Source organism: Vicia villosa, linkage group LG1 (assembly GCF_029867415.1).
Source record: "Vicia villosa cultivar HV-30 ecotype Madison, WI linkage group LG1, Vvil1.0, whole genome shotgun sequence".
Lineage (NCBI taxonomy): Eukaryota > Viridiplantae > Streptophyta > Magnoliopsida > Fabales > Fabaceae > Vicia > Vicia villosa.
In genome coordinates this window covers 128,134,698-128,206,786 of record NC_081180.1, presented here as the reverse complement: position 1 = coordinate 128,206,786, position 72,089 = coordinate 128,134,698, and the positions used below count along the sequence as shown (strand labels likewise).

Genomic DNA, 72,089 nt, shown 5'->3' with positions numbered 1-72,089 from the left:
AAACTCATCCACTCTTCTCACAATTCACATGGACTCCATCCCATCTTCTTCTTCCTCACTTCATTCACTACAACTACTTCCTTCTCGATTTTCACCACACCTACCTTTCACATCCTTTCGTCCCCTTCCAATTCAAAAACGTCGAAACCTAACCTCACGCGCTTCAATCACTTTCGCGGCAAAGCAACGAGACGACATCGTTTTGACCGTTACTCGTCAAAACGAGGAGGAACGAACAACTATATCCAAATGCTTAACGAAAGAGCTTGTTCGCTCTCTATTTTGTTTCGCCGTCGGAGTTTCCGCGCTCGGCGCGTTCCGAATTGCGCCGGCATTCGCAATTCCGGCACCACCTTCGGTTGTTTTTTCTGATAAGATAAAAGTGAAAAGGAATCGTCATGAGTATTCTGATTGCACACAACGAGTGTTGGAGACTGTGCCGGGTCTGTTGAGGAGTCTAGAAGAGGCTAGGAGAGGGAATGGTGATATGAAAGATGTGAGGCGAGCATTGGATGTTGTGAAATTGAATAAGGAAAAATCGGAGAGAGAGATTTTGAAGAGGATGCATCCGCAATTGATGGAGTTGAAGGAAGAGTTGCGGAAATTGGAGCTACAGGAAGTGGAGATTTCGGAGAAGATAGAGGCGGTGAAGCTGGAGTACAATAAGTTGACGGAGAATAAGTTCGTTGTGAATGAGGTAGAGAAGAACAGGTTGGAGCAGAGAATGGTTGAGCTGGTGAAGAGTTATAATGAGAATTCGGAGAAAATAGGTGAGATGGAGGATGTGCTTTTGAGGAAGGAGACAGTGGCTTTGAGTTATGGGGTATTGGAAGTCTTGTTCATTGAGAGGGAATGTGAGAAGCTTGTGGAAGAATTCAAACAAGAAGTGAAACAGAAGGAATTAGAAAGGTTTGATCGCATGCTTTGATAACTTGTTAATACAGTCTTTACATTATCATTTTTGTGTCTGCGTGTGGATATTCGTTACTTGTGATTCTAGTTTTATCTTGTTATTGTCTCTGTAATAAGATAGATAGGAAGGCTTTTATGTCTCCAATAGTTAAGGATGGAAGTTAAAATATTTAGGCAGCGGCTTCTCCACGATTTTTAGATACTTACTGTATCTTCTTCCTATAATTTATTTACCTGGGCGAAGGGCTTGATTGAAGTCTTGAAGAGGAAGTTTACTTTACTTATTGACTGAGATGGGATCTTATCTCTTGAAATTGTTTTTGAATCGGAAAATTTGAATGAAGGTAATGTAGTACCACTCGTATCGCAAATTTAATCAATTTGATTCACAACACAATTATAAATTTGTCGTCAATGTTGGACGCAAAAGCTTTATTGGTTTCATAATGTACTGTCATGTTAGTTAGATTCGGTATTATTCCTTTGGAAGTGTATATGATTGTGCAAACATTTGTCACGTGGTTGCAGTTCGCTTGCAAGGTCATTCAACGGGCTCTCCAAACCAGTTGTTCAGGAAGACTTGGAAGCTGTGCAAAGAAAACATTTGGAACAAACTATTCTTCCTAGCGTTGTGGATGTTGATGATCTTGGACCATTCTTTTATCAAGACTATGTTGATTTTGCCCAACGTTTAAAAAGAAGTCTTGAAGACTCAAGGGAGCAGCAGAAGAATTTGGAAACCCAGATAGGCAAAAATGTGAAGTATGACAAGGAAAAGCGTAGTATTGTTGATGCACCTGAAGAAAAGGTGGTCTATGAGTGATTCTTTGGAATAAAAGAAACAAAATGTCTCTAATGCTGCTAACTCACTAGAACGGGTCATTAGATTGATCAAATTGTGATGCAATTTTGTCTTGTTAGTTAAATATCCCACACATTATATTTGATTCTCATGCGTTTTTCTCTACACATCAAGGATGACGTGTTGATGGCAGATTTATTATTTTTAACAGACGTTTTTGTGCATGAAGTTGAATTGATCCTTTAATTGTGCATCAAGCATTACCGTGTTCCTTTCACTACTCACTACTTATCCATTGCAGGAAATGATTCTTTTGGACCGAGATAGAGTAATATCGAGGACTTGGTACAATGAAGAGAAAAATAGATGGGAGATGGATCCAGTGGCTGTTCCTTATGCCGTCTCAAAAAACCTAATAGAACATGTCCGGATTAGGGCTGACTGGGGTACCATGTATATTGCATTGAAGGGGGAGGACAAAGAATTTTATGTAGACATAAAGGTATAGCGTTGTATGCATCTGTGTATATTCTATTTTTTAATTTTTTAATTTTTAATTTTTTTGATTTCTTGTATGGTGATTATTTGTTTACTTTCTTATTTCAGGAATTTGAAATACGTTTTAAAGATATTGGGGGTTTTGACGGGCTATACAGGAAAATGATAGCCTGTGGTATTCCAACAGCCGATCATCTAACGTGGATTCCTTTATCAGAATTAAAATTGCGCCAACAGTTTTCTGTGATATTAAGGTTACCTCGTCGGTTTTTGAGCGACCAGTGGAATTCCGAAGCTGCCTTGATTGCAAGAAGTTCGTTCTTTGACTCAGTTAAGGAAACAGCTGATGACATAATGACGGTTATAGGGTTTCCTGTTGTGGAATTATTACTCCCTTACTCGGTATCTTCGAGCTCAAAACTTGCCATTTGCTAATTCAAACAATTGACTTTGAATAATATGTTTTTGAAACATTTGTTGTATTTATGATACAGGTGAGGGTAAAATTGGGGATGGCTTGGCCAGAGGAACAGACAACAGACACTTCATGGTTCTTGAAATGGCAATTAAGTGCAGAAACAAGGACTTACACCAGGAGAACAGAAAGTGAAATTCAATGGAAAATGTTGTTTATCTCAAGAATTGCTATTTCAGGATTTGTTTTATTTCACATGTTCAAATTTTTGAGGAGAAAAATTCCAAGACTGCTTGATTCTGGTCCTGTGCGAAAAGATCCGAATAGGAGGAAACTTGGGCGAGTGGTATAAGTTTGTTCTTGCATTTAGCTTGTGTTCAATTTCCGCCTAATTTTCTGATGGTTACCATCTACAATCCTATTCTATATTTGTGTATGTGTCACTGATTTCAAGTTGGATGTTGTGCTGTGGTATTATACTGTATTAGTGTTCTACTCGATTTAAACTGTTAGCTTGCAAAAGCTACATTCTCTTTGGTTGCAGGATGCTATTTCAGTATAGCTCCATAGACTGATAAGCAATTTGTGTTTATTTGAGTTTGATTTGATAAGAATGTTGATTTTACTTTTGTGTGCATTGCATGATTCTTGAATTATCTCAAAACCTCAACATTATCAGGCCGCCCGGATAACAAATCCCAATCACTGTTGCTACTTGCTACTGCTTCATCCTCTTTGACCTGAGTTCGGGCCCTCCAACCATAATGGTTGCAACCAGCTTATGCTTAACATATTGGCTATAGCATTCCTTTATTGTCTTCTTTAACATTTTCTTTTATATAAACAAAAGGTGTCATGGTAACTACATGTTTGTAGTTTTGTTGTGGGCTTGAAATAGACCGGCGCAAATTAAATTGTTGTTGCCACCACGACCAGTAATGGGCAGTTTGACAGAGTCAAATGGGGGCTAGTGTAGGTGAGTGCGTTGTCTAATTGAGCTCTTCTCTCTTGGAATCATTTTTTGGTCTCAGACTTTTTCCTACATGCTCCTCTTCGTGTGGGTCTTCACGTGTTCAAACTCTGTCATCTAGTTACCTCCTCAACTTTTTTTCTAGCTTCTCAATTGACCACCGTCACGATTACTGTCTCAAACTATTTTTGGGCTCATCATTACCACTAGAATACTTGCCATTTATCATGTCCACTATTTTAATACCTGTTACGGATTGGCTAATGGAAAATTTTCAGCTATAGATTTATCACTTAAATAAATTCCTAAATTTCTATTTACATGCTGAGTCTCACATTGGATAGGATATCAATTAAAAATGTGTTTATAAATTGACTGCATTCCTCACCTCACAGTTTGATTTTGAAGGATTAAGTTAGTCATAACCCAAATTTTAAGATGGTATCAGAGCCTATCTAAGATCTCTTAGGCCACCTGTTGTCAGGCCATTTGGGTCATGTGCTATAAGTGGGAGACATCATTCACCTTACAAACCAATTTTGTAGGATTGAGTTAGATTTAACTTAAATTTAAAGATATCGTCATAAAGGTTATTAGAAAGATTGTAAATAGGGTAATTATGGTTTTATAGTATTGTGTAAATATAGCAAATAGGCCAATGTTGATCTTTTTATTTATTGTGATTGTGTGTGTGTGTGTGTGTGTGTATATCTTTAGGGATATAATCACTTTGCATCCATTTGTATTGCTTCTTCACAAAGATGGGATATATAGATTGGTCGGTAGATATATAAATAGATGATAGATCTTAAGAGACCACAGTGCAACTTATAATTAGGCATTATAATATAATTTTTGTTACTCTTTTTCAGGCGTATTACTTTCTAACAAGATGGAGAGGCATGAGGATTAGGAAAAGGGATGGTGTTGATCCCATAAAAATAGCTTTTGAGCACATGAAGGTTAGAACATGGCAATCAATTATTTTCTGTTTTAGTACTGTTTACTATTCTTCTAGGAAAAAATGTAAGACTTATAGCTGTTCTGCAGAGGGTGAAGAAACCACCAATACCATTGAAGAACTTTTCTAGCATTGAGTCTATGAAAGAGGAAATCAGTGAAGTTGTAGCATTTTTGCGAAATCCAAGGGCATTTCAAGAAATGGGAGCGCGGGCACCTCGGGTATGATGTAGCATGAAGATTTTTCAATATGACCAACATTATTCTCCCTTTTCTTTGTTTTAGCAGCAAAATGGGGACATAAACATTTTGTTTATCAACTTTCATATTCTTCCTGTTCCCCTTTAGTTTGGTGCACAGTTTTTTTTTTTTTTTCAATTAAAGAAACTTAGATATTACTAAAAAATGCCTAAGTGAACCCCTGTTGTTTGGTTCCATCAAGAGTAAGAAAAGCTATGGGGTTTTACGTCAATTATTCTTCTTAAAAAAGATAAAAATTGAAGTACCATATTCCATTCTTTGCTGTATAAACATTTTGTTTATCAACTTTCATATTCTTCCTGTTCCCCTTTAGTTTGGTGCACAGTTTTTTTTTTTTTTTTCAATTAAAGAAACTTAGATATTACTAAAAAATGCCTAAGTGAACCCCTGTTGTTTGGTTCCATCAAGAGTAAGAAAAGCTATGGGGTTTTACGTCAATTATTCTTCTTAAAAAAGATAAAAATTGAAGTACCATATTCCATTCTTTGCTGTATGCATCATCATACATAACATTTGTTTCCTGTGTTTTCCGATGAATTTCCTGAATAATCATTTATTATTATTCATATGAGATAAAGTGAAATGTAAGACAATACTGATTGTATACCATTTCATTCAGAGGTTCCCTTCTTTCAATCAATTCCATTAAGCTCTTAACTTTCTCGCCATTTTGAGTCCATCAATACCAGCCTTGGTGTTAGGCCACCCGCATATCCCTCGTCTCACAATCTTCACATTCTGGACATCCAATCTAAGTTTGGGGAGTGTGGTAAATTCTCACATCGGCTAGATACATTGCCAAGATCCTCTGGATAATAGCTTAGACAATCCTTTCCCCTTGACTTAGCTTTTAGGGTTGAGTTAGGCCAAACATATTTTCAATTCTAATCATTTCATATCAAAGTAAACTCGTGGTTTAGTGTCATTCCAAACCCTAATCATTTAATAACTGTTAAATACATTATGGTTAGCAGATGTCTATATTAATTGCTAAGATCCACACCTGGGAACTTTTTATATTGCAGGGTGTTCTTATTGTAGGTGAGAGGGGTACTGGCAAGACGTCTCTGGCATTAGCTATAGCTGCTGAGGCTAAGGTGCCTGTTGTTGAAATTAAGGCCAAACAATTGGAGGCTGGGATGTGGGTTGGACAAAGTGCATCCAATGTTCGCGAACTGTTTCAAACAGCTAGAGATTTGGTTATACTCTTTAAACCACCTTAATATCTACTATTATTACAGTCTTCTTAGTTCTTACCTTTTTGTGTTTAAATTTCTACATTTATTTTATTTGAATCAAATAAGTAATTATCAGAAGCTGCCCATGGGGTGTCAACCCAGTGGTAAGAGTTTGACCTTGTAACTTCAAGGCAAATAGTTCAAATCCCCTAGAGACAACCCTAAAATACCATTTGTGCCACTTTAATTGATAAACTAATAATAATTCCTCTCATCCCAATTGTTTTTTATTAATAAAAGTAACTAGTCAGAAGTAGATATATTACTCACAAGAAAATATGTTGGTCTAAATGTCTATTAATATTTTTACTTCGGATTAGCAAGTTTCATTTGGCTTTTGGTTTACAAAGAGTTGATCTAAAAAATCTGCTCAATTTATTTATTATTCACGCGTTCTGAATTCTGATAGTCATGTAAGTCATTAGTCATGTGTATATGTATGTTTGTACCATTACTTTTGGAGCTGGACTAGCTAGCCCAATGATGAATGATCCCTACTTCTGCTTTGGTTGCCCCTCAAAATCTAAAAAGGGTCAAAACCCAGTCAAGGCCAGGTTGCATTAGATACACTAATAAAATATATTCAGTTTTTTAGATTCCATGTGATATCATGTATGTCAGGTTTATTATCCAAATATATTTTACTAGGTTGAAAGAACATTATAAAATCCAACCCCCCCGTCTCAAATTATAAGTTGCTTTACAATTCGAATGTAACATCGATGATTTTTTTTCTAATATACCATCTACTATTTATTTCTCTCCTTTCAATTATTTTAATTTCTTTTTCCTATATAATTAATGAAGAACAATATTGTAAAATCATACATAATTTCTCTTTCCCATACAGAATTAATTATACTCCTTAATTCGTGTGAAATGTCTAAAATGACTTATAATTTGGGACAGAGGGATTATTCATTTGGATATTAAACAAGTATACGGTAATGTTGTAATACTGTTCATATATTTTTCTTTTCATTTTTCTGGTTGGAGCTCTGGAATTGGGGCCAAACTATTTTGAATGTAAATCAATTCTCTGTGGTTTAATATCCTATTGTTTTCTTAACTTGGTTTTAATTTATGCATACTGTATATTATTAGGCTGGTTGCATGAGTTTGTTAATCTTTAGTCCGAGATTATATCTTTTCCTGAGTTGTTTTTAGCTACTTGTAGGCTCCTGTAATATTGTTCGTAGAGGATTTTGACCTGTTTGCTGGTGTACGAGGCAAATTTATCCACACCGAAAATCAAGATCATGAAGCTTTCATTAATCAACTGCTTGTGGAACTTGATGGGTATCTATAGTTTAAGGTTCTTTTGACTAATTGAGAATGATGATATGCATGTATGTAAATATTAGCTGACCATTGATTATACTATGCAGATTTGAGAAACAAGATGGGGTTGTTTTGATGGCTACTACAAGAAATCTCAAGCAAATTGACGAGGCCTTGAAGAGGCCAGGTCGCATGGATAGAATATTTCATCTTCAAAGACCAACACAGGCGGAGAGAGAAAGCATATTGTACTCTGCAGCGAAGGAAACCATGGATGATCAGCTTATTGATTATGTAGACTGGAAAAAGGTTTATAACAAATTCTTTTTTTTTGATAGAAACATAGGTATTTTTTACATACAACTTGAAGAGTTCAACTCTAGGAATTATAAGATACCCAGCAAAACAGAAAGGTGAGATAAAACAAAGAACAAGAAAATATTGAATGCTGCAAGACTACCCGGAAATGGTGACTGTACTTAAACATCTCTGAGTAAAGCACCGAAGAGAAGCAATAAATAAAATCCTATGCTGAGCAACAAGTAACAACCAGGTGTGTGAGCATTTTGGAGAGAAGCAATAAATAAAACCCTTTGCTGAAAAACAAGTAACAACCATATGTGTGAGCATTTTGCTCCAACTAAATACACTTAAGAACTGCATAAACTTGTTACCTTTATGAGAAAACTGCTCCAAAGTAGAGGGAGTACACCTGGTACTCACCAAGAAGCCCAATTTTTTTTCTTTTTTTTTTCAATTACCAGGTAGCTGCCATATAACGTAAAAACACAAGTGGTTTACTGTCTTTGATTCCTATCCACCCTCAGATTCTCTTTTTAAGATGAAAATAAATATTCAGAATGTCAATGGTTTTTTGACATGCTTATCCAAACACATAACTTGTTGATTTTAAGTGCCTGTGGCATAAATTTTCATATGATACTAGATGCTTATTGACTAAGGCATTTGATTAAGCAATTATCCCCACATCCCATATGTGGATAGCTTATAGAATGAGAATACTTCACTTGATCATTATGACTGTAAGAAATTAAAAATGATGAAACAGATGAACTTGGCTGGGTACAATAACTGATAACTGGCATTTTAATAGTCTAACTTTATACAAGATAGATCGATCCATCAAAATATAATCCTTAAATGCTGTTGACTAGTTTGTTGATACTTGGTTACGGCTAATGTTTACTCCTGCCTCTGGACTAAAAAAGATACTCATTTTCAGGTTGCTGAGAAGACAACTCTTTTACGACCTACTGAGTTAAAACTTGTTCCTGTGGCTCTAGAAGGAAGTGCCTTCCGGAGCAAAGTTCTTGACACAGATGAACTAATGAGCTACTGTAGTTTCTTTGCAGTAAGAATTGAGCTCTTTATTTTCACATAAACGTAAAATAGGAAAATATTGATTTTTTTTATCATTCGATTCATCAGCATGGGTTGATTTTTTCTCTCCTTTCCCTCTAATCCTCCTCTCCCTAGCTAAAAGCTGGATATTGTTCTAGGTTTTTGTACTGTCAATTGCAAATGGCCTCACTTTACAAATCAAGCCTACTGACACACCTCATTAATAACTAATACAGACATTGTTCATATTTGCTTATATTACTTTGTACTTACGGTTGAAAGAATAGCCTTAGAATGTATGCTAGATGACCTGCCTTCAACAAAATAACAAAACTTTCCCTAAAATGTTTTCTCCAGTTAAAAGAAACAGCTCGAGTTTGTCATATAGCAATGAGATACCGACTCGCATATATCATTTGTCAAGTTACTTTTTTCTGTTTACTTTGCTTTTCATTTAACAATAGTTAATTAATAAGCATATTGAAGAACTAAGTTGCATTATTGTTCTTTCTACTTTTTATTATCTTCATATATTACAGATCTTTCTCTTGCAACATGTTTTATATCCCTTTTTCATGTAGTTTATGTATAGGAAATGAAATATACTTATTACCTTTGCTTAGACTTTCAGTTCCGTGATGCCCCGATGGATGAGGAAAACCAAAGTTGTCAAGAAATTAAACAAAATGTTGGTGAATCACCTTGGATTGACATTAGCAAAAGAAGATCTTCAAAATGTTGTTGATTTGATGGAACCATATGGCCAGATAAGCAATGGGATAGAGCTTTTGAGCCCTCCTCATGATGTAAGAAACTATCATCTCCATAATGTTTGTTTTGTGGTTAACTTTCCTTTTGTACAGTATCCTCTAGTGTCATCACTGACTTTCTTCTTACATTTTTTAATTGAACATAATTGCAATATAATTTCTTCTGTTGCTACCAAAAAAAAAAATAACTGGTAAAGTTTCTTTGTTGTTAGTGGACGAGAGAAACTAAATTTCCACATGCTGTCTGGGCCGCTGGTCGTGGTCTTATTGCTCATTTATTACCAAATTTTGATGTTGTTGATAATCTTTGGCTTGAACCTCAATCTTGGCAGGTTAGTCTTATTCATTCCTGGCCTGCTTTGTATAACCTTCCAATGCTCTGCTTGATTGTTGAAAATTATGTGCTATAGCTTTCAAAAACTTCATGTATTACTTTTGAGTGTCTACTGTCTAATCTACAAGTAGGTCTGTTATTTAATGTTTTTCACTACTATAAAAGAAATTGAGGCCTGTATTCAATGTTAATCGTATGTATGAAAATGCACTAATGACAACTTCAATTATGCTTTCACTCCTAGAGGAACAAGAAATGCCATAGCTTTCACCTTTACTTTAAATGTCTCTTGTAATTGTTGAATGTCTAATGTATCAGACCTCATATATATATATATATATACTCATATATATATATATATATATATACTCATATATATATATATATATATGAGTATATATATATATATATATATATATATATATATATATATATATATATATATATATACTCATATATATATATATATATATATATATATATATATATATATATATATATATATATATATATATATATATATATATATATATTTGGAATAAATGATATTTTTACTATGAAGTTTAATGTCATAAGGTTGAAAAGAAAGAGAGAAGTGCCCCTAACAGCATGGAAAAAACCTCTTAAAACAGTTCTTATAGATAAGAAAAGAAAAATATGACTGTCACCCATCTTGTGGGTCCTACACTTTTCACCAATTTTCTCATTCCCATGTATATTAGATAGTTGGACCTGACTTGTCCCCTGCAAAACCAGCTTGTAAGGTGAGGGGTGTCACTCTATATAAACTCCTTTTAGGCTCTATTTCCAACCAATGTGAAACTTGATTTTTTTCCAATACACCCCTCACATCCATCACTATTAGGCTTGCGTGAATATGGAAAGTGGGTGACCCGAATTATCGATACGTGAGACTTGGTTTTTCCAATACGCCCCCTTATGGCCAATACTATTGGGCTTGATGCACATATATAAATGGTGGGTGATCCGGACTTGATAGGCTTTTGATATCATGTTACAATCTTAGAATATGGCATAACTCATTTCTACAATATCTCTAAGCAATGTGGGACAAAATCCTCTCCTTGAAGACGGAAACTCCAATGAGCCTGAAGCGTGGACTATGCGGGAAGCCCAACAACATATCTAGGATAGGCTCTAATACCATCTTAGAATAATGTGTGGGTTGGACCTAACTCATCCCTACAGAACCAACTTGTAAGGTGAGGGCAGCCCAAACTTTATAAACACTACACAACTCATATCTCTAAGCAATGTGAGACTAAATTCACCCCTTCAAACCCAACACAATGAAGGTGTTGGAGGCTGCAATTAAGCGACTAGGAGTGGACCGCTGTGAAGGCGGAATTTCCAACACTATATGTTCTCCCACTCCCTATGTAATGTCACCAATCTTCATTCTGTTATAATCTTCCTTAGTAGCAAACTTTTGGACACACATCTTGCCCCAATAACTGTCCAACATCATCATGGTTGTTACAGTTCTTTTTGTCTAGGGCCATTTCAGGATATCGAAAGAGAATCACAGGAGACTTCTCCCTGATTCTATTTTATGTTGTTAGATTTGAATCTTATCTGATTTGATTTGTATTTACCTCCTTCCATTAGTATTCTTTCTTAATTATTGGAACTGCAATTTTGTAATCTGTCATACATAAACAGTTCTAGACTGCAATATAAACATGAAAGGATTTTCCCCATTACTTTCTACAGGAATTACAACCAAGTTTTTTTATTAGCAAAAAAAATTGACTTATCTTGTTCCCATGAATAACTGGTAGGTTATAATATTTTCTTATACAGGGAATTGGATGTACGAAAATCACGAAAGCAAGAAATGATGGTTACATCAATGGGAATATAGAATCAAGATCTTATCTTGAAAAGAGGCTTGTATTTTGTTTTGGTTCTTATGTTGCATCCCAAATGTTATTTCCTTTTGGGGAAGAAAACTTACTGTCTTCATCTGAGATACAGCAGGCACAAGAGGTAGGCTAATATTTTACTTGGTGCAACTCAAATATTTTCTTGTTTTTCATTCAATTGCATTGAAAATAATATTACTTGTTACAAAATATTGTGACTATGAAGTCTCTGATTGTTTTTTTATAACAGATAGCTACGCGAATGGTCATTCAATATGGATGGGGACCTGATGATAGTCCTGCAATTTATTACTGTAATAATGCGGTATAAACCTTTCTTACAAGCTTCCCAACTGTCATTGATTTGGTTGTAATGCATATAGGTTGTGCAGTGTTGAACTTGTGATCTCAGTGTCTCAATCAGACCACACTCATCTCTATTTATAATAGAGTGTAAAATAAATGCCACTCCCTCTCCCATAATAATTGTCACATTTGCAAAAGAAAACTGCCCCAAAAAGATTGTACTCCCTCTGATCACAATTATAAGCAAAAATAACTAGCTTCGCACTGATTAAGAAAACTAGTTAAGTGTAATTAATTTTCTTGATTTCATGTACAATCAAAAAATTTACTATAATATCCTTTGTTGTATTTGATGAATCAACTACCAACATTAAATGTTTTTGAATTAAATTAAGGGTATAATATAATACAAGCATTAATTAGTCTAAAAGTTGATGACTTTTGCTTATAATAGTGACCAAGATCTAAGGTCATTTTTTTGTTTATAATAGTGGCCGGAGGGAGTAATTTTTAGTTTCCAATGCATCATTAGTTATTTTTCTTTGAAAGTACCCTCTAATTAATACTATAAACATCAATATTCTCCACTTTGCATTCATGACAATTGAAATGTACCAATAGTTAACATTGATCATTGTGTAAAATGACCATTCTCTTTCATTCATTTATCATCTTTTAGTAATACGTGCGAAATGGTCAAATGCAACGAATATTGTGGTATGGAGAGAGGAATTGATTTGAATTGTAAATTCTAATCCTAATAATAAGTATTAGGATTTGCTTTTGATTCTAACATGTAGCAATTCAAATGAGATTGAATTATTTATTAGGGTACTTGAAGCTTACTTTTGACATAGCACGATGCTAATGTCTGTAGTTCTAAAAATGTTCATCATGGTTAAGGTTGTTTTTAGCAAAAATAATTTACTGAATTGTTAAATTGAGCTAGTACTCACCAACAAGGAGAAATAACATAAAAGGATAGATTAGGCAATCTCCCAAAAGACTTTAAGCGCAATTGAACTTAAGGTTTTAAGTTTCAAATAAAATGTGCTCTATGCTTGATTTAACTGTGTAGATTGTAGAATATGTCATGCATTACATGCTCTCAAAATCTCTCATTAGTCCAATCTTTCATATTTTTTCCACTTGTTGCATTTTACCCTTTTCTTTTAAAAAAAGGAGTACGACTTTCTACTTTCTGAATCTGATACTTGGGACTCACTTTATTATCAATGAAATAATGGAAGATGTCTGTCATAAGTTCATAACTGCATAAGACAAAATGTTTATCGTCTTCGGTTATTTAATGTTAATACGTGAGTACATTGTAATGCATGCCTATTTTATATTTGCTGTCGTAGGTTTCTACATTAAGCATGGCAGGTGACCATGAATATGTGATGGCCGCTAAAGTTGAAAAGGTAGTCATATTTTTGTAAAAATTTAACTTCTGCAGAAAAACATCTAGTCTAATGTGATCTCTTGTAATGTTTTTAGATCTTTGATTTGGCTTATCTCAAAGCAAGAGAAATGCTGCAGAGAAATCGCCGGGTACTAGAAAAGACTGTAGAGGAATTACTTGAATTTGAAATTTTGACCGGAAAGGTACATAATTAGTGTCTAAGATGTTAAGTTTGGTATTTGTCTACTTGCTTTGCTACTTTTCTTAAACATTTAGGTGCACATGTGCTACAAACTGTTTTAACATCTAATGGAACGTGAGTATGTATTTTCTATCTTTTTGTTGAAAATTCAGTATCTTAAGGGTCCGTTTGGAGTTGGTTTTTGGGGGAAGGCTTTGGAGGGTTGCGTTTATATCTTAAAACGCATGTGATATTTTTAAAAATTTAAAAAAACAATATACTACATTAGCATATAAAATCATATTGTTTTTTAAACTTTTTAAAAATATCAAATACATTTCAAGATATAGACACAACTCTCCATAACTACCCCCTCCAAAATCCTCCAAAAACCAACTCCCAAATGGACCCTAAGAGAATTTACCCGTAGAGAAACCTAGTCTCTCGATCTTCTGTGCTTTTGCATTGCGATCTCTTATCCTGTTTTGAAATCCATTTATAGAGCTTGCAAATATTATATGGTATTTTTGTTTGATTTTAAGTTTTGCTAAATACAATTTGTTTATATTTTGGTGGCCTGAGAGTATTAATCAATCCCTGTATTAGTATCTTGTGAGATATTCTTGTTTATTCAGTCCGAATATTTTTGTTACCAATAAACAACTACACAAGATGCTTTAAAATTTGTATAATGAACTTAGAATGTGTTTAGTCATCTCCAAATTTCACAGCATTTCTTGATAAAGTTAATTTGATATTCATTATGTTCTCGTGTTTGGAATACTAAAGTAGCAGTATTATATCCTATAAAATTCCAGTATTACATTGAATTGCCAGTCTGTGAGCTCATTTGTTGTCGTCCAAGTAATAGTGCCCTCTACTGTTTTCCCCACATGTTTTTTTTGCAATCTGTTTTATATTGGGCATGACAAAATTCTATGTTCTTCGTAACATGATTACTCCTTCTAGCAGGGTTTGGAAAGAATTACCAAAGATAATGGTGGAATCAAGGAGAAGGAGCCGTTTACTCTTATTGAAGTTCAAGCTAGTGAGGTATACGATTGTTTTGTTTAAATAAAATTTGGGAGAGTTTAGTTTTGTATAGAAGGAATAAAATCTCAAAAGACATTTTTGAGAATTATATTCTGAATCCTCTGGGTTTTTCAATTATATATTCTGGCAATCTTAAAAGAACACATGCTATTTTTTATTTATTTAAAATTTACTCTCCATCTCTTAAGGGGAACAAATATTTTACTTCTCCCAAGCTTTTATGGATTGAATTACATGTCAACCTGAGTTTGCAAACCTATATACACATATTGCGATGCTTAATGTTTGTCTCTTACATGTATATAATTTGTGATGAACGTTGTAACCCAGTACATCTATCTGTAACCAATCTCACTATTTCCGTTATTGTTTTTCAGCCAACGTCCGGCAGCCTCCTTGAAAGAGGAAATGCATCAGGAGGTGCTTTGCTAGCATCCTAGATAAATCTTTTGGGAGTTGTACATTTTGAGGTGATATATTTTTTTGGGGTAGGTGGGTTCAGAATTTTCATTTGTACTTTGATAAGCCTGTATAGTTAATAATGTAACATTTATATGGTTTCATGCCTGTGTTGGTTGGGATAAGAAAACCGAGAGCAATATCCCAACATCCTGTATTGTAACTTATATTGTAACTTATATTCTTTATTTTTTAGTGGACATTTGATTTTACGCTACAACTTGGTTAACATTTCATTGTCAGTTTGTCTAGTCACATAAGGAGACATATATGTAATGGTTGTGGCTGCATTCATCTGGTATTATTAGATTAACTTGCATTTACTAAAAATATGTAATGACAGTGGAAAAAACACCTGCATCTGCTAAAAACATTTTTGCTTAGTTAGAAGACAATGCTTAAAATTAAAATGACATTATTGACAGTCCACACAGTCTTTGTGTGCATTCTACCTACTTTTTTTTTTCTTCTTGTTTTGAATCGACTGGTTCTGAAATCTCCATTTCTTCAATCGCTAAAGAAAAATATGAAACGAAAACCTTATAAGAATACATGTAATTACCATCTGCTATAAATTTGGTAGTAAGTATAACATACAGCTGAATTTTGAGGCCAAGGGAAGTCAACATATTAGACTAAACCACTTGGTGCTACAAAAGACTTGCTACTGGGGATGTGGTAAAGATTGTCCCCTTTTCCCTGCTACTCTCTTGTCTTCCATTACCACAAATGCTTTTCCTTCTTGGCTTTGCTTCTCCAAGCATTGTGATGATGTCTCTCATGGATGGTCTTTCCTTCGGAAGTTTTGCAGTACATAGAAGTGCAATCCTGAGCACAAGAAGCATTTCTTCTTGTACATATTTGCACTCACCAGCTATGGTCGGATCTAGTGCTTCTAACAAGGCTTTATTGTTTTTCTTCTTTCGTATCCATTCGACTATGTCCACGGCTTCTTCAAATGTAGGGTCTAATGGCATTTTACCAGTTAGCAGCTCCAAAAGTACCACTCCATAACTGTATATGTCAATCTTCTCATCTACCTTCAGAGTGTATCCATATTCTAAAACCAAAAGAAAAATTACGTTAATCATTTGTAATATCATGATAAATAATAAACTATTGAATACAATACAAAGTACTAACCTGGTGCAATGTAACCATAAGATCCAGCCACCATTGTAACAGTCTCATTCTTTTGAATCATCATCCTTGCCAAACCGAAGTCTGCTATCCTTGCCTCCAAATTCGCGTCAAGGAGTATGTTATTAGACTTGATATCCCTGTGAATGACTGATGGATGACAATCATGATGTAGATAGTTCATCCCTTGAGCAACTCCAACTGCTATGTTATACCTTGAAACCCAATCTACAAGCAACCTTGCAGATTCTTCACCATGCAGTGCTGTTCCAAGGTTTCCATTAGACATGTACTCATAAACCATTATCACATCTCTTTCATTGTGAACATACCCTAATAGTCTTACGATATTCCTGTGCCTCAATCTTCCCAAGAGTTCCACTTCTCTTAAGACATCATTCCCACCAATTTCTATGTCTGTGCTTGACCTCCATAGTTTCTTCACTGCTACCGTTATCTGAGGTTTATGGATTTCAGCTTTGTAAACAATGCCAGCACCACCCATACCTATGACATTTGATTCCTTTATGCAAGTCAGTATCTCACTACTTGTAAAACTGATCCTTTGAAATGCTACTAACCTCCAAGGCCAATCTTCATTGCCTTGTTTGAACCAATCATAGATGAAATTGTTACGCAAATAACATCTATTGTATAACCATCTGCCTCCAAAATATGCTGCAGCAAGAGACAAAATAACCAAAATTCCGGTCAAAAAACCAATAACAACATGACTAATGTGTGAGCTCCTCTTCTGGCTTGTCACAGTCGAGCTCCGAGAACATGGAGGGAGAATGCCTCCGCAAAGACCAGCATTACCAATAAAATCGTTAGGATTCATGGTAAGTAGAATCCCATTTGAAGGTACTGACCCTTCCAGTTTGTTATAGGACAGGTTCATCGTTTCGAGAGCCGGGGAGTTTCCGAAGTTTTCAGGTATCCGACCAGTCAGTGAATTGTTGGACAAGTCAAGAACAGATAAAGTAGGCATGTTTGTGAGTGATTTTGGTATTCCACCTGTCAAATGATTGTTTCTAAGGTTAAGGTTAACTAGTTTTGTACAAGAAGCAATACTTTCCGGGATTGCACCGGAGATATTCGCACTTGAAAGATCAAGCACAGAGAGAGATGGACATCCCTGGAACTCATCAGGGATAGTACCTCCAAAGTTGTTGTGAGAGGCAATGAAGATTTGCAGAGATGGAATAGACAAAATTTCTGAAGGTAATGATGACTCAAGGCGATTCCAAGATACATCTATGAAGGAAAGTGATGTGGAAGAGGTTAAATCTATAGGAATTTGCCCAGTGAGATTGTTCTTCGCCAATTCCAGCCGTTGTAGGCTCGGAAGATTGCCGAATCCAACTGGAATAGTTCCTGAAATAACGTTGTTTTGAATCCGAACACGCACCAACGACGAACAGTTTGAAAGTCCGGTCGGAATGTTACCGGAGAATGAATTGTTAAAGAGAATCAGCTTAGTGAGATTGCCTGTTGTACATAAACCCGGAGGAATCTCACCAGACAACGAGTTAGACGACACGTCTAACCACTGCAAAGGAGAATTTCTTCCAAGGCTCATTGGCAAAGAGCCTTCTAAAGAATTTTTCCATAATTCAAGAACCTGTAAGTTTTTCAATTCACCAAGCTTTTCTGGTACATGACCAGTTAGTTTATTACTCATTAAATTCAAAAGCTGCAAATTTTCCAACTTAGCAAGTTCTTCTGGTATTTCTCCTGTGATCTGATTATCAGAGAAATCTAGAAATTCTAGTGACATAATATTGCCAATTTGAGGTGGAATTTTCGCAGTGAATTTGTTTCGGTATAAGTAAATCGTAGCGAGTTTCTTGAGCTTACCTAGTTCAGGTGGAATTTGTCCACTGAGAGTTCCTACAGCCAAATCAAGATATTGAAGATTTGTCATGTTACCGAATTCTGCAGGAATCTCACCTTCAAACTCATTGTATCCCATAATCAATGTCTCTAGCGAGTTTAGTTCACCGAGATATTCTGGAATCTTGCCTGTGAAATTATTTCCCGAAAGGCCTAGAAATTTAAGATTTTGCAAATTTGTAAAACTCATTGGAATTGGACTTACAAAGTAATTTCCTCGAAAATCCAGGCTTTCGAGCAACGTTGCATTTCCAATATCCTCAGGAAGAAGACCTGAAAATTCATTGCTTGACGCATTGATTGATCTCAACTCAGCAGATCTTCCGAATCCGATAGGAAATCCACCAGTGAAGTAGTTTTGGCTCACATCAAAGCTCTTTAGAAAAGCGAGGTTGGAAAGTGATTTCGGAAGCGATGAAGCAAAGTTGTTACAGCTTATGTTGAAATAAGATAAACTTGAAAGAGATTGAACATGGTTTGAAACAATGCCACTTAAGTTCATGTTGTAGAGTTCTAGACTCTCTACAAAGCCTTTCGTGTTGCAACCGACTCCGGTCCAGTTACAATGGAGCCGTTGGGTCGCGTTGCTCGGTATGTGCCAATCCTTGAGATGATTCATTGGATCAATGAAACTTGACTTGATTGTGAGAAGAGTTGAGAGTTCATCATTTGTGGTAAATTGAGCTCCCTCAATGAAAAAGAGAGAGACAAAAATGTAAGAATAGAAGAGAAACAAACGAGTTAGCATTTTTTGGTGGTTTTGTTTGTTCTGGTTAATCTTGTTGCATATTTGAGAGCAGGGAACAAAGAAAAAGAAGAGAAGGGAATGAAAGTTATAGGAAAATGAGTGGAAAGGTGATTATTTATTGGATATACGTGAGTACTTGGGATGTGAAGCAGGTAATCATGTGGAAGTGATGAGTGTGATTATTTGGACATATATGAAACCTGACAGACATGATAACATGCAGAGAATGTGTTAAATTATGAACTGGTTATGATAATATTGATAAGGTCAACTCAAGTGAGTAATGTAACTTTCTCCAATGAAGTGTAAAAGAGATGGATATATGTTATTAGAGAATGTGTTTTAAACAATGATTGTTTGTACCTACCAAACCCATTCCTTATGATAAACAAAATGTGGCCACCACATGGTACATCTGGCTCTTTACAATTATTATAGATATATTAAAATGAAACTTATATGAATGAAGGTATAGCATAACATGAAAGGAGATAGATAGACATAGTATAATAGTGTAGTATTGATGTATTATAGATTCTTCTAGTTTTTGAAATGAGAGATTAATAATTGGGCCCATAAATAATGAAAGTGAAAGGGTGGAAGGCATGTGAAATGGGGAAGGGAAAGAGGAATGAATGGTAGAGTTATATTCGTCTTCATTATTGGAACTTGTAAGTAAGTACTTTCATCATGAAAAGAAAAAGGAAACTGCCTCTCATGCTAACAACTTTGAGATATGCTATTATTTTCTTTCTCAACAAAAGGCTGAAAAAAAAATAGTTTCTTCACATGGTTCTATAACAACTTAACAAGGAATTGGGTCCACCACCGCCATTCATCTTTTTTTTTTTTTTTTTGGTGTGTGTGGGTGTATATGTTAAATTTATTATAAAATTTAAAATAAATAAATTGAGAATTGTTCAATGCACTCTTATCATTACTTGCTCACCATAATAAAAATTCAAAAATATTCATTTGGCATTGTCTGGAGTTTGAAATTCGGACGCACGACAATGCTACAAATTCAATCATAGAAGCACGTCAAATGTAAGTAAAAAATATGTTTGAATTACAAAATTCGAACGCGTCATACGAATATTGAAATTCGGACACATTGCGTTAAATGGCTGGCGCATGTAGTATTTCCCTCTCTATTCCCTTAAATTTGAAATCAAAAAGCAATTTCTTTCATGAACACAAACAAAGCTCTCAGAAACTCGATTCCAACATTTTTGAACCTTTCTCTCAAGATCTACTCTCGTTCATTCAAACTAAGCACCTTTATCAACTTCTAATCCTTTTCATAAACACATTCATCTCACACGTTTGGTATCTTGGTCATTCTTGTTTTTTTCTTCTAATTTTAATCCGTGCAATGCAATTCCTTAATAGATTCTAGGTAAGCTACATTAGGTTACGTCTAATAGAACCTAGTTATGCTACATTAGGTTACATCTTTGGTTTGAATCTAGCACATTTGGGTTGTATGGTGCGTGATAAGGGTGGTCTCTGATGCGAGAAAATTCAAATTTCAAAATTCGAACACTAATATAAATATCAAAATCCCAACCCTAATACGGATAAAAAATCCAGATTTTTATGTTCGTTATTCTTTTTGTCATACTGTTTGTTACTGATATGCCTTGTTTTGTGTGATTATAGAAAAGTGGCTAATTAACAATCAAGGTACATACATGGTCGACTTTATCAACATGCTTCAACATATAAGAAAAGAACTAAATCCTTGTGATTTGTTGGTGAATCATCTCGGACTGTTGAGAGCCCGCCTTCCCCGTGGTCATGTATCCACGGTTCATGATGAAGCACCTGATACTCCCATTGATGTTCTTGATGTTGTTGTACATGCACATGATCCACATCCTACGGCCATAACTGTTGTTGCCACACCTAGTGGTTTTCCTAGAGGTCCAGTTGACATGTCACTACTTCCTTTATTTACATACCATAGTGCTAGGCACATGCGGGAAGGAGAGGTAACATAAATATTTAATTACTCTTTTGAACATCTATTTTATACTAATTGAATTATCCGACGTTGATGTATTTATATTTTGCAGTATCGTGACTAAAGTGTATAACCCATACTACAAAGATAACAAAGTTGTCGCAACCTAATGAGCCACAATTTCAAGATGTATTTGAGCTATCTAGACTGAAGGACTTATGTAAAACAGGATATAACTATATTAACCGCTGTCTTTTTGTCGATATTTATTGAGAGATGACACACAAAGACATTGTCATTTCATCTTCTCATTGGTGAGATGAGTGTCACCCTTGATGATGTATCTCACCTCGTCCATCTTCCGACCAAAGAAAGATTGTTGGATCACTATACAATTCATAAATTCGAGGACCTCGACCTAATGGTGATAGAATAAGGAGTTGATTCCGGTGAGGACCAAATAGAGATAAAAGATACCAAAGGGGTGCTAACAAAAAAATATACTAACCATTTAAATGTAGTTGTAAATGCTGCGGGTGATGATGCACATGTTTCCTATCATACAATAAATATTGAATACATACTTCTTGATTTTGGTTGACACAACTATATTTGTAGAAAAAGTGTAACATATGTCTATGTTGCCTACCTTAAATACTTGACGAACTTGCAGATTCATGAGTACAATTTGAGGGAAACTTGTTTGGTTTACTTGTACAACAAATTAACTTAAGGTAGTAAATGGAGGATGAGACAACAGACAAAAAGCAACTGTCTATTTCAGATAAATTATTTACATGTCACTTATTAATTTCATTATACTTGTTTTACACCCTTACTAATATATCATTTGAACCATTTTCAGGCATGAATCCAATAGTATTTTTTAGGTATTACCGACTAGGAATATGTTTCTGACTACACTGAAGAGTTTCCATGTGCATGTTTCCACTCAGGGGACATCATGCGACTGATCCGTACAAAATTTCTTTAGACGGTAATATGGCAAATGATATTTGTTTCTCACTGTACGGTGAACACCGTCAAACACGAGCTTTGGAGATGATATGCTGGTACTCTGGATGGCTGGCTTGTGGGCCTTAACATATGTATCCACATCTACCTGAACAAATACTATGGTAGTTTGAGTATCTGCATAGTATACCTAGGAAACCCACATTTGGTGCTTCTGCCAAACTGCCACTGTCCTCTATAGAGATGTTGATTTGATATTTGTGGAGTACCATTAGCATTTGGTGCCAAAGGATGTATGTAGTGTGTTGTCTCCTCGTCTATGGAGTACAATATACTATTACATCCAATGGTTTTATAGAGTGTCCCATTCTTATATGAGACTATTTCCAGATAGACATCCCATAGGCCAATTCATCAAGATATACTATAAGAAGAACATGCAGAGTGGACCATGTCGTGGATGTATTGCCTATATGTCACTGTATTATTGCTATTAGAAGAGATGCCATAGTTAGAGAAGAGTTTCAAAAATACACTCAAGAGAGAGTCACTTTACAAACACTATTACTAGAGGCACGAAATGCATTGCATTATAGGAGGTAGTGGAGGAACATGAGCATTATATATGACGAGTAGTTGTGTTTTAATTTGTATTTTGATGTAAACATTTTGAATGACCGAGTTATGAATTATGTATGGTTTATGAATGACTGATGAATGAATTATGAAATTATGTTCTTTGTTATGGTTTATTATGTGAATAATATATGGATGTGTCAATAATGTATGGTTATAATATTGTCCATAAGTTTATAATACTTTCTAGGGGTTTGTCGGGATATTGAAAGCCAGATTCACCAACTTGTTATCTTGTAGGGTTTGTCCAAAGATTGATATCCGACCTTTATGGTATCGCATATACACATAATATACATCCAATACAGTCTCAGGGGATTGTACAAAGATTGAAATCTAGATTCACCCCTTTGTTATCTTGTAGGGTTTGTCAGAATATTGAAATTCATATTCACCCCTATAGTATCACATATATACATAATACAATATTGTCATAGTGGTTTGTCTGAAGATTGAAATTTGGATTCACCCCCTTTGTTATATTGTTCGAAGCACACACAAGCAATATTATTCTAGGGGTTTATCTGAAGATTGAAATTCCGATTCACCTCTTTGTTATCATATATACAAAATTTATAAAATAACTTAACATATATCTTTATTATCACATACACAAAATACATAACACAAGTTAATATAAATTTAAATAACATTAACATAACTTAGATGTAGTATAACATTAACTTTAATATAACATGACATTTCATCACCAATAGATGGTTTAGAATGTTTCATCAACTTTAGAATTTCATTAGTTGATCTTGCATATGTCGCATCCACATCGATTGGATCCTTAGTTGTGTAATGATGAGTTATACCCCACATAACACTTACATTTGCATCCATCTTCAACTCAAACTTACTAAACTCAATCTTCCTTTCATTATCAATCACGAGTAAACGATACTCGATATTATCTATTCTTTGATTGTCGATGTAGTGTAAGAGATTCTCTAGTTTGAATTTTAGATTTACAAGAAAGGTGTTCTCTATGACAAATTCAAAAGGAATCCTTATGTCGTTAAAGTAAACAAACATTATTTACGAATATTGAATCATTTTGAAGTGTTTTTACTAACAACATATGTGGCATATTTATGTAAGTTTTAGATCATTAATGACTATAAAACTGTTCCAGGATCTACCGTGTCTTGTGGAGGAGGGAAAGGTGGTTGATTGCTAACTTTTAGAGCAGCAGAGGCGGCTTCACGCGCAGTGACATATCGAGTAGCCTTAGATCTAGCCATCACCGAAAATTATGAAAACTAAAGGTGTGGAAATTCGAGGAAGCAAAATTGAGATTATGGTTGGTTGAATCAAGATGTGACGGATCTTCGCGCTTGATTGTGAATGCTTTTTCTCTGTTGATATGAGGAGACTGCGAACTATGGAATTGGAGAGCGAACATAAATTTATGGAAATTGTAGGAATCATAAGTCGATTCTCACAGACGGCGCCACCGTTTCTTTCTAGAACAAGAGATGAGTATATGAACGATAGTGATGGTGGATCATAGCTTCTAGTGCGATGGAGTAATGGAGACTTGCAAGATTAACACTCCAACACTTAAGTAAGTATATAAGGAAGAAGATTAAAATGAAATTGAATTTGAAACTAGTTACCTCCATTTGGCGCCTTTTCTATATACAAAGAGAGGTAAATAACAAAGTCGTTATTTGTTAGGAGCAAAATACAAAGAACCGTTTGATGCACTTGCAGCTGAGATCTCTTATGATCATTAGCATGATAACTCTCACGAGAAAATTCTGAAAAAAGTGGATGCCCTTCCTGATAGTCGACTGAAGCATGATGTGGTCGGTGCATAACAATTATAAATATATGAAATTAATATATAGAATTTATATTAGAAAAATACAACATATATTAGTAGAAATAGATGATTAAAAAATTGGAGAAAGAATTTTATTTTAAGTCTAATCAAATGAATTAGTAGTTACCCATTAAAAAACAATTTTTTTCATTGCTATAATAAAAAGTAATTTTTGTTTTTGAAAAAATATTTATCATTAAAAAATAAAGGGTAAATATATGTTGGTTTTGGTTGAAAATATGAATGTTGAACAAGCCTCACATAGTTTAAGTACTCGCTAAAAAATATAATGAATATAATTCTATATTTGGAGGGCTGTTTATGACGTTTAGGGTTGTTAGTGGTGTTTAGAGCTAGCTTACACAAAGTGGTGAGAAACTCTGTATATCTCTATATATTTAGTTACTGGATGAAAAATAATCCTCCCCTTAATTCTAAGACTGAGGTATTTATAGAGATTTTTTGGGCATGAGTGAGACATCAGTTACCTCCGCTCCTCCTACAGAAACATGGAGGGTAATGGAGTTATTCTTCCTTAGATTATGGAGACGACAATTATCCTCTTTGACCCTTTCTTCCAATCCGCTATGATATAACACATCATCTTCCATGTTCATTGAGCAAGTGGATAGTGGGAGATAGTTCAAGTGGACTAAAACCAACTGGGACAGACAACTACTAAAATCAGGCGACCTCATGGCCTATTTCGGGCGGCCCATGACTTTGTAAGGTTACTTGTGCTTGCCAATATGTTTTGCCTTCTTTAAGTGAATTGTTCCTTTTTAAGTTCCAATACAATTATAATGATACTTTAATGAGGGCAATACAATAAAAATAAAAATTGAAAATGCATAAAAAATTTATGATAGGTCATTATGGTTGAGTCAAACTAATGACAATTTCACTATAAGTTCAAGGAGGCACGTCATGGTCTCATCAAGGTTCATGGACAATTCAAACATGGTAAAATATCATGTGTAGATCTTAATTAATTGCGTTTAACTCGATTGATCATTTGGTTTCATAACAAAGAAAAGTAATGGACACACTCTTTACTCCGTCATCATTGTGAAGAATTGAAGATGAAGGTTAATGAAGTTAAAGTAATCATTAACATGGATTGCTGAAGTCATATTCAACACAGACCACACTCATAAATTTATCATATTTAAAAATAATGTTAAATTTACTTTCCAAATTATGAAGCGTGATAGGCGAGTATCGTTAAAGTAAAAACAAAAGTTAAAAAAAAAAAATGTTATTAAATATACACAAACTTGAAGAACTAAAAACACATATTTATATAAACAACTTTGTAATGTCAACCATAAGAGTTAAAGTTACAATCTTGACCGTACAAAAATATTAAAAAGACTATTCTATTATAAACCAATTTTATAAAAATTAAAATAAAATAAAAACATCTTTTGCATGGAAGAAATGCAAATTTAAAAAATAAAATACAAAGTTTGATACAATTAAAGATAATCCAAATGAAATTAAGCATATTTAAGCTCTACATGTGATGTGACATTGTGAAAGAAACATGAAGGAGTGAATAAAGAGAGCCAAGATATAGACTTTGCCGAGTGTACAATCCGCCATTTTACTTTACTTGCCTTGTTTCATTTCTGTAAGCATAAGCAAATAAACATTTGTGGATGTATGATATTTCTCTTTGAAATCAGCCTCATTACAACTCAAAAGCCATATGTGCTCCATCAAATACATATTTTCAGAAAAGATAGAAACAGGGAATGAAGAAGAGAATGTGCACAACACACAATAACATAACCTCTCTCTTTATATATTATAAATTGAAACAGGCTACATACATATTTTTAATTGTGTGTTGGAGTTGGGATCATTTTGACTTACCTATTGAGGGATCAAGACGGCTACTTATTCACATATATAGTTGTCTTCATCACCATTTTTTTTATCGGGGTAAAAATTCACCATCATGTACCAGACTTGTTCTGCACGGTGTAAGAAGAAGAAAAAACACGTTTTGGCTATAATAGAGTTCGTAGTACTTATTCAACGGAGCAGAAAGGTCAGGTTCACCACTCACAAGGCAGCTCATTCGATGGTATGAAAAATCATTACAATTTATTTTCTTCTAAGAAAATTTCTTTATCCACCTCTTCCTATGGGATCAACCCCAGCAAAAACCCCAACTTACCCCTGCTTCGGAGATGCATCTCCGGAGTATTTTTTTTTCTAAATTTTATCAGACTTGGTGTTTTCGGAGATGCACTTCCGAAAACACCTTTTTCACAATTTTTGGTGATTTTCGGAAGTGTATTTCCGAATTATACAGAAGTCTCTTTTTTTTATGCTTTTTCTAACAGTCTCATACAAAATATATACAAAACGAGTAATATATACAACGAAAAAGCCGAACAAAACAAACGACATATCAATAAAATCCAAATAATATATACAGACCGAGTCATAGTGTGCGAAATATACAGTCCGAATACAAGAAAAATAAACCCGAACCCCTACTGGGTATGCCTAACCCTCTCTCCCTGGGACCTCCTCTGCCTCCTGTATGCCGCTGCACGGCCCGCATCACCGACGATCCTCTCCACCACGGCGACTGCCTCTAGACCGTCCTGATCAATGATACCTCGATCCAACGCATCCCACCCAAGCAGCTCTATCCGCTGGCAGATCGACAGGAGATCAATGGAATGGTCATCCTCGGCCTGCTGGTTCTCCAGGATCTCCTCGTATGCTGGCCTAGGAGCGCCGGGAGCGTCGGATGTCATTAGAGGATGTGACACCCGATAGAACCATGTGACATACCCCTCCATACTGTGCCAGTCCTAGGTGACCTGCACGTGACGATACTCCTCCGGGACCACATGACGCTCCCAATCCGCAAATATGCCAGTGAGCTGCACTCGATTAACTGTGTCGGGAGCATCCTTAAAAGGTGACCTGGGTATCATCTGCACAAATTCAAACTGCCGCATGCACCGCTCAGGGAGATACCTCACCATGGTGTTGGTCCCGCATGCCAACCAGCCAGAATATAACGAGATGCTGTCAAAGGCGACAACAACAGTGTAGTCGGTGAATGACCTCCAACTGATGTCATCGTGTATCGTGCGGTCGAGGTACCCACAGTATGGTCCCACTGCATTGCTCCCCCTCTAGAGAACGTATCAGGCGGCCCTCGGCGTGGCGTCCTCATACGCAGAATCAACGTGGAAGCCGTGGATGCGGGGGAAGTATGAGATGATCCAGCTCTGAAACACAAACACGTTAATATATTAAAAATAAATACGAACCATAAATAAATGTGAAACAATTAAAATGAAACGTACCGTCAGGAGTGTGCAGGATCCGGTCAACTGCCTGGTCCTCCAATTGGAGGCCTCATTCAGCTTCTGGTATAGGTATACCAAAATAGCTGACCCCCAGTTCCACTGGTGAACGGTAGTCAAGTCCATGAAGTAGCGGAGGTAGGTCACGTCGACGTATCTTGCACTCTTGTCCACAAAGAGTGCAGCGCCTACCACAAACATGAACCAGCACCGGAGAGCGCAGGCACGGTGATACTCCATAAATAGGGCGTTATCGCCTCCTCGGATTCGGCCGCCGCCACCAGGTGGTTCTCGAAATAAGCGCTCAATGTGGAGAACCGAATATGAGGCCCATTTGTCGTATGACACTCAAAGTCAGGCATATCTGGCTCCGCACCCAGATAGATCGTCATCCACTCGATGGCTTCGACCCTCTGGATCCGGGAATGGTCCATCAGCATCCCCCTAATCGACAAGTGGAGAAGACACTGCACATCGTGCAAGGTGATCTTCATCTCCCCAACCGGTAAGTGGAAAGAAGACGTGGCTGATGGTGGTATACCCCGTCATGCACAGCCCACCTAGCCCCGAAGCTGTCACCGCGTCGTTAAACCACTGCGCCTCTGGTTTAAAGAGACTGAAAATCTTCCGGGCGTGGTTCACCTGTTTTAAAGCCTGTCTCTCTTGCTACAACAAAAACAAAAAAAAAAAACACTGTTAATTAGACCGTTAAGAAAATGTGGAATAAATAGCTAAATAAAAAACGGTTAAATAATAAAGTCGTACAAATTATAAAAAATACCTCTTCCCCCCAGACACGTCGAGCGACGTGTTCATGGTAGGAAATCAGCAAGGCCGTGTCAATGGGCCCTCCCGGGTAGCCCTCCTCCTCCTCCTCCCCGTGCGGAGGGTCAACATATGGTACCTCCTCCACCTCCTGGTATCTAACTGCCTCCTCCTCCTCCCCCTCCTCTCGTACCTCCTGCTGGCGGGAAGAAGAGATCCGAGCCAGACGACTCCTGTTGAATGCAGTATAGGGAAAGCAACAGAAAAGATTTGGAAATATTGATCCGGGAATTATCGTCCTCTGAGATGGAGAGATGCCATTCAATAGTTTCTATGGTCTTGAGCTCGGGATTGAATGAGCCAAAAGTAAACAAAGATATAGACAGGAAAAGAATAAACACATTCTTAGAAGAGAAATAACTTATCAGGAATGTAAATATATTCACTCTTCACAAACATACACTTACCAACCCGATATACTCAACCCACGATACTCATCTATGTCATCACGTATCTCTCACATAAGCGTCCATCTCTGGAGCACAAACGAGATCATCTCACAACTAAGGTTATCTCTAACGCAAAGTCACGAGAACATCCGTGTTCTCGCGTCGGCGATCTCTCGCGCGCCGCTCAAACACAAAAGCATTAAGAACAAATACAAACAGTGAATGCTAGCTCTAAATCTATCTCTAAAGTTCAGAACCAACAGATTATCATCCTAGATAAGGATTCAAGAAGTTTATCTCTAAAGCACCCCAAATCCCCAGCATAGAGCAAAAATCCAGGATAACATCAACACAGATTCGTAAAGCAAGTTAAATATAACATTATAATCGGTAAATATACATAAGATTCAAGTAAATATACAGACAAACCCAACCAAAGAGAAATACACAAAGAAGAAGAGAAATGAACCGAAGATCTCCCGGTTTGTCAGCTCCGTTCGACGCTTAATCCACCCCCGATCATCATTATGCAACCTCCGAAGTTGTTTTCTAAGCCAATTCTACTATAAGAATGAAGTTGATGGTGTTGGGACTCAAAAATACCCAACCCATGACCTAAAAATGTGATTTTGGCCCCTTTTAACGAGCTGCTGTCTTAGCAGGTCCGCTTAGCGGACCCCCTCCGCTCAGCGGACTCAAAATTGCATCCAGACGCTGATTTGCTCCGCTGGAGCTCCGCTCAGCGGACCCCCTCCGCTCAGCGGAGTCTGCTAAAAATCAGATTTTGTTTTCGCCATAACTCGAGAACCGTAACTCTGAATTGCGCCCGGTTCGAAGCGTTGGAAAGCTTATTCAATGCTCTATCAAATAATGAATGAATGGGAACCAAATTGATGATTTTGATCATCCTTATTTTGAGTCTTTGGAAGTCCGCTTGATGGTGGCTAAGCGGGCTTGCACCAAAACTGCGAAATCGAAACCGTGCCTTTGACACTTTATTCCTCAAGGCTCCAATATGCATGAATACCTATAAAAACAAAGGAAAAACTATCAAATGGTATAAAAGTATATGAAAATACAACTATTCACAAAGTATACGTATTTATACACAAAACGGAGAATTATTCAAACGGTATTAACAAAATTATCGATAAGGGCCACTATTTACATACACAAAATATCGACATTTTGGCACTTATCAACTCCTCGATCCAGATGAGGAAGTACCCTCGTCCATCTGCACGGGTACTCACACACGACCCCCACGACCCCGTCCCTGCGTCGACGCCAGTTGCGCCGCCCGCTTGCGTCTATCCGACGCTGTCTGGGTCTCTCTCCCCTGTCTGATGCGTGCTGGGTTGCCTGCCATATTCCTGAAAACAATTGAAATCAATAAGAATGCGAAACAATTGAAAAAACAAAAAAAACAATTCTGGACCACTTCGGAAGTTCATTTCTGAAACTCGGAATGGAGGTGTTTTCGGAAATGAACTTCCGAAACACCCCTGCTAAGCCAACTTCTGCAACTTCCATGGCAGACCCCAAAATCCAACATTAAAACATGTTATAATGCTTCTAAACAACCTAAATACTACTACCAACCTACCTCTATATCATTTTTGCAATTTCTAACCACCCCTACCAATTGAAGTGATTGAGTAGCTTTTGAATGTGATTGAGTATCTTTTGAGTAGCTTTGATGTAGACTTCAAACTTGGTTTTGTAAAAAATCTGAAGAGAGGAAATCCTGTTTGAGTATTTCAGAAATGCACTTCCGAAATCCTGTTTTTGGAAATGCATTTCCGAAATAAGACAAATTTTGAAAAAAAATGCGTTTTCGGAGATGCATCTCCGAAAATAGCATTTTTTTGCATTTCGGAAATGCGTTTCCGATGTTAGGGGTATTTTAGGTTTTTCGCCAGAGGTGACCAAGAAGACATGAGAGTGGATAAAGAAATTTCCTCTTCTAAAGCAATATCGTTAATCTTTGGACTTTTGATACCCAAACAATTGGATACTTATTAATCATTGAACTAACCTTTGGTATTCTTCAAGTCTGAATTAAAATAGTGGGAGGAAAAAAATCCATGAAATCTTTGTTTTTATACAAACTAGATGTAAGCCCGCGCGATGCGCGGCTTTATTTATAAAATACATTTGATAAATTTTTAATAAAATTAAATTATTAATAAAATTTTAAATTTTAGAATAATTTCACAAATATTCTAGAAACTTTATGAATAAGTGAGTTATTTATATGTTTATGTAATTTTTAACATAAAATTTTTATATGTTAAAATATATTTTATTACGTTAAAAACTTTTATTAATAAATTTTTATTAACATAAATGAGTTATTAATAAAAAAATTTCCATTGATAATAATTAAAAATGATTTGAAATGTCTTTCAGTAATAGTAATTGAAATTTTAATAGATTATGAAATTTATTATTTTATCCAAAAATGAATTTTATTTCATAATAATTTTAATTAATTTTGTCAATAATAGTAAAAAGTAATACTATTCTTTGAACATTAAAATTTATAGTCTACTCTCTACTCCATTATTAATGAATTTTCGAATATAATTTGAGTTTTAAAAATGAGACTATTTTTCTTAATAGCTCAAATACATTTCATAGTGGAAGTAAATGATAAATCATACCATTACATCTATAAAATAAAATCATTAGTCTCATGATACTGCCTAATTTATAAATGCGGTTCATTGTCCTTAAGTAGTGTTATTTAGTCCCACCAACATTTTGTTTTTGCACCTAGCTGCAACTGAAACAATTAATACATATGAATAAATAATCACAATTACATACTCAAGTAAGGCTTACAAATTAAAAATAGAACATGATATTAACTTTATTATTTACAAAACAATGAAGTTTTGTTTTAGTCATTTCCAACATATACATCTAACACAATGATAGTTATTTAATTATTGAATTCATCTATATTTCAATATTTTCATCCTTTACACATGGTTAATCCTATTTAGAATTAAAATCATAGTGGAAATTTGTGTTTCTTTGAGACACTAAAAATAATACAAATCATAGAAAAATAAGTTGATCAATAAAAAATAAAATCAACATGAATTAATGGAATTTGTGAGGAGAATTTGGATTTCAAGAGTGCAATAAGATAGAAAGAAATAAATCAAATTAAATTACCTTATCTTTTAAATTGTAATTCCTAGACACATCATGTAGTATTTTGTGTGATAATGCATAATGCATCTAACATTGGTTAAAAAAAAAGAGATTGTTGTTGAGTTTTATTGGTATTTGCATGAGAATGGCTATAACGTCGGTTTAAAGAGAGAAAGAGAGAGTCTATTGTTGATTTTTATTTGTGCCTATCAATTTATAATAATTCTATCAATTAACTTTCCATAATTATCATTAAGAAAATTAATTTTATGACGTTATTTTTTACTATGCAAAGAGTAACGTTAATTAATTTATTGACTGTTCAAGGAGTAACGTTAATTAATTTATTTATGAAAATGAAATGGATAGAAAAAATGTTGAATATTTATTAAGAAAATTAATTTCATAATGATAAAATGCAAAGTTTAACGTTTAAAGAATAATTATATAATGATGGGAAATCAATTCTGTAACTATATGATGTTAAATGTCCATTATTTTTATTGTGAAAAACTTAAAATTAATTCACTATACATTTATAAATAAGAAAAAAATATTCCAAAAATATATATTAATTTTAATTTTTTATATGTTTTATTTTTATTTTATTAGATACTCTTAATAATTAGAATGGAATGTAAATATATTTATAAGTTTTATTTATTAAATTTATAATTGGAATCATATTAAATTGGAATAAAAATATGATTATGAATATTATTATTATTATTATTATTATTATTATTGTTATTATTATTATTATTATTATTATTATTATTATTATTATTATTATTATTATTATTATTATTATTATTATTATTATTATTCATAACTAAGTTATGATGCATAAAAATAATAATAAATATATTTATTACTATTTATTTATTATCTATTATGATACAGAAAAAATTTATTTGATAAATTTATTTTCAAAAAAAGTTTTTAATTTGAATTTTAAAAACTATTGTACTAACTTAAATAAATAAAAAATAATTTTGTAATATTTCATAATTAAAATTTAAATATATGACTTAGTCACTAAATAAAATAGAGATAAAATCTTCTTATGATGTTTATAAACTAAAAGAGAAATTATTTTTTATCATAATTAGCTATTAAAATAAATTTTATATTTGTGATTTTGTATTTATTTTTTTGAAAAATTAAGATACTTAAAATTTATATAAAAATATTAAAAAAGTAGTAAATAATTTTATTCTTACATGGTTTATTTAATTATAATTTTTTTCTGAATAGTAATTATAAATGTATTTCTCTTTTTTTTTTAAATATTTATATTATTATAATTGTAGTGTATTAATTATAATTTTAATGATTATTAAAATAAAATTTATTATTTTTTTATTTTTGAATTAAAATAAAAAGTTATGAATAGTTTATATTTTAAAAATATAATTGGAATTAGAATAAAAATATGAATAGTATTATTATCTTATTATTATACATAACTCATAAATTATATCAATGTTAAGATATTATAATTATATCCATTTTATTAATAATTTTAATTTAAAAAAATGGGAGATTGACGCATAAGTTTTTAGTTTTATATATATATATATATATATATATATATATATATATATATATATATATATATATATATATATATATATAAATGTTTTTTATCTAATATTTTTATACTTTATAATTGGAATATACTTGAGAGTTACAAAATATTAAATAATAATTGGAATATACTCAGCGTATGTTGAAATGTTGGGATGATATTCCAGGGTATCATGAATTTGTGGTGGATCAGTGGAGGGCGATTCAAGTGGAGGGGTGGGGTGGTTATGTCTTGAAGGAGAAATTACGGTTAATAAAAGGAAGATTGAAATGGTGGCATCAACAGCATTCTCAGAATTTAAATGGAAGAATAGTTAAGGTTAAGGAGCGTATTGAGTCTCTTGAGTTAAAAGGAGAACATACTCGTTTAGATGACGAAGAGGTGGGTGAATTTCATGAGTTATCATCTAATTTAAAGTCCTTGTCTAGAATGAATTCTAGTATTCAGTGGCAGAAGTCCAGATTGAATTGGTTGAGGGAAGGAGACACTAATTCTAAATTCTTTCATGGGTTTATGGCGCCTAGAAAAAGGATGAATGGGATTGTCACGTTATATGAGAATGGAGGTTTGGTAGAAGGTGTTGAACCAATTCGAAGTACAGTTTTTCAGCATTTCCGGAATCATTTTAAGGTGAATAATGGTGTGCGGCCTGGAATTGATAATTTGGAGTTTAATACTCTTAGTGGAGAGGATGGGGTTGAATTGGTGAAGCCGTTTTCAATGGAGTAAATTAAAAAGGCGGTGTGGGATTGTGATAGCTATAAGAGTCCTGGGCCTGATGGGGTAAACTTTGGTTTTCTTAAAGAATTCTGGGAGCTTCTGAAGGATGATTTATTGAGGTTCATGGTGGAGTTTCATCATAATGGGAAGTTAACTAAAGGATTAAATAGCACGTTCATAACTTTAATTCCTAAAGTTGTTAGTCCACAACGGGTAGCGGATTTTCGTCCTATATCGCTAGTTGGGTGTCTGTATAAAGTTTTGGCAAAAGTGTTAGCAAATAGATTGAAAAATGTGATTGGGGGGCTGATTTCAGAGTCCTAATCAGCTTTTATTGCAGGTAGACAGATTCTTGATGGCATTCTTATAGCAAATGAGGTGGTAGACGAAGCGCATAAAAGGAAGAAAGAGTTATTGTTATTTAAAGTGGACTTTGAAAAGGCCTATGATTCAATGTATTGGGGCTACTTGATGCGGGTAATGATTCGAATGCAATTTCCTATGTTATAGGTGAAGTGGTTATCTGCATGTGTTACTACAGCCTCAACGTCGGTGCTAGTTAATGGTAGTCCAACGGAGGAATTTCAATTAGAAAGAGGTTTGCGACAGGGTGATCCGTTATCACCTTTTCTTTTTTTAATTGCGGCTGAAGGGTTTAGTGTGTTGATGAAGGCTTTTGTTCGAGAGGGTTTGTTTACAGGGTATAAAGTGGGTAGTGAGGATGGGGGCTCATTAACTCATCTTCAGTTTGCTGATGATACGTTGTTAATGGGAGAGAAGAGTTGGGCCAATGTGAGGGCGCTTAATGTGGTGTTGTTACTGTTTCAATCCATTTCAGGTTTAAAGGTGAATTTTCATAAGAGTAGGTTGGTGGGGGTTAATATTCATCATTCTTGGTTGCGAGCGGCTTCTTTGGTGTTAAATTGTAAGCTTGGTGTTATTCTTTTTGTGTATTTGGGGATGCCCATTGGTGGAAATCCTCGAAGGCTGGATTTTTGGCAGCCGGTATTGGACATTATTAGAAAAAGGTTATCGGGGTGGAAGTGTCGTAATTTATCTTTGGGAGGTCGTTTGATTTTGTTGAAAGCTGTCTTGTCTGCTATTCCAGTATACTTTTTGTCTTTTTTCAAAGCTCCAATAGGTATTATCGCTTCTCTTGAATCTTTATTTAATAAGTTCTTTTGGGGAGGCTCGGAGGAGAAGCGGAAGATAGCGTGGTTTGATTGGGACACTATTTGTTTGAGTAAGAAAAATGGTGGGTTGGGAGTGCAAAAGTTAAGGGAGTTTAATGAGGCTCTTTTGGGGAAATGGTGTTGGAGGATGTTGGATGAGAAGAAAAGTTTGTGGTATCGTGTGTTAGCATCCAGATATGATGAGAATAGGGGCCGGTTGAATATAGGGGCAGCAGGGGGGTCGGTGTGGTGGCAGAGTGTGAACCAAATCCGTCAAGGGGTGGGGTCAAATGTTCCTGGGTGGATGGTTGAGAATATCAAGCGAGTGGTTGGTAATGGTGAGAATTCCTTGTTCTGGAGGGATCCGTGGCTAGAGGGAGGGGTGTTGATGGATAGGTTTAGGCGGCTTTTTGACTTGTCGGAATATAAGGAAGCATCGGTAGCTCAAATGTTTAACTTAGGGTGGGGTGATGGGGGTATGGCATGGCGTTGGCGGGACGGTTGTTTGCGTGGGAGGAAGAGTTGGTTGGGGAGTGTACTCGGGAGCTTCAGACTGTGGAATTTAAGGAGGCGGTGGAAGATTATTGGGTTTGGCGGCTTCATTCTTCTAAGTGTTATAATGTAAGCACTGTTTATCATTTGTTAACGAAGCCGACGGAGGTTCAAATGTTAGGTGGGTCTCAGGTTTGGTGGTCGAAAGTGGTCCCTCTCAAGGTAAATATTTTTATTTGGCGTTTATTTTGTAATAGATTACCGACAAAGGATAATTTAATGCGGCGTAATATTTTGTCGGATGAGAATCAGACTTGTGCAAATGATTGTGGTCAGATTGAGAATAGGGATCATATTTTTGTTCGGTGTCTGCATTTTAGTGGTGTTTGGCCGATCTTAGCAGGGTTGTAATACGGTGAACTGACTTTTTATCGATCGAAATGTCGCGGTTAAGCATGAGTCGCCACCGACTTTTATTTTATCCAAACAAATTCAGAAAGGCTAAAAGAAACAGAAAAAAAACCTTTTAAAGAAATCTAAGTTCGGGGGGTAATTTATGCAAAGGGAAGGTGTAAGGCACCCTTTGCATCCATGGTTTTCCATGGGCTCTTAATTGCTTTGCTTGCTCGTTTTTAGAAAATGTAGATGAAAGAGGAAAAAAAATGGACTTTAGCTCGTAAAATGAGCGTAGCCAGTTTTTGAAGAATTTTGAGAAAGAATATAGAAAATAGAGCATGGCAAGGCAATTAGGGGCAATTACCTTAAACTCAGATGATAGGTCTCTTTTTAGCCTTTCGGAATGAAAGGGTCAATCCTTGCCATAAGAGGGCAGGAAGCCTTTCGTTTGGAGGTAGGAGGGTCATCGAATTATCATTCGCTCAAAGACTGACCCATGCCATAGAGAGGCAGGTAGTCTAAGGGGAAGGATCAGAATAGCCTTTCGTGGGCAACCAGAAGATACCTCAGCCTTTTTCGTAGGCAACTTCCGAGGGTCGAGGTCATGTTAGTGTATCGAAGGCAGCATCATTAGGGACCATGACCTTTAATCGAGGCAACATGGCTGAGGTATCCTCGTATTCGAGGGACTGGCTATTCTGCAAAAAAAAAAAAATACAAGGCAACAAGGCAACAGGCAACAAGGCAACAGAGAGGTTACCCAAAAGTGTGCGTGTGTGCACCAATCACGTGATTATATTCAGAAATTTATCTTATAATTAGTGATTCTACATTCGATTCAAAGTTACACTCCCTAGGATTACTAACCACGCAGTTTAATATAACAAATATGGGGGAGGGAAATTGTAACCAGCGGATCCCTTAATAGGGTTTGACATAAGTAATAATGAACAAAGAAAAATATCAAGATTAAGGTTTTAGGGTTACCAAACTCGTAGCTTTGGCGGTTGACAAACCCTGGAAAAGGCAAACAAACATAGGGTGAGTGCGTTATAGTTCAGACATCGAATACGGTTAACCATAATCAATAAAAAAGTAAGAATACGAGAAAAAAGGGTAAAACACTTAGCTTCGATTAATGAAGGTTGATGGGCAAGGATTTGCCTTGAGCATGAAGCATTGACCCTGACCATTGAAGAATTGACAGAAAAATAACACAGAAAGCAGTAAGTGTAGAAGGAATTAATTGACGGCGAGAATCAAACCCTAAAAATAAATAAAAGGTAAAAGAAAATTTAAATAAGAAAAGGATAGAACTTAGCTTTGTGACGGATGTGGCGCGTAGTCGGAACGTCTCTGAAAAATCAACCCTGAAAAGGACATAGAAACATAATATTTTTTAGTGTATGGCAAATCCTTAAATATTTAATCGAGTGAAAATTGAATTGAATAACAATCGGATTAAATCGAGGGAAAGAAAAAAAAGTTTCGATTAAATATATGATCTTATTATAATTTTTATTATTTAAAAGGACTTAATCAAGATTTTGTAAAATATTTAGCTAAATAACTTAAATTAAATCCAACTAAATAATTAAATAAACTAGAAATTAAAAAAAGAATTAGAAAATAAACTTATCAAAGGAGAAATAATATTATAGAAAAAAAAGAAGAAAAAAAAACACACACATACATAAAAATAAAACTTAGCTTTGGATTCTATGTGTTGCGCCATTGAGAGTGCACCATGGAACATATCAATCGCAGCCTTCAGATCTCGCGCCGTGGGCAGCTAACGGTGGAGATATGAGAGTACGTTGTGTTCTCGCATAGAGTAGGAACACTATATCTATGAACAAGAAATTATAAGAAAAAACGAGGAAGCCTGGATTCGATCCCAGGTTCCTTTGCTTCAATCACACGTTTCTTACCATCCTTGCCACACTCGCTATGTGATATTGGCCTGGGACAAATAAAAGATATAACAAAAACGTAACACAAAAGGACAAAAAAAAAAAAATCAACACAGCTTCGCGTTCAGGCCATCGTCTTCCTCGTGAAGACTGAATCTTTTACACACGGTTCTTCCATGTAGCAATAGACCTGTGCAACACAAAACCAACGAATACCACACATGATTTCAAGATAAGACCGTAAATTAGTGTGAAACCGACCCCCGAATTCAACGGTGCTATTGGTTTCGTCCAATTTTGGCTCTAATCCGGTTTCCCCAATTAGAGCTTCAAAACCCCTAATAATGGTGAACTGCAGCACCTACACTTAATTTCCAATTAAACCATTCAAATATGTTTGCAACAACATTGTTAACATGAATACGTAACGAAAGCATGTTTATGATGAAGGAATGGACGAAATCGATTACGAAAGAAACACGCTACAAACCGCGAATGCAGAGATGATTTTGTCGCGTCTGGTTCGGAAGAGATGATGTAATTGCGCCCAGAAAGTTCTGAGGAATTAATTACTAGACTTTGCTTGGCTCGAATTCGTCTTAGAATTTCGTCTGCTATGTAACCTTTTCACGGTTTTGTGATGTTTCTGACTGCAGCCGAAAAAAATCCCCCTCTCTGTTTTTGGCTTGGACATATATATGCCTTGAATTAGGTTTTGCAAAATTGAGTCAAATCTCTGTTATTATGGAGATTGTGTGAGAAATTTTTGATTGAATCCATGAGATTGAGTAATTGGAGATTTGATTTGGAAGAGATTTAAATCTTGCTGTTTTGAGAAAATTCACGTACATCATTCTTCCTTTTTGATATTTCATTTGGATTTGTTTTGATTTTGATTTATTTTGATTTAAATTAAATAAAAATCAATAATAATAAAAAATCAAAAAAAATAGGACCAAGGACCAAAAACCAAGATTATGCATAATGGGCTTGGAGATCTCTTGCTAAGTCCTTTTCATGTTTACACCCCATCAGTTAGGCCCACTTACTCAGACATTCAAATTGCTCCATTTAGCCTTTTACATTTTTTTTCAAGATAGCCTAACTTGTGTCAATCATTCCTCACGAATTTCCCTATATTAAACTCAGATGTTTACTTGAGATTTGATCACAAAATAAACCAATATTGTATCTTTTATGTTTTTCATTATTCGTTTACTTTATTTGAGAATTGAAATAAATTCCAAATAAAAATAAAATAATAATGATAACAAATAAAAGAATTGCATCATGGGTCTTATAATGGGTCATGAACATGTTTGAAATGGAAATCTTTTGAATTAGAGCCTGAATTTTGCCATGGATATAGTTTTGAAATATCATAAACCATATGGGATGCCTCGGAGCTCTTGGCTCATTGATTTTCTTTCAGAACAACAAAACCCTGAATCTTTGAGCTTTGTTTAGGAGAGGATGTCTTTGAGCTTTGTACTTTGATTTGAGTTTGTATAAGAGAAAAATTCTGGGCAAATTTTGGGGTATGACAGCTGCCCCTGTTCAATTATCTTAAACCTGAAGATGTAGAGTGGTTTGTATGCCAGTCAGTATCTGAAGGTAGAAGATGATTGAACACTAGAATACCAAGAAATTTGCCCTAACTGAAGTAGGGACTTTAGTCGGAGATGGGCTTAAAGATGCCATCCAGGCCTTGAAAGAAAATTTATTGGAGATTGATCATGTCGGCACCGTTCGTAGTAACTGAATTAGATCTAAGTCTTTTGAACTATTCATGGAGGATGCTCGAAACTAAGTATCAGAACTAAATCGTCGTCTTGATTATCTCTGAACTATTTTCGAAATAATTAAATCTCTATCTTGATTATCTCTGAACTATCTTTGGAGGATATCCAAAATTAAGTGTCAGAAGTAGATCTCTGTCTTAATTATCTCTGAGCTATCTTTGGAAGATATCCAAAATTAAGTGTCAGAAGTAAATCTCTGTCTTAATTATCTCTGAGCTATCTTTGGAAGATATCCAAAATTAAGTGTCAGAAATAAATAACTATCTTGATTATCTCTGAACTGTTAAGTATCAGAATTAAATCTCTGTCTTGATTATCTCTGAACTATCTTTGGAGGATACCCAAAATTAAGTGTCAGAATTAAATAACTATCTTGATTATCTCTGAACTATCTTTGGAAGATACCCAAAATTAAGTGTCAGAATTAAATCTTCGTCTTGATCATTTCTGAACTATCTCTGGAAGATATCCAAAATTAAGTGTCAGAACTAAATCTTTGTCTTGATCATTTCTGAACTATCTCTGGAGAATATCCGGAACTAAGTATCAGAATTTAGATATATGTGTTGATTATCTCTGAGCTATCTTTGGAAGATATCCAAAATTAAGTATCAGAACTAAATCTCCATCTTGAATGAGCGTCAGAATTAAATCTTTGACCTGATTATCTCTGCACTATATCTAGAAGACAATGTTTATTTGATTGTAGAAGTAGGCTGAAAAAGGAACATTAGTTTTATGCAATGTTGTGATGCATGTATTGTAATGTTTATGAATGAAAGTGTTATGCATAGGCAATGAGGCGTATGTATGAATTTACTATGACACATGATGTATGAAAGTGATTTATGCTATTTGGGTTATCTTGAGAAAATAAATCTCTGTATCATTGTGATTTTGTCGTTTGATTTTGTCTTGAAGAAGTACAACCGGGGATTTATGATTCTTGCTTGGGGATGATCAGTAACTTGATGTACCCTGATTGGGAATAAAGACATTAATAAACCATGTTGGCGAAGAGCAAAGTGTTGGAGAAGCGACAGTGTTGAAGATGTAAACTCTGTTGGGGATCCATATCTGTGTCGGGACGAGAACTTTTGAAGACATCTTCTTAATGATTACTTTGTGGGGATATGATCTTATGAACCTGACTCTGTGGGGAGATGTGGGTGTCTTGAAAGTTGCCCCCAGTATCATAGTAACTATCATTCCTGGATTTGATTAGGACACACCACTGAGTATTGATCAAGATGTCAAACTGGACTTGCATAGATTTGCCCCTGCTAGTAGGGACTTTTGGAAAGATTCGCCTCGCGAGGACTTTATGAGATGTGCACTATGGGAGAACATGCCTTTAGTAATCATAGGCCCATGACAATGTCCCATGCTGATTGTGAAGTAGCTTCAGATATTCTTGGATGCATGCCCCTGATTGTTTTGGCTTTTGAGAGATTCTCGGGATCTTTACTTGATTGCCCCAGATTGATCGGGAAATAATTTGAAATCCACTTGGGATATATGCCTCTGGCTATTTGGAATTTGAGAGATTCTTGGAATCTTGACTGGATTGCCCCAGATTGATTGGGCAGAATGTGTCGTCCCCTTTGTATATGTAAGAGACATGGCTTCTCGGAGTAATCTTGTCTGTCGGGATAACTTTTAGTCATTAGTTGTACCCTGTTGCAAGTTCTTTCTGTTGCTAAAATTTGAAATTATGTAGCAGAATATGTTTAATAATGTATTCATGAGATGCAATGCATACGTTTGTCTTGAGTTTTTGAAAAACATTAAAGCAGGAGATGTAAAAACATGACATTTGTAAGAACATGATATTTATAACAACATGCCGTTTGTAAAAACGTGACATCAACTTGGAATTTATGGTAAACCTTAAGGAGTCAGGATACCTTTTTGGTAACAGTATGCTTTCGAACTAACCATGTTTCAATTAGGACTTTCAAAGGTTGTAACGTGGCTTGGTTCACGGTTTAAGAAACAAAGGATAAAGGCTCAAAGTTTATTTGTACCCACCCCTCTTCGTGATGTTCTTCGATCCTAAGCTCAGTTAATTCGACTTATGCATTCAAGTTCCAAGAGATCTATGGATTTGCGCCTTCGATAATATTGATGGTTCGCAAGTAATGAGAACTTCTGATATGGCAATCATTTCTTCCTTTTGGTAGTCACAACTTTGTGTTGTTCAAGAATTTATTGACTTCTCTTTTTTCATCTTTTTGATATCCCTAACTTTTGCCTGAACTGTCTATTGTGAGCTTACAGTCAGCGGGATGCCTTGATTTTTGCCTAAGTCATCTTTTTTATTTTTGACTTAGCAGGCTTTTCTTTGTATATATGTTTTTCGTTCTTTCCTTTTTGAAAGATAATGACTGCCTTGTTTGATTGATGAACCGTCATTGTCTTTTGATTGACATTTCCGACACTTCTTTGATGCGTGCGGTTGAACGTTTGTGATTGAAACCTTTGTTGAAAGGTGTACTGAATGATTCTCTTAAAATAGAATGCACAGCCGAATTAACTGAGAACTACCATGCCCCAGGTTATGATCACAGGTTTTGAATTATTCAAGAAAGAAAACTCCTACAACTTAGGCTCAAAAGGGTTAACGAGGGATTATCATCCTTATATCTCCACTGTTTAGGAATTGAAATAATGCCTGTACATCGTCAACATAGTCCGTTCAAAAGCATACTGTATGAGGTTGCGGTATCGTTTTCGTCATCCTCCCTCAAAAGGCTTACAGCTTAGCAGGAGTTGAATAAACACAAAACATATGCAAAGTAAATACGTGATTCGAAATGAATGATAACGAAATAATGTATTCAAGACAAACATATGCAATGCACTGATGATAATTATTAAAATAGATAATGTCTATCATAAGTCGAATGTTTAAACAAACAGAATAGAAATTGCAAACAAAAGTAAATCTAATGATCTAAAAAGTTCATCCTTCTAGCCATCCATAGTATTAGCAATCTTGTTGTGATTAGGCATGGGAGCAGTGATCACATTGGGAGTTGCAGGATGGTCGAACTCAATTTCACCAGCGTCGATCATATCTTGGATCTTATTCTTCAACGGCCAACAATTCTCCGTGTCATGTCCAGGACTGTTAGAATGATATGCGCACCTCGCGTTGGGTTTGTAACTAGGAGCAGAGGTGTTAGGATTTTTAGGAGGATCCCTCAGAGTGATCAAATTTGCCTTTTGTAGATGTTGTAAGGCTTGAGCTAGCGACATATTGATCTTTGTGAATTGACGTCTGGGTTTATCTTGTTTGTTTTGACGACCCTGTTGAGGCGCCGGTGTGGAGCTCAGAACTGCCCCAATAGATTGATCATGGCTTATACTTTTCTGCCCATACACAACATTGGAATCTGACCTCCCATTAGAATGCTTCTTTGTAGTACCTAAAGATGTAGCCATTTGAATCTTACCACTTCGAATACCACTCTCGACACGTTCCCCAATCAGTATGAGTTCAGTGAATCCAGATGATGAACTCCCCAATAAATGACTATAGAAAGGACCAGTCAGTGTACTCATAAATATATCGACCAATTCTCTGTCAGCTAAGGAGGGTTTGACTCTTCCAGCTAGATCTTTCCACTTTTGAGCATACTCCTTGAAACTTTCTTTAGGTCCCATGGACATGCTTTGTAGTTGCATGCGAGTTGGTGCGAGATCGGAATTATATTGGTATTGCTTATAGAAAGCAACAACTAAATCTTCCCAGGTATGGATGTTGGTACTTTCCAGTTGATAGTACCATTCGAGTTGAGTTCCAGATAAGCTTTCCTGAAAGAAATGGATCCAGAGCCTCTTATCAGTAGTGTGAGGCTGAATCTTCCTTACATAAGACCTCAAGTGTAGTTTAGGACAAGAGACTCCATCATACTTAGCAAAGGCGGGAGTTTTGAATTTTGGAGGAATAACGACCCCAGGCACAAGTCCAAGCTCTTCAAAATCCAGCCCAGGTACCTTCTGAATTTCCACACTTCTCAGACGCTCTTCTAACATCTTGTATTTGTCATCGGGATGTTCGCCCTCATGGTAATAGTCCTCTTCTTCTTCAGAGAGTTTGGCAGAATCGTGGTTACTTTTTGCATCGGTTTTGATACTAGCATTATCATCTTGCTCATCCTCATCACTGTCTTCAGAGGTTTCAGCATCCCTGAGTTGCAAGATTGGTCTAAGCTTTTTTACTCGAGTCTTCTTACCCTTTTTCTTCTTCTTTTTAGTCAACATGGCTTTCAGCTCTTCTTGCCCTTTGGACAAATTCAGAATCAAGGCATGGAACTCGGTGTTTTGAGCTTGAAGATCCTTAACTGATTGTTCGAGATTCATGATGCTGAAATAAACAGCGAGGAAGGATGAGAAACCCATCATAGGAAACCTGTTATGCAATGTTATGAATGCAAATGAAATGCTTTCAAGGATCTTTAAGGAATTTAGTTAGCAACTTTAGGAATTTAATCAGTCACAGCTTCGTCTGAAGAACCTTGGCTTTCATTTTTAAGCGTCCTTCTTTAAGAATCAAGCTCACCATATCGAGTGGGTCATCGCCTCTGATTCAGGATACTTCTGAATTTGAAGATACGTGGCCAGAGGAAAATAAATCCTCTTGCCCCTTGATAGGTACTGGATCTCTGAATTGGAAGGTATGTGGCCAGAGGAAAGTAAATCCTCTTGCCCCTTGATTAGGAGATCAACCTTTGATAAGGGCACCTGAAATTGTGCGCCCTAAATCCCTAAGATCCTTGAAAGGGTTAGTTAAATCATGTTATGCTTATGATGTCATGATGTCATGAATGTTATGCGAATGCAATTCATTAGGCATAGTGTGAGATAGTAAGGGCAAACACGTCCTTTTAACAAAACCTGCAAAGAACAAAGGTTAGTAGCAAACACAAACAAGTCACACAAGTCACACAATTTTTGACTTAAGGCTTGCATGGAGTCTGATCAGGTGTCCTTCCCAAGGGTATTTCTATGGATAAGGAGATTTCAGCAACGGGTTCTACAAGTTATCCAGAATTGTCAGCCCTTCTAAAGCACCCTCGGACATGATGCATTCGCACCATGCAATGATACTTTGAGAAAGAACCTATCTGAATTGTAGTATCGGGTAGCGACTAGTCCTTAACATTTGTCAAGGGTAGTCCCCCCACTACGTTCCTAAAGGCCAGGATGGGTTAAGGGTAACTAAAGGTCCTTGAGCTCTGGCGCACCCACAGACACATACATAGACCCCCCTCATTTGAGAAAGGTGTGCATATGCTATGGAGTCCTAACTCAAGCGTGAACTTCATATTGACTCATCTCCCACATATGTGAAAGAGGTCGCCATGACTATGCCACTCCTAATCTTAAGTGTTCTTGAATCCGGGAATAGGATTCGTCCTTCAATTTTCCCAAAACGCCCCTGAAAGATAAAACAAACAAAGCAAACAATAGAAAACATTTAAGTGAATCCTAAACTTTTAAGGTAACCCCTCTTTTAATCGAAAATCCCCAGCAGAGTCGCCAGTTCTGTAATACGGTGAACTGACTTTTTATCGATCGAAATGTCGCGGTTAAGCATGAGTCGCCACCGACTTTTATTTTATCCAAACAAATTCAGAAAGGCTAAAAGAAACAGAAAAAAAACCTTTTAAAGAAATCTAAGTTCGGGGGGTAATTTATGCAAAGGGAAGGTGTAAGGCACCCTTTGCATCCATGGTTTTCCATGGGCTCTTAATTGCTTTGCTTGCTCGTTTTTAGAAAATGTAGATGAAAGACGAAAAAAAATGGACTTTACCTCGTAAAATGAGCGTAGCCAGTTTTTGAAGAATTTTGAGAAAGAATATAGAAAATAGAGCATGGCAAGGCAATTAGGGGCAATTACCTTAAACTCAGATGATAGGTCTCTTTTTAGCCTTTCGGAATGAAAGGGTCAATCCTTGCCATAAGAGGGCAGGAAGCCTTTCGTTTGGAGGTAGGAGGGTCATCGAATTATCATTCGCTCAAAGACTGACCCATGCCATAGAGAGGCAGGTAGTCTAAGGGGAAGGATCAGAATAGCCTTTCGTGGGCAACCAGAAGATACCTCAGCCTTTTTCGTAGGCAACTTCCGAGGGTCGAGGTCATGTTAGTGTATCGAAGGCAGCATTATTAGGGACCATGACCTTTAATCGAGGCAACATGGCTGAGGTATCCTCGTATTCGAGGGACTGGCTATTCTGCAAAAAAAAAAAAATACAAGGCAACAAGGCAACAGGCAACAAGGCAACAGAGAGGTTACCCAAAAGTGTGCGTGTGTGCACCAATCACGTGATTATATTCAGAAATTTATCTTATAATTAGTGATTCTACATTCGATTCAAAGTTACACTCCCTAGGATTACTAACCACGCAGTTTAATATAACAAATATGGGGGAGGGAAATTGTAACCAGCGGATCCCTTAATAGGGTTTGACATAAGTAATAATGAACAAAGAAAAATATCAAGATTAAGGTTTTAGGGTTACCAAACTCGTAGCTTTGGCGGTTGACAAACCCTGGAAAAGGCAAACAAACATAGGGTGAGTGCGTTATAGTTCAGACATCGAATACGGTTAACCATAATCAATAAAAAAGTAAGAATACGAGAAAAAAGGGTAAAACACTTAGCTTCGATTAATGAAGGTTGATGGGCAAGGATTTGCCTTGAGCATGAAGCATTGACCCTGACCATTGAAGAATTGACAGAAAAATAACACAGAAAGCAGTAAGTGTAGAAGGAATTAATTGACGGCGAGAATCAAACCCTAAAAATAAATAAAAGGTAAAAGAAAATTTAAATAAGAAAAGGATAGAACTTAGCTTTGTGACGGATGTGGCGCGTAGTCGGAACGTCTCTGAAAAATCAACCCTGAAAAGGACATAGAAACATAATATTTTTTAGTGTATGGCAAATCCTTAAATATTTAATCGAGTGAAAATTGAATTGAATAACAATCGGATTAAATCGAGGGAAAGAAAAAAAAGTTTCGATTAAATATATGATCTTATTATAATTTTTATTATTTAAAAGGACTTAATCAAGATTTTGTAAAATATTTAGCTAAATAACTTAAATTAAATCCAACTAAATAATTAAATAAACTAGAAATTAAAAAAAGAATTAGAAAATAAACTTATCAAAGGAGAAATAATATTATAGAAAAAAAAGAAGAAAAAAAAACACACACATACATAAAAATAAAACTTAGCTTTGGATTCTATGTGTTGCGCCATTGAGAGTGCACCATGGAACATATCAATCGCAGCCTTCAGATCTCGCGCCGTGGGCAGCTAACGGTGGAGATATGAGAGTACGTTGTGTTCTCGCATAGAGTAGGAACACTATATCTATGAACAAGAAATTATAAGAAAAAACGAGGAAGCCTGGATTCGATCCCAGGTTCCTTTGCTTCAATCACACGTTTCTTACCATCCTTGCCACACTCGCTATGTGATATTGGCCTGGGACAAATAAAAGATATAACAAAAACGTAACACAAAAGGACAAAAAAAAAAAAATCAACACAGCTTCGCGTTCAGGCCATCGTCTTCCTCGTGAAGACTGAATCTTTTACACACGGTTCTTCCATGTAGCAATAGACCTGTGCAACACAAAACCAACGAATACCACACATGATTTCAAGATAAGACCGTAAATTAGTGTGAAACCGACCCCCGAATTCAACGGTGCTATTGGTTTCGTCCAATTTTGGCTCTAATCCGGTTTCCCCAATTAGAGCTTCAAAACCCCTAATAATGGTGAACTGCAGCACCTACACTTAATTTCCAATTAAACCATTCAAATATGTTTGCAACAACATTGTTAACATGAATACGTAACGAAAGCATGTTTATGATGAAGGAATGGACGAAATCGATTACGAAAGAAACACGCTACAAACCGCGAATGCAGAGATGATTTTGTCGCGTCTGGTTCGGAAGAGATGATGTAATTGCGCCCAGAAAGTTCTGAGGAATTAATTACTAGACTTTGCTTGGCTCGAATTCGTCTTAGAATTTCGTCTGCTATGTAACCTTTTCACGGTTTTGTGATGTTTCTGACTGCAGCCGAAAAAAATCCCCCTCTCTGTTTTTGGCTTGGACATATATATGCCTTGAATTAGGTTTTGCAAAATTGAGTCAAATCTCTGTTATTATGGAGATTGTGTGAGAAATTTTTGATTGAATCCATGAGATTGAGTAATTGGAGATTTGATTTGGAAGAGATTTAAATCTTGCTGTTTTGAGAAAATTCACGTACATCATTCTTCCTTTTTGATATTTCATTTGGATTTGTTTTGATTTTGATTTATTTTGATTTAAATTAAATAAAAATCAATAATAATAAAAAATCAAAAAAAATAGGACCAAGGACCAAAAACCAAGATTATGCATAATGGGCTTGGAGATCTCTTGCTAAGTCCTTTTCATGTTTACACCCCATCAGTTAGGCCCACTTACTCAGACATTCAAATTGCTCCATTTAGCCTTTTACATTTTTTTTCAAGATAGCCTAACTTGTGTCAATCATTCCTCACGAATTTCCCTATATTAAACTCAGATGTTTACTTGAGATTTGATCACAAAATAAACCAATATTGTATCTTTTATGTTTTTCATTATTCGTTTACTTTATTTGAGAATTGAAATAAATTCCAAATAAAAATAAAATAATAATGATAACAAATAAAAGAATTGCATCATGGGTCTTATAATGGGTCATGAACATGTTTGAAATGGAAATCTTTTGAATTAGAGCCTGAATTTTGCCATGGATATAGTTTTGAAATATCATAAACCATATGGGATGCCTCGGAGCTCTTGGCTCATTGATTTTCTTTCAGAACAACAAAACCCTGAATCTTTGAGCTTTGTTTAGGAGAGGATGTCTTTGAGCTTTGTACTTTGATTTGAGTTTGTATAAGAGAAAAATTCTGGGCAAATTTTGGGGTATGACAAGGGTGGTTTGGTTTTTGACGGTCTGTCAGGGTCAATGGAGGGTTCATCACGACTCGTTTGTTGCTTTGGCGGATGAGGAGAGGGAGTATCGTATTGTTTTGCATGTCTGTTGGATATCGACCGTGTGGGAAATTTGGAAAGCGCGAAACCAACGGATATTTCAGAATACGAGTTTGTCGATGATGACAATAGTAGAAAAGGTAAAGCTTCAAACGTACTGGTGGCCGAAATCTTACTTTATGGGTTTCAGGGTTGAATATAATCTTTGGAGGCTCAATCATCTGCAATGTATCACGAATTGTATTAGGTAGTTTCAATCACGGAGCCGTCGTTTTGTTGTGTGGTTTTAAACATTGTGAAGTGTTGTAATAACATTTTGTAGTCTTTCAAGTACGTCTTGTGCTTGAAGGAATTCTTGGTTGTTGGTAATATATTTTTTAGTTTCTTCAAAAATTAAATAATAAAATATTATTATTATCATTAGATGAATAATTTTATAATATTTTATTTCATTTTAGCTAAATTATTGTTATATTTAATTGGTAAAATTAAATATATATATATATATATATATATATATACATATATATATATATATATATATATATATATATATATATATATATATATATATATATACTAATTATATTTAATTGGTAGAATTTTGGGAGGTAGAATATTGTGAGGATGACACATAAGCAAATGCTATGTGAAAATGACACATAAGCAAATGCTAGGGTTGTCATCATCACAACCTTACATTTATATTAAGTAGATAATCAAAATTCATCGCTCCTATTATTATTATTATTATTATTATTATTACTATTATTATTATTATTATTATTATTATTATTATTATTATTATTATTATTATTATTATTATTATTATGTGTGTGTGGTCTAGTGGTGAAAGCTTGAGTCTTGAGGGTGTGCGTCACAAATGACAAATTTAGTACTCTCTCCGTCCCAAAATAAATGTTATAGTTGACACTTTCACATAAATTAAGAAAATATAATAAATGAAAGAGAAAGATTAATACTTTTATCAAATTATTCTTATTTGTTATTGGTGTATTTTTATCATCATTAATGTAATGTGAGAGAAATAGTAAATGAAAAGTACCCCTCCTGGCCCTCATTCCTATTTATAAACAAATTTTAACTTTTTAAATTCATTGAATAATTAATGTATTTAACTTATATATAGTTCAAATTCGTCATTTATTCAATCAATCTAAAAAGTCAAAATTTGTTTATAAATAGGAATGAAGGAAGTATTATTTAGAGGATACAATTGAAAGATAAAAATTAAAATTGTATTGGGAATTAAAAGTGACACTTATTTTAGAACAAATAACTTTTACAAATGTGATAGAGAGAGTAATTAGTTTGGTAGTTGATTTCCTAACTATAAAACACTTGTCATTCCTTGTAATCATGTTAGATTAATGAGAATCACTTTTTTTCTTCTCTAAGTTCACTTAGAATCTTTCTAATTCTCTCTCTCTCTCTCTCTCTCTCTCTCTCTCTCTCTCCCCATGCTTATTACCATGCAAAACAAATAATCCCAACAAATTGATATCAAGAACACCTATTCGATATAAACTTCTAACAATAGAAAATTGAAGCACAACCTTTAATCAGTACTCTACAAATCTACCAATGTTCAGAGGAGAATACTATGATAGATGGTGTACACAAATGAATATAATATTAAGATTTTAAGATGTTCTTGGAATCCTAAATGATGACTTTCTTGTATTAGAAGTCTATAAAATTGAGCACAAAAGGTTGTTCATCTTTAATTGGGTAAGAAAGATGAAAATGTTTGTTCTTGATCCATCAATGCGTGGATCCAAATATCGTTGAGAAGATTATTGAGGAATAAATGCCTAAGGGTGTGTGAGATATACTCAAGAAGTTGTATAAAAGTGATAAAAAATTGAAGATGGTTAAGTTGAAATCTTTGAGGAAGCAATATGGAAACACACAAATGAATGATGGCGAGGCACTTGCAAATTCATTCTCTAAGATTGGTGTTGTTGACCAATATATGACCTTATCTAGTGAGAATATCATTAAATTGCAAAAGTTTGAGAAAGTATTGAAAGCCTTAATTGCCAAATTTTACCATATAGTCTTTGCAATTGAAGAATATAAGGATCATTATGAGATGAAGCTTTAAGAGTTTCAAGCATCATTCTTCAAGAGATGAGGTTAAAGCAGAGAAATTCCAAGAATGTCATAAAACAAGCTCTGCAAGTCAAATTCTTCAAGAAGATGAAATAAGATACCTTAAAGATCAATAAAGGTAGACATAAAGCAATTCGACAAAGTTCATACTTTTTGAATAATGTTTGTTTTGATCTAAATCTCTAAAGTAATCTTACGAAACTTGTAAAGAAAGTTCAATAAAGGCAATTAAAAGTAAACAGCAAAAAGTAAGTAAATTCTGGAAATGATAAATTATAAACTGAACAAAGGTGGTGTTTACACGTACATTTCTCAAGGGACTCTTTTCTCAATAACACAGATACTTTGAGTTAATATGAGATTTTGTACAAATGAATGAACACACTGACTCCTATCACTAAGACTCCTATATACACTAAATTGAAATAACCGTTTTCAACTACCTTTCGCTCAGAACATGACACGTTTCACTCGACATATCTTCCTTTCCCCCCTGAAGCCCCACGTGTCTTGTTGAAATTGGATAAGAAAGAAAATCAGTTATCCCTTATTCAAATTCAAAACTTATGCCGAATGCGACATTTGACGTTTCCCTCTTGCAAAAGGGTGACTTCGACCGATCTTTAGCAAAATATGCTTTCTCGTCGGAAGCTTGCAATATCTCCAAAGATATTTTTATCATTGTTTTAAGATAACATGACGTCGAAAACTTGAGCTAATAGTGTCGACGAACGCGCAAAGTGAATTTAGATGAGTATTGATTATTGACCGTAAGTATATTAGGGGTGTTCAAAAATATGGTTAATTGAATTGCATACTTGAACTGGATTGCATTGCACCATAAAAATCTTGAACCACTTAAATGGTTAATGAATTGAACCATTTAATTTAAACAATTTAATTTCAGTTTAAAACCGGTTCAAATCCAGTTTTGATTTATAAACTCGTTTAAATTAATTTCTCTTAAAAAAATAAAATCAATGGAAAGTAAAAATAAAATTCTGAAAATAAATTTTTTTTTTCAAAATGTTTAAAAAAAAGAAAAATATAAAAAACTTTTTTTAAATTAAAAAAATACTTTTTTTCACTACTTTTGGTAATATATTTCCTTATATAACTATCAGAAAGAAAAAGTAATTATCAAAAATTAAGATATAAAGCAAAATAAAGTTTTATTTTTTGTGGCATTATGCTTGTAATTTGAATCAATATTAGTAGAAGAAAAGCTATGAAAGAAAGTATCATTAAAATCCAAAAAAAAAAATAATAAAACATTAGGTTATATTAGTAACTTGGACATGTTATTAAAGGGGAGTATTCATTATGTGCACGGTGCAGTGAGTGTGTGAGGAAGAAAGCAAGCACCAAGAAAATACGGAATAGAGATTCAAGGCAATTACTGAAAAAAGAACACCACAGTTCTGAAAAGAACAAAAAAAATCTGAAATATTTCCGATAATAATATATATTTTTAATCGAAAATAATTTTTTTACTGCTAATTTAAAAATAAAGAATTTCCAAATGTTTTTTTTGAAAAAACAATTTTCAGAAATAACTTTTTTTCTGCAAATAAAAAAATTTTCTTTTTAAACTAAATATTCTGAAAATATAATTTCTTTATGAAATTAAAAAATTTGGTTTTAAAATAGTTCAAATTATAAAATTGATTTAAAATTACAAATTGAATATAAAGTGGTTCATAAATATAAACTGGTTTAAACTAGTTTTAAATTGAATTGAAACCATTTTAACAGTTAACTGGATTTTTATTGAAGTGGTTATTGTAAACTGAACCAAACCATAAATATGGTTTGGTTCAGTACAGTTCATGAACCATGAACCATGAACACCCCTAAAGTATATCACTCAAACATAGATAAATTATTCAACTTAGTAAATAACTAGGAATAGGTATTTATAAGTTGTGGCTAGAGAATTAACACACATAGATCGCCTAGTTTTACTTCAAATTCGGATACAAAATTAGGGAGTTGTTGTCTAAATTAGTGAGTTGTACACCAAGGAATTGGGTACAATGACATGGTATTGTTAGTTCATAGTAAAATTATAGAGTCAATTTGATTCAAATAATGTATAACTATTAACAGGGGAAATTAAGGGATTCGAATATGATATAATCGCCTTCTCATTATCATATCTTTTACCAATTTTGTTCGCGTAATTATTTTCTGTAAGAACAAGATTTGGTTCTGCATCTGACCTTAGGTTTTGATGATAACATTACATGATATCTTAGAGAACAATTTAAGTACTCCAACGTTTTCTGTCTAGTGTGTAGCTTTTGCTAAACATGTTCTTACTCTGAAGAAAAGACGTGTAACGTCATCAGGTTCTGAACTCAACACACTTTGACTTTGGAAGTAATCAGCGTGTTTACAGATTCAGTCAAGTTCGAGAATGCTTCTATAACAGCTGTTCTGATGAACGTTAGTAATAGATATTTTGATCGAGACTCCCATGAGAAAGCTTTTGCGGCCTCCTCTAGCTCTGAGATTTTGTTTTCCAAGTTCTGAAGATTCTAAAGACAAGGTTATGGAAGAACAAGTTCCGAAGATTTTGAAGATAAAGATTTGAAGATCAAGTGCTGAAGATTCCGAAGACAAGGTTCTGAGTGAACAAGTTCAGAAGACTCTGAAGACTTTAGGCTCTGAAGATTTGAAGACCAAGTGATGAAGACTCTGAAGACAAGGTTCTAAGTGAACAAGTTCTGAAGTCTCTAAAGATTTAGGTTCTGAAGTTTCAAAAGAACAAGTGCTGAAGACTTTGAAGACAAGGTTCTATTTGAACAAGTTTCGAAGACTTTGAAGACTCAATGTTTTTTATCTTTCTAAACATGCTTCAACAACTACTATCTGAAGCCTCTGAAGATTGGAAGATAAAAGATCGAATTTGAATTCACGTGAAGAAGTAATGAGTGGTGTCTAGTCTTCATAGGGTGGCGCTAGGTCAGTACTTTTGTACAATATGGTCCACCACTCCCTCACTAACCGTTGAAACTATACAACTGGAATCTCATGTTCTAATATTACCCTTCAATGGACTTCTCTTTGTCAGCTATAAAAGAAGACTTAGAAGAAGAATTCAAGTAGAACGATACATCCAGAAATACGACGTTGTTACTCTGAACAAATATAGAGATTACAAAACTCATGCTGAAACGCTTATAAAATCACTCTGATCATTTCTTTATATAGTTTTGTAAGCAAATGAACTTTTGTTAGTTAACTTGCAGCAAGTGAGCTTTTGTTCGATACTTGCTTAACACTTTTGTGTTATTTGCTTGCATTTCGTCTTTGTGTAATCTTCTTTCAAGAAGCAACTCTGTAAACACAAAATCTTTGTAATCAACGAGTGAAGTTAATAGTTTCTTGAGAGACTAGGGTTTTAGTCAGAATTCACAAAAAGACATTGACAGATAGTCTTTGTGGTTTGCAACAAGTGATAGTTGGTCTTTGTTTTGGTTTGGAATATTGACGGGTAGTTTTATTGTGGTTCTGTAATCAGTTTGATTATAGTGGATTAAGTCCTTGTTGATAAGGAGAAATCACCTTGGTGGGTGGACTGGAGTAACTTTGTTAACAGTGAATCAAGATAAAAATAATTGTGTTATTTATTTTTTCTCTTGTGTTCTTGCATTTTGTTTTGGGAAGAAATTTATTTTAAATCTTGAAACCCAATTCAAACCCCTATTTCTTGTGTTTCACGCACATTCATTTTCCGCAAAACCAATATGAAAACCTCCCAAATTTACTTTAAATTGCATGATTAATACCTTGTTTAATTTTTAATCCCTGTGGAGACGATTTTATTACTTCGACTATATTAGTACACTTGCTAAGAAAGTCATCATAAAACTTTGCTTGTATGTATGCCCTTCAGGGAGTGAATACAAACAAACCTTTCTTCTGATCTTTGATTATCTTTCATATCTTCTAGTAATGATCATGTTACAATGTATTTAACAATGAATTTCATCCAACTTCCCGGTAACTCTCCTTTGGCATCTTCTTCAACACACTCACATTGCAACTTACATTAGGCTTTATCAACAACTCGTAGATTATGATGTTATTGCAGTCCCAGGCCTTCGATCTGGATAATTTTGATATAAGGCCTGTCTCCATATTTATTTCCCTTGGTACGTGAATGGTTTCAACCTATGAAATTTTTCCATGATGACCATCACCATCATAAAATAGTGTTGCATAAATGCATCTCTTTCTTGGTATTCCTTTCAGACCTATGATATGATCACCACTGAGTTAGACTTGATCACAATTTCTTCATCTCCCATCTCGAGTGTTATGCATAATCCAACCAAGAAAGCTTCGTACTATATTTGGTTTTAAGAAGTAGGGAACTTGACCCACTTCCTTTCATGTTGGAAAAATAGTCGATAGATTTCGTCCATCTAAATAGTGTACATGGCTTCTCAGTTGTGGTTTATATGATGAAATAGGCCAGAGCTCGTGCTTTGAGAACTTTCCTTGAGTTATAAGAGATGTCAAACTCGGAAAGTTCCATAACCCATTTTTTCATCCTCTCTTGTAGTTCATGTTTGAAAAGTATTTTTATGACGATGATGTCCATTATTATCACAACAGGAAGTTCTAGGAAATAGTATCTCAATTTCCTCGTTATAGGCACAGGAGTCAAAACTCTCCACCTGTTGATAGTGTACCTCCATCCCCTTTAGCAAACATTTTTGATTTAATACACTAGATCATATGAGATAACACCTTCATGTACCAAGACGGCCCCATGGCCTCCGATATATATATATATATATATATATATATATATATATATATATATATATATATATATATATATATATATATATATATATATGTGTGTGTGTGTGTGTGTGTGTGTGTGTGTGTGTGTGTGTGTGTGTGTGTGTGTGTGAGAGAGAGAGAAATTTATCATCATCATTAAGAAAGATTAGAACATGTGGTAGTGTTAAAATATCCTTGGATATTTTCCCACAAACAGCGTCAATGATCTCGCGTAGACCCAAAGTATTTACTAATAGAGAGATGAATCTCGTTTTGATGGTGTATTCTAGTTAACAATTGGTGTCTTGAAGTTCGTGATCAACGTCGAAGGTAGGGGTGGGCTTGTACATGAAAACACTTTGACGTGCAAGTCAATGACCATCAAAAGCGAAAGATATTTTAGAGTTAAAAAGTGTTTACATAGATTTTGAGGATTATATTTGACTTTATAGTAAAATTCTAGGGTTTCAAGTCCCATATAACCTTCTAATTTAAAACACATGTCTTCAAATATAATGTCTGCTAGCCTCGATCCAACGACCCTTAACTTTTACAAGTTGTATTGGACCTTCTCCTTATTGAACAACACTCTTATTTTTTTTTTTTTTACATGATAACACTCTTATTGGACCATTGAATTAACTTGCAAATCGTTTAATGAGAACAAAACCAATAAAAAACAATTAATGAGAGTTTCATTTTATTAAGGAAATTAATAAAAAAAAAAGTTTAAATTACTCCCAAGGTCCTTTAAGTTATTTAATTGTAACAGTTTGATCCTTCAAGTTTTTTTTTGTAACAACTTGGTCCTTTTGGGTGATAACTGCCACCTTTTTCTCTATTTTTTTTTTGGATGAAATGAGTCAATGGTGATAGCTTATATAGAGAGATAAAAATATTTTAATTTGATTTAACTTCAAAGAATTTGGAGACATAAAATAATAAAAATTTATAAAATTATATTATAGTTTAAACAAATAAATAAATAAATAAATAGATAAATAGTACAAATAATATAAATAGATAGATTAACTATTTATCATATAGTTTTTTTTTTCCACAAGAATTAATCAGATACTGTAAAATGTATTTTAATTATCCTCCTCTTTTGTTCCTTAGGCGACGATGTAATGTAACTGAAACTCAAAATCACAGTGGAACATGCATCCGTTTTTCCTATATGCTACACTACACACGATCACAAACAAAGAGTGAGAGTTTCCACGTTCAGTTCAGCAACAAACACGATTACGAAATTTCAAAATCCTCAATCCATTTTTCGAAGAACACAAATTTTCACATACGAAGAATCATTCAACTCAAGTTACAATGAATGCACGGTTATGGCTGATCATTTTGCTCCTCTCAGTTAACTCATTGGGATCCGAATCAAAGAGAACGGACGTCGCATACGCGAGTCTGTTATACGGAGATGAATTCTTGTTAGGCGTTAGAGTTCTCGGCAAATCGATACGTGATACTCGATCCAGTAAAGATATGGTTGTTTTGGTTTCTGATGGTGTTTCTGATTACGCCAATAACCTCCTCAAGGTTCACTCTCTTTTCCATTTTCATTTTCTCTTCAGCATTACTATTGACCTAATTAGGGTTTATGAATTAATTAATTTATCTGTTGATGTTGTTGTTGTAGGCTGATGGGTGGATAGTTGAGAAAATTAGTTTATTGGAAAATCCTAATCAAGTGCACCCTAAGAGGTTTTGGGGTGTTTATACCAAGCTCAAAATATTTAACATGACTGACTACAAGAAAGGTACTTTTTTTAAAATGAGATTGTAACTTTTTTTTGGTATCTTGTTGTACAAGTTATTGAGGAGACAGTTACTCACTAGAAGTTTGCATTTAGGTTTTTGTTTTGCAAATGGGATTGTAATTTCTTAGATTTATGTATATGTATGTGTGCAGTTGTATACCTTGATGCCGACACTATTGTCGTTAGAAATATTGAAGAGCTTTTCAAGTGTGGAAGATTTTGTGCTAATTTGAAGCATTCTGAGAGGTTGAATTCAGGAGTCATGGTTGTGGAACCATCTACGGAGCTTTTTAATGATATGGTGAGCAAAGTCAAAACTCTGCCATCTTATACTGGAGGTATGGTGATTTTTGGATAGTAATATTGGGTGCTGTTGGTTTTATTTATAAATATTATGGATTACTTTATTTGAGCATGATTAGTTTGAAAACAATTGGCTCTTGTTTCTTTCGCAGGGGATCAGGGATTTCTTAATTCATATTACTCGGGATTTCCTAATGCGCGTGTTTTTGAGCCAAATTTGAGCCCGGAAATTTTGAATACTAGACCAGTTCCTGAAATGGAGCGACTTTCCACCCTATATAATGCAGATGTTGGTCTCTACATGCTGGCTAACAAGGTACTGGAATATAGGTAATAACTTATAAGAGAATGGTTCTTTCCTTTTAAGTAACTAGGGGTAATCCTTGAGTTCCTGATTTTATTTTCTAAGCTCAGATGAATGCATTTTAAATCAAGTTGCCGTATGTTGTCTAACTTGTCTGCTAGAGTCCTGCATGCTTGCTTTTTTGTTAAAAGTAAATCTTTACAAATAATTGGATGTAGATGGATGCAATGACCAGGAGGGTAAAACTGCCACCTCTAATAATGACAAACATTCTTTGTTGAGATTGAGATGGTTTCCTTTTGTTTTGGTTAGCTTATGGTAGAATTGGAGTAATTGCTGAAGCAGCTCTTTACCAGCTATGGCATTGTGGTGATGTTAATATTGATAAAAAGAATTCTTTAGTGCTGTTACTAGATTCAAATTTTACTGCTGGTAACATGACAATTATAAAAGTTAGAATCAGCACTTTTTTATCTTGCTATATGGATGGGGAAAAGTATCATGCTGGTCACCGGATGAAATTTTAAAATCATCTCAGCATTTCCATAGTACCCTCAGCATTTCCATATTACTTTACTTCATTCTGGAAACTGTTGTTTTATCACGCATGTGCCGGAAACCATTGCCAATTGGTTTGAAATGTTCTCTCTGACTTTTAGAGTGGTGAGAGATGGATGAACAATTGATATTTTCAATAAGAGTTGTGCAACTCTGAATTTTTCTCTTTTTTTTTTTTGACATTGTTGGAGTTAGCTGCAAGAATATTCCTAGTTCCTAGACTTGCACTCTATACATACCAAACATATGCATTTAATTTTCTTAATGTTCCAGTTCAAGTATCTAACATGTATGCTGACTTATCCAGTGGATGGTGGATGAGAAAGAACTCCGTGTGATTCATTATACTCTAGGCCCTCTTAAGCCTTGGGACTGGTGGACATCTTGGCTTTTGAAACCTGTTGATGTTTGGCAGGTATTTGTGCAACTTATTATTCTATTTTTTGAAATGTCAGAAAAAATTGTGTTTTGCTAATTTTTAAGAAGTCTATACCGTTTAATTAAACCATGTCGTCTAGTTGACATTTATGACAAACATATTATGTCTTGACTTATTTTTCTTACGTTGTCGGTGCTTTAGAATGTCAGGGAACAGTTACCGGAATCCCTTCCTGGAACCAGAGGGGGACAAAACCCTAAAGACGGTTTTCTTGTGAATTTTCTTTTTCTGCTACCACTTTGTGCTGTACTCTTCTGCTGTTATCGTTCATTTGAAAAGGTCAGCTATCGTGGACTAATATTATTCTAAAAGTATTAAGGATGTGCTTGATTCTTATCATATTGTGTTTTTGTAGAACCTAGGGTACTTTGGTCCCTGTTGTAGAAGCTCAATGTGTGATCATGTCAGACACCTTTATTATAGGATTAAATCAGGTGGCTCAATCTCTTATAGTGCCATTTCTACTTCTACAGTTGGTTCCGCCCATCAGGTCAGTTTTTGATATCTTAATCTTCTAGTTTTGGGATTTGAATTCTCTTATGCGAGGCTTGCACATTCACAACCAGTTCATTCGACAAAGGAGATGGACACAATCCTCAACGTAAAATGGCACTGCCCCCAAAAAAATCCAGCTCAATAATGTATCCTTTTCGCTAGATGACTGGGTCACTGTGATGGCCTTGCACAAGAGGATGCGAATTCTGTGGTTGGATATGCATACTTCTTCTTATGCTTATATATTTTTAAGATGCTTAAAGCGTTCTTTATGATATTAAACAGCTCTTAAACAGTTCCCAATACAAGATGCCTGCATATTTGGGCGGTGTTTCTGTTTGTGTCTGTCTTATGGCTGCGGTGCTGTCTCTTGGACTGACTCTCGTGATAGTTCCTCGGCAAGTGACTCCATGGACCGGTTTGCTTTTGATGTATGAATGGCTGTTCACAATCTTCTATACATTATTTGGAGGTTATCTCAGCTTGATTTATCAATGGGGAAAGATCACGGCATCACGAGCTCCTTCCTCATTCTCTCAGCCTGAATCTTCTGACGACGATTCAGGAAAAGGTATGTTCTCTAGAAATAGCGCTTATTTTGGGCCATGTGTTTTTCGCTCACCTATGTCCTCAAAACCCATATTCTTTTTTTAGTTACATTAATTTTATGTTGTCTTTTTAACAGGCCATCAGCGTCAGATATCATCTTGTGATGCCACTACATGGTTCTATGGATTAGGGATGGCCTTCTTGGCCATTATGGCTCCATCTTTGCCTTGTCTTTTTGGAATTACCGCTTTGTTTCTACGGTAATTTTCATTAAAAATTATTGGTATAAGCAGCATATTGAAAGATGCATAGTTGCCATTATGGTTTATCTGTTAAAGACTTCATATTTATTTTTGGCTTAAAAAATAGCTCTCAGTTTTCAGTATGTTTTTGTTATCATTGGCTTTAGTTAATTATTGAATCTCAAAATTAAATTTAAAAGAACTATGATCTGCACATGTGCATACATACCTCAAATCTGTCTATTTATTATAATTTCATTTATATTTTTAACAGGTTAGGTTTGATGATTGTTGGGGGTATAATATTAACATCGTTCATGACATACGCCTCTGAACATCTAGCTATGAAATCATTTCTGAAAGGCCTTGAAGAGAGGGATATTGCACGAAATGGGAACTTCTGTTTCTCTTGTTGATTGATTTTTTTTTTTTGTAGTGGTCTAACTTATGATACATTAATGTCCCATTGCCTTTATTTTCATGGATCCATTTAAGTATTCAGTTAAAGTTCCATACACAACCCTTGTATTTGATCCGGGCTTCGACTGGATAAGCAAAGATTAGCCGAAGAAAACTTCAACCAGTATTTGATTCTTGTAACTTAACCCTTAGACAGAGACTTGGAGGTAGTTTTTATTGTATTCAACTAACTTGTACTGTTAATCTAGAGGAAACTGTAATATTAAATTTTTGTCTATCACACATATTGTAATTTTTTTAGTTTATGTTACAACACTGTTATTACTTGTTGTTTATTTAAAATTTGCCCAATTAAAATTATGCACTTTTCATGTGGTTATTAGTTGTTTGTAAGATCATGAACAGTCCTTCTAGACATAATTTTAATCATTAAGCTTCAATTTAATTTTGAACTATTGCACCGCTGGTAAATTTTGTTTATGTAAAGTTTATTTGATGTTTACAGAAGATTTGGTCTTCCAACCGAGTTATTTTCTTAGTTGGAAGTTGAGTTTCTTTGATCAATGACAATGAGGCCTAGGGCTAGTTATTTTTGGCAGAACAAAATCAGTTCAAAGATGACAATATTAATGCTTTGACCAGGGGTAATAAATGGTGGGCGTTGATTATAAGCCAAATCCTTGTATTGCATTCTTATATATATCCAAATATCTTGGACAATATAAAAATGAAAGCGATATAAAGTTCATCTTTTGTCATTTCCTTTCTTTTCATCTTTGCTTTTCTCAACAAAGAAAGTTGATTTGTATCTTTCACTATACTTTTCTTTTCCTTTTGGTCCATGTCTTTAGCATGGGATCCACTTTTATGCGATGTGAAGACTGAGTGTCACAATTTTCTTGTATTGAAAAACATGTCAAAATATCTTTGTTTTTTATACCCTAAGAATTTCTTGATACCCCCTATAATAGGTATAGTGGTATCCAAGGAAAAACGACATTTTGCTCCTAACTAGGGAGGAATAATTTGTTTCCAACCCTTTGTTTCTAACATGATGCGAGATGATTTTTTTTTTTATTGATTATCGTTCTCAAGTAATTTAAACTTTTTTATGAATAATAAATTAATAGTACCATAATTGTTTATTAAATTTTTTAATATGATACAAACACAAGTTAAAAAAAATTAAAAGAATATATTTTGATAATGGTAAAGAATTTGTCAATCATGATTTTTACAGCTTTATCAGTAAACAAGACATCATTCATGAATTCATCTGTATTGACACCTTGTAACAAAATGGTGTCGCAAAAAGAAAAAAAATTGCCACTTACTTGAAGTTGTTCGAGCTTTTCTCTTCCAACTATATATTCTAAAATCATATTGAGGTAAAACAACTTTGATCACTGCTTATCTAATTAATTATGTGATATCTCGTATTATTGGTAATGTTAATCTTGTTCAATTTATATGATCTCATTTCCCATTTGCTTCTATGTTTTAGGGTCTCAAATCTCGAGTATTCGATTGTGTAGCTTTTGTACATGTCCATAAGAAATAACAAACTAAGTTGAATTCATGTGCAGTTAGACATGTCTTTATGGTTTATCCTCTTAATATGGGAGGTAAAAATATTATCATCCTCCCAGTCGTAAGTACTTTATTTTAGTCTGATCCTTATCCATAACATCCCTAAAACACCGAGGCTCAATTGGTAGAATCATCTGTGTTCTCCCAATTTGAGGAAGTATTGAGATATAAAAATTGGGCCTAATCTATGGAAAATTATTGAGAAGTAAGGTGGCAAGAAGCAAGTTGGATGCAAATGGATTTATAATATAAAGCATATACCAGATGTCATCATTGATCTTTACAAGGTAAGACTGGTGGCAAAAGATTATACACATAAATTTTGCATTGATTATAATTAGACATTTGCACTAGTGACATAGGTGAATAGAGTTCGATTCTTTCTATCACTTGCTACTTATTCTGGATGAGAATTACAACAATTCAACGTTAAAAGGTGTTCTTAAATGAAAACTTAGAGAAGAAGGTGTATATGGAGATTCCACCTGGTTTTAATATCATGGGTGGAGCCAATAGGGTGTGTCGATTGAAGAAGGTCTTACATAGAATAAAGTAGCCCCCTTGGATATAGTTTGGAAGATTCACAAAAGGCAACAATGTTGTGATTGGGCTATAAGCAAAAATCCAAGGAGACCACACTTGTTTTTTAATCATACACAAGAAGAAAAATAAATTGTACTTCTTATTTATGATGACGATATTAGTGTTATAGGAGATGAATTGATTGAGAGACAACTACTTAAAAATATTTAACACTATAATTTCAAATGAATGATCTTTGAGAACTCAAGTTCTTCTTAGGAATTGATGCACCGCACTCAAATAAAGATATTTTATCTCTTAGTGAAAAATATGTGTTTGATCTTTTGCAAGAAATAGAAAAACTTGAATGCAAACTTACTAATGTTTCTATTGAACAAAATCATAAAATGAGTTTTGAGGAGGAAAATGGAAAAGGTAAAGGGAAATATTGGAAGTTAGTGGGAAAGTTTATTTACTTGGCATGCACTATGCAGGATTTGACATATGCAATCAGTGTGGTGATCCAATTCATGCATGATCCAATCGTGAGATACTTGCATGTTGTTGATTGCATGTTGTTGACTGTGTTCTACAATATCTCAAAACAAATCCAAAGAAATGACTTTTATTTAAAAGATATGGAAGTCTAACTATTGAAACTTATACTAATGCAAATTGTGCATGTTCACTGATGGATAGAAAATCTACTTCATACTATTATACCTATTTATATGGAAACCATGTTGCTTGGAGGAATAAGAAGCAAAATATAGTTCCTCGATCAGGCGTTGAAGCAAAATTCAGAGCTATGACATTAAGAATTTTTGAACTATTATGGATGAAACAGATGCTAGAAAACTTAAATATTCAATGTGAAGGTCGTATGAAGTTGTTTTGTGACAAAAAATCAAACATCAGTATGCACATAATTTTGTTTAACATGACATAAAAAAACACATAGATATTGACCGACATTTCATCACAAAAAAGTTAAATAGTTGATTTATAACTACCACCTGCAACCTTTTAGACACCACTTGGCTGGTGTGTTAACAAATAATTATCAACAAAACAATTCAACCAACGTATTTATAAGTTTAGAATGATTGATATCCATTTACCAAGATAGTGTAAATATAAGACAATAAACTAATAATATTTATAATTATTTTATAAGTATGCTATCATTAAATAAGTTCATTAAATTTAAATTAATTTCTATTAAACCTAATTTATTCTCCTATTATAAATTATAACTTTTAAATATATTAAAATACTTTTCTACATCCACCATTTGATCATTAATCATAACAATTGCCACCACTAACCATATCAAGTCTATTTTCAAATTTCACCTAAATTTCTTATGTATGGCATATCAACAATTCAAACAATTCATTCACCATTAAAAAGTTCACAAGTGACATATCCATTCCATGTTGGCCACTTGAAATCAAAACAAAAAATGAAAAGTATCAAAAGGTAGAAAAACAGTCATTGATCACATTGATGCACCCTTATAATAGACTATTGATTTTATTAAAGTATTGATTGAATTCTCTTGATCTAATCAAACAAATTAATTGTCATGTTTTGTTTGTCTTTATTTCCCTTTGATGAGTCATAAGCCAATAAAGTTAGTTTAATGATAAGCCAGGTTATTAATATTTTAACCTCTTTTGTTTCTTGCTAAACATCATTTTCCTCCAGGTGGAACACTAGGACTCTAACCTATGTTTAATCACCTTTAATAAATGATAGTGTGAATGAATTATATAAGGGACAAACAAAGGGATAGTAGAGTTGAATTATATTATGGAATTATCATGCTTATCCTCAAGTAAACTTTTGGAGATAAGAACTAAGCTAGTTAGCATTCTAATAGTTTGTTTAACTTGAGAGTTGTAGTGCTTTGCTTTCAAAGAGAGTTCTATGTTTCTTCAATTTATATATATATATATATATATATATATATATATATATATATATATATATATATATATATATATATATATATATATATATATATATATATATATATATATATATATATATATATATGAAAATTGCAAAGTGTTTTTCTCTTAACATGCATCACACTTAAAGTTTTTTTTCAACCATTTTTTTAAAACAAATAGGTTTTTTTAGAGAGAAGCTTAAGAGAATTTCTAACAACTCATTGTTTTAAGAGTTTGGTTATTTTTTGAGATTATCTAAAGGGGTTGAAAAACATTTCACAACACTTTAAAATTGTGTGAATTATGTATTGAGAGGAAGAAATTTGAGTCAAAAATAGGTAGAAAATAAAAGATGTTTTATGAATGTGGAAATATATTTTCATGTAACCCAGTTGTAATATTTTGTTAAAGACACTTTAAAATAGTAGATTAGAGAGTTGTTCTCTTTCACTAGTTGTGTATCAAATTAATAAATAATTTTATGTGTGTTAATTCTCATCTTTAATTTTTTTATTGTTATTGTGTTTTTTTTTTTTTTACATGAGTAGATAGATTATTATTGCTTGAGGTGGTTTAATATAATTATTTTTATTCTGTCTTTCACACATTATTATTCTTTGGGTGTTTGAATAGTTTATGTCTAACCAATGTTAATTGTAATATTTAAAATTCACATTTAAATTTAAAATTTTATTACTTAAAGAAGAGAATTGTATTAGTATATTTAAGATCAGAGTAAAACAAAGAGTAAAACAACCAGTGAAAAGTAAAGAAAACATGTAAATAACAGAAAATAAAAGATAAGAGTATAGAGAGATTATGCAACCGTGATTTATCCAGGTTTGGCAGAACGTTGGCCTACTCCTATCTCTTAGAGATTTTTTTGAAATTTTGACTATAAACTTAAGCTTTTACAGGTTATGCCCACAAACCTTGTTACAAGTTGATCTAGAGATTTTACAATGACTTATCCCCTACCAAAAGAAACCTTTTACCTAGGTCGAGCTAACAAACCAATTAGAGATTTTCCATGCTTATATGAATAACCAAAACAAAACTTTTATCAACAAAGTTCTAGAACCAAATAGATATTTTACGACTGGTTAATCTCGAGAAGCAAACTCGATTTTTCAAGAGTATTACACTCTTGAGAGTAATAACAACAACATGACACCAGTACAATTTCTTCCTCACAAGTTTCACTCAAAAGCACTAAGAGAGTTTTGGTTAAAAGAAGAAATATTTTAGAGAGAGATAAATTTCAAAGAAATACAGAACTTTGGAATTTTAGTGTGAAATGAAGGGGAGAGACACTTCCTTTGTATAGAAGATGAGAAATCTAAAAATGGAAACGATCCATGGGCGATTTTAATGATCCAATCTATTAGGTCGTTATCCCAATCAATTGGAGAGTTTGGATAGATAGTTGTTGTCAATCATTAAGACACTTTCATAATCAATTATATAATTGATTTTCCCTCTTCCAATCGATTGGCTTAAGGTCCTAATCGATTAGGTAGTTCAAAATATACTTCAAAAGAAGCTGGCAATTTCCTAATCAATTGGCTAAGGTTTGAAAATATTTTTGGAAGTTTTGATAGTTAAAAAGAGCTTGTATGTGTGTGTGGGGGGGGGGGGGGGGTGTGCATGTTTTTGTGTAAGTGTGAGTTGCCTTTGTATATTAAGAGTTACTCTCCTACTTTCATAAAATTCTGGTAACTCAAACAGACATGATTAGGCGAGCTTTCACACTTCCTCTTTTTCACAACTATGAGGCTTTCAAGATCCTTTTCAAGATATATCGATCATATAAGCACTTTAGATGAATTTTGAGTCTTCTACTTGATGAGGGTTGAGATATCTTCAAGTTTGGTTACCATCATCAGAGAGTTGGAAAGTCATTACCACCAACTTCAACAACCATTGGTATTGTCATCATGAAAAATTTAGGAAGGTTCTAAGTAGGATCACCAGCTTCACACTTGGAAGCACATAGATTCAAACTTAAAAGCCTTGTACTTAAGGGGTTGTGGATTTATTCCTCTCTTTAACCACTTCGCTCTGTGTTTTGCGGGTTGTGGATAATTACAAATATTATAGCCCAAACCCTTTTAAATTTATATAACTTGACCCAATTACTTACACCCATGTGATAAGTATAAGAGGCATTGGCTTAGATTAAGCGATTTAGGTCACGAGTGCAGCATATGGGAGAAGTTTCCATATTCTGAGATAAACTCGGAAGTGAGTCATCCACCACATTAACCTATGAAGCAGAGTCACATTGGTCATAGTTGAGGAAATAACCTCAAGACTCGACACTTCTCGCTAGGTTATGAAGGGTTATATATATATATATCAACCTCTAGGGTTGGGATAAACATTACATTCCTTACAAATCTCTCACGCACGACCTTTGATTGGCTTATCTCATGCACAATCCCTACTACTGTAATCACAATAAGTACATTTGGCCTACTTCAAAATCTTGACTTCATTCCTTAGCATCGCTACTTCATCTTCTATATATCAAATAAAATCATCTTATTTTCCCTTCTCTTCTTCTAACTTCTCTAAAAAGTGTTAAGCCTTAAGATATTTCTTCTCCACATACAACAAGGTCTCTTTGGTTGAATCCAACATGGCTTTCTACAACTCAAAACTTATCTACAATTTGAAAAACTTTGATTTCATTCCTTTTTAACTCTCCTACATTGGTAAAAAATTGTCAATCATAGCCTACCATAGTAGTGCACTCCTCAGGAAATATGTCCCCGTCATCTGACCCATCTACCATAATCTCATATGACGCGCCCTTTGAGTATCCTTTGGTATGTGGCCATGAATGAAATTATTGTTTTCGAAATTCTTGTCCCACAACGAAGGAAAAACCTGGCCTTCGGGAGGCATATATGAATGCGTTCTTGGGAGAACAGTAAGTATCCTTGTTAATGAGGAGCCCTTTCCCTACATTAATTTGTTGTTTTTTGGCTAGAGAATTTGTAGCTCCTCTAGACGATGCAACCTTAATTGTGTTAATAGTTTGGGTGTGTATAATAATTTTCTTGCCTTTTGATTTATTTTTGATGTTCCTCGATAAAATATCCCAGTTATGTCACTTTTCTAGCTGGGGTAACCTTCCTCTCCCATCCTTTGCTTTACCTTCTCGAGAAACACCTTCCTTTTTTCTAGCAAAACTACACCAATTCTTTTTGCATTAAGAAATAAAAGCAATTATGGTAGAATCATAATTAATAGGTGAAGATAATAAAGATATAAAATAAAATTATGTAGAAAAGCAACAAGTCCTTTTGGTTTCCCTCCACATCCATTACAACTCTAACATTTATAACGTATATTTTCTCAAAGAGATTGACCCCATCTTTATTAGACTTGTTAAGACTATCACGGTTAAAGCATGTAAATGATACAAGGCCACTCATTTAGTAATGAGGAAATCTATGAGCCCCCTTTTTGTTAGATATGACATCAGGACAATTGGCCTCACCATGTACCCGTAAGAAATTCTTTTTTCAAATTCTTGTAGTTCGAGCAGTCTAACCAGAATAACCTCTTCAAGATGCAAGATAAGGATAATAACATCCTTATGGCTTCTAATATAGCTAAGAGGGAACATGTTTCATCAAAATATATTTCCCCTTGTTGATTGCATCCTTTCACAACGATTCTGATTTTATTTCTTAAAATAGTGTCATCTTCGTCCAACTTATTGCGAAAGACCCATCGGGTACCAATCACTAGATTAGCCGAAGCTCTGGGAATGAGTTCCAAGAAGTTGTTTCGCTCAAATTGATTTAACTCTTCTTGCATGAAAAGAGACCAATGTTCATCAACCATGACTTTGTCAATTTATTTTGGCTCAATTTATAAAATAAAAGCCACAAAGTTACATACCTTATTAAGGAATTTTCGAGTAGTGACTCCCTTAGAGATGTTTCCAATAACATTATGAATATGATGGTATCGTGTTATTCTCCATTCTTTTGGAAGATTGATAATCTATCGAAGTATCTATCATTTTATCCTAAGTCGATTCTTCATCTATGATATGATTTTGACTTTGTCCATGATACGGTTCTTGATCATTTTCCTCTAGGTTAGTCTTTTCCAAGATACTTGCACAATCGATCACTTCAACTTCTAATGGTTTGGGGTTAGATTCATCAAAGGAAACATAAAATTATTCTTCTATTGTTAGATTTATTTTGTTAAATACTCTAAAAGTTTTTCTAGGAGTGGAATATTCTATGAATATGCTTTCATCAACTTTTGCATAAAATTTTCGGAGGTTATCCTTCCTGTTATTAAGGATAAAACATTTGCATTCGAAAACATGTAAGCGAGATATATTTGACGTTCTTCCTTTATATATTTCGTAAGGAGTCCGCTTTAGAATTAGCCTTCAAAATATGATTCATAACATAACAAGCTGTTCTTACTGCATCAATCCAGAAATATTTAGGAAGGTTCATCTCATTGAACATCGTCCTTGCAAGCTCAACTAGAGATCTATTTTTTCTATCTAATTCCCCATTTTGTTGGGGAGTTAGTGGAGTGAAAAAGGTGAGTCGAATACCATTCTTGTTACAGAATTTTTCAAATTCCTCATTTTATAATTCTCCACCATGGTCACTTCTAATGAATGTCAAGCTTACTCCTTTTACATTATGGATAACCTTGGCTAGTTTTCTAAAGACAACAAACACATATGTTTTCTACTATAAGTATAATGTCCATGTATAGCGAGAATATTCATCCCTAATTACAAGGGCATAAACATTTCCACCTAGACTTACGATTATGGATGGGCAAAGAAAGGTCTGTGTGAAGCAGTTGTAAGGGCCAATAAGTAGAAAAAAATATTTGGCTTTAAAAGAGGTTGTTACTTGCTTTCCGTCTATGAGATCTTTGTGGACCAACTCTTATAAGAGATCCATGTAGATGTGAGTTATTCTCCTATGCGATAGCTAAGATTAATCCTCGTTACTCAGGAGATATGAATCATTTGAATAAATTTTATTTGAATTCACTGTGCATGTATTACACTTCTTGAACTCTTAAATAGAGTTTCGTTTGATTTATATTTTATAACCCTGACAACCACAAAAATCAAAAGTTACAATGTTACCTTTGTCACATAATTTGACTTATACTAAATAAATTATTATTTATCCCTTTAACCAAGAGAACCTTCATACGTTGAACTGGGGACTTACCAACGGTTCCAAAACCTAGGATTTTCCGCATATTATCATATCCATAGGAGACAAAACTAAAGAAGGAGGAAAATAGGGTTAGGTCTTAACTTTCGGTACCCACATCATATTGGATCCTTTGTTGTTAGTTTAACAAGCATTATTTTCATTTATATTAGATACATGGACATTTAATGGAGCATATAAGCTATTAACTTTATGTTCACAATGTTTTTTGTAAAAATACGAATGGGGGTGTCCTTATTTGCTCTCGTGACTTTTCTGAATAAAACAAAATATAGCTATATGTCCTTCTTTATTATAGTAGTTATATTTTTAGGTTTTGCAATGAGAGGTGGATTTAGCATTACAAATGTTACTAAAGTTATTACTATTATTATTGGGTTCATAGCCAAGACTGACTTTATTGTAAAAACCTCTTTGATTCCCTAACAAAAGATTCAAGTTATCTCTTCCCTCGGTGAACTTGACAAGAGTCATTTGAAGTTCGCAAATTTCATTTTTTTTAAAATTATCACATTCATTGTACTTGTTAGGTTCATCTTCTTCGTTTGAAGTGGAAGAGCTTTGAACTGGATCATTCAGTTTTTCTCTAAGGATTTCTATTTCTCTCTGAAGGTTTTTATTTTTATGTTCAAGAGAGGAAATATTATCCTTGGATGAATAGACAACTTGTTCCAATTTGCTTATTTCTCTGGTTAGTTTCTTACAAATTCAAAAAAGATTATGATAGGAAAATTAAGAGGTTATCTAATCATATTGATGATTTGTCATGAGAGAGATGTTGGCTTCTTCTTCATCGTCTCAAAATTCCATATTGTTGTCTTCTCATGAAACATTATATTTCTGACCCTTTTTTGGGGTTTCTTGAATTTCTTTTGATTTTCTTTTTTAGTTAAGGGACAGTTTGGCTTGATGTGCTCTTTCTTTCCACATGTTTAGCATGTTAGGATGAATGGTGTTTTCTCCTCATTCTTTTTATGTTCCTCTTTTTGTTTCTTTTCATGCCTTAGGAATCTTTTGAAGTTCTTTACTATAAGGAGAATTCCTAGCTCCTCTATACGATGCAACCTTAATTATGTTAAAAGTTTGGGCGTGTATGATCATCGTCTTCCCTCCAGGTTTCTGTTTAATGTGCCTCGTCAATATCCCAGTTAGGCTACTCATCTAGCTGGTGTAACCTTCCTCTCTCATCCTTTGTTTTACCTTCTCAAGGAATGTCTTCCTTTATTTTCTAGTAAAATCGCAACAACTTTTTTGCATTAGGAAAGAAAAATAACTAGTCTAAAATCATAATAAATAGGTAAAGATAATAAAGACATAAAATAAACTTATGTAGAAGAGCAGCAAGTCCCTTTTGTTTTCCTCCTTATCCATTAAAACTTTAACATTCATAATGTATATTTGCTCTAAGAGAGCAACCTTGTCTTTATTAATCTTGCTAAGCCATTTATAGTCAAAACATGTAATAAATACATGGTCACTCATTCAGTAAAGAGGAAACCTATGAGTTTCCTCGTCGTTATATATGACATCAGGTTAGTGGACCTCTCCACGTACCCAAAATAAATTAATTTTTTCCAATTCTTGTAGTTCGAGCAGTGCGCTTACA

The 72,089-nt window shown here is 34.3% G+C and overlaps 4 protein-coding genes across 5 annotated transcripts in view; 2 read left to right on the top strand and 2 right to left on the bottom strand.

Annotated features, from left to right (window-relative positions):
* LOC131644165 (probable inactive ATP-dependent zinc metalloprotease FTSHI 5, chloroplastic) overlaps positions 1-15,149 on the top strand; it is a 15,326-nt gene extending 177 nt beyond the window's left edge. The window contains exons 1-19 of the mRNA XM_058914591.1: positions 1-909; positions 1,441-1,720; positions 2,016-2,216; positions 2,321-2,614; positions 2,707-2,973; positions 4,470-4,559; positions 4,648-4,779; positions 5,844-6,017; positions 7,234-7,355; positions 7,445-7,646; positions 8,581-8,709; positions 9,323-9,505; positions 9,682-9,801; positions 11,628-11,813; positions 11,940-12,014; positions 13,360-13,419; positions 13,496-13,603; positions 14,554-14,634; positions 15,012-15,149. The exon at positions 1-909 is cut by the window's left edge and continues 177 nt beyond it. Of these exons, the coding sequence (XP_058770574.1) occupies positions 29-909; positions 1,441-1,720; positions 2,016-2,216; positions 2,321-2,614; positions 2,707-2,973; positions 4,470-4,559; positions 4,648-4,779; positions 5,844-6,017; positions 7,234-7,355; positions 7,445-7,646; positions 8,581-8,709; positions 9,323-9,505; positions 9,682-9,801; positions 11,628-11,813; positions 11,940-12,014; positions 13,360-13,419; positions 13,496-13,603; positions 14,554-14,634; positions 15,012-15,074 (3,648 nt within the window). The 5' untranslated portion in view covers positions 1-28 and the 3' untranslated portion in view covers positions 15,075-15,149. The remainder of the gene's footprint in view (positions 910-1,440; positions 1,721-2,015; positions 2,217-2,320; positions 2,615-2,706; positions 2,974-4,469; positions 4,560-4,647; positions 4,780-5,843; positions 6,018-7,233; positions 7,356-7,444; positions 7,647-8,580; positions 8,710-9,322; positions 9,506-9,681; positions 9,802-11,627; positions 11,814-11,939; positions 12,015-13,359; positions 13,420-13,495; positions 13,604-14,553; positions 14,635-15,011) is intronic.
* A 577-nt stretch (positions 15,150-15,726) lies between these two features.
* On the bottom strand, positions 15,727-19,223 carry LOC131644166 (leucine-rich repeat receptor-like protein kinase PXL1). Its single transcript, XM_058914592.1, has 2 exons — positions 16,237-19,223; positions 15,727-16,153 (listed from the first exon to the last, which is right to left on the bottom strand). Exons 1-2 carry the CDS (start codon positions 18,875-18,877, stop codon positions 15,744-15,746), a joined length of 3,051 nt encoding a protein of 1,016 aa, XP_058770575.1. The 5' UTR covers positions 18,878-19,223; the 3' UTR covers positions 15,727-15,743.
* Positions 19,224-40,819: 21,596 nt separating this feature from the next.
* LOC131644164 (uncharacterized) lies at positions 40,820-48,700 on the bottom strand. Of its 2 annotated transcripts, none has more exons than XM_058914590.1 (2): positions 48,036-48,700; positions 40,820-47,735 (listed from the first exon to the last, which is right to left on the bottom strand). In XM_058914590.1, the coding sequence occupies exon 2, from the start codon at positions 44,496-44,498 to the stop codon at positions 43,062-43,064; it is 1,437 nt and encodes a 478-aa protein (XP_058770573.1). In that variant the 5' UTR covers positions 44,499-47,735; positions 48,036-48,700; the 3' UTR covers positions 40,820-43,061. The 2 variants fall into 2 exon arrangements, with proteins under 2 accessions (XP_058770573.1, XP_058770572.1); XM_058914589.1 differs by having other exon boundaries at positions 40,820-47,002; positions 47,326-48,526.
* Positions 48,701-57,158: 8,458 nt separating this feature from the next.
* Positions 57,159-61,475, top strand: LOC131616629 (inositol phosphorylceramide glucuronosyltransferase 1-like). The gene is made up of 10 exons (XM_058888003.1): positions 57,159-57,639; positions 57,740-57,860; positions 58,013-58,198; positions 58,316-58,479; positions 59,333-59,440; positions 59,606-59,743; positions 59,820-59,954; positions 60,245-60,530; positions 60,645-60,768; positions 61,025-61,475. The coding sequence occupies exons 1-10, from the start codon at positions 57,418-57,420 to the stop codon at positions 61,164-61,166; spliced, it is 1,626 nt and encodes a 541-aa protein (XP_058743986.1). The 5' UTR covers positions 57,159-57,417; the 3' UTR covers positions 61,167-61,475.
* The last annotated feature ends 10,614 nt before the right edge of the window (positions 61,476-72,089 follow it).

What these genes read in the sequence shown, in the direction of transcription:
- LOC131644166 (XM_058914592.1), bottom strand. Translation starts at nt 18,877, where the DNA reads ATGCTAACTCGTTTGTTTCTCTTCTATTCTTACATTTTTGTCTCTCTC. An exon ending in TTATGGTTACATTGCACCAG is followed by an intron (nt 16,154 to 16,236) that starts GTTAGTACTTTG and finishes TTTTGGTTTTAG; the next exon opens with AATATGGATACACTCTGAAG.
- LOC131644164 (XM_058914590.1), bottom strand. Translation starts at nt 44,498, where the DNA reads ATGATGGGTTTCTCATCCTTCCTCGCTGTTTATTTCAGCATCATGAAT.
- LOC131616629 (XM_058888003.1), top strand. Translation starts at nt 57,418, where the DNA reads ATGAATGCACGGTTATGGCTGATCATTTTGCTCCTCTCAGTTAACTCA. An exon ending in AACCTGTTGATGTTTGGCAG is followed by an intron (nt 59,441 to 59,605) that starts GTATTTGTGCAA and finishes TCGGTGCTTTAG; the next exon opens with AATGTCAGGGAACAGTTACC. An exon ending in GTTATCGTTCATTTGAAAAG is followed by an intron (nt 59,744 to 59,819) that starts GTCAGCTATCGT and finishes GTGTTTTTGTAG; the next exon opens with AACCTAGGGTACTTTGGTCC.